The following is a 72,089-nucleotide window of genomic DNA, read 5'->3' as shown; positions in this document are numbered from 1 at the left end:
AATCTTCCTGTGCCCCTAGGGCACACATACAGCCACCATGTGTGTGCTGCATTACACAGATTGCACACCATAGCACAGAATAGGGGGCAATAGGTACAAAATCTATAGACAACATAGAAGTACTCTTCAGGCTTTCAACAAACTATGTGGACACTGAGCCTGAACTGTACATGGGGGGCAGTGTGAGCAATGGTGTGCCTCCTTGTAACGTGTGCTCTGAGCAGGTGTTAACCCAAGGACACGTGAATGATGCTTTGGCAAACCTTAGAACTGCTGGTGGGAAGTTTCCTGTCCCCCTATCAGATGACCATGATGACTGGCCAAGGCTTGATGTAGCACCAGGGGTGTAAAAGTGGTGGATTGCGTACATTGTGCATTATTGATTTTGGCACAGGGATTTGGAACTTGTTGGACCACTTGATCCTTACTAGTATGATGACATAAATGTAGCACAAGAATGCAGTAGTACACGTACCTATGGACCCTGATAGTCAACAATGGCTAGCTGTTACCTCAGTGACATATACATGAGACCGTGGATGGCTGGTAGGAATTTAGTATAGATTTGGAGCTTGTCAGTGTTGTGGAGTGTGTGGTGGACAGTATGTGTCATAGGAGCATGCTGTGTACATTGCATGTCTGTTCTACCTCCACCCAATGCTATATTTGAGGCCATGTTCTACTCATGTTTTAGCTGCCAATATGACTCCAGCACAGAAACATGAATTTGAGAAGAGGGCTGACAGATATAGATATATTATGGAGGAACAGGCCGGGTACCAAAGGATGGCACAGAAATATCAGAGAGAGAAATCCACAGGGCTTGGCTTTCCTTTTTCTCTTGGGGGACACCCTGCAGGCCACACTGGGGAAATATTCTGGGGTCAGAGGGGCTTCTGCTGGTCCTACCCTACATCTACTGCACCTATCAGGCACCCCAATAGCCACCTTCTCCAACACCAACCTCAACCTTTGAGGCAGACAAGAGACAAGTCATGGCAGCCATGATGGCAAGATTGGACAAATTAGAAAAAGACAATGCCAGGAACTACAAATTGCTTCAGTACTGCAAAAAGAAACTTAAGATTATGTAAACTATTTGTGGCACAGCCTTCCATGTTATTCCCTTTTACTAATGTTAATTTTTTAAGTGAGTTTTAGGTGGTTCGTTTTAGGTTGGTTAAATAGCTTAGGTTAGGTGTAGGTTAGTGTAAATATAGTTGGGGTGGCTTTTACTGCATTTTTTTATTTTGGGGGGTTGGGTGGGGGTTATGTTGGGATTTCTATGTTTATAAAAAAAACTTACACAAATATATATTTGTTTAGGATATAGGTTAAATTAGTACATGTGTAGCTTTAGTTTGTGTTGTCCTACCTGTATCTTATCTCCTAAGGGGATAAGGGGACAATGTTTAGAGTGTGTTGTTAGATGTTTAAGTTAAGTTTAGAATAGAATAGATAGTTGTTGGGGTAAGTTAAGATAAGCTAGTTTAGGTTAGTGTAGAGTAGGGTAATGTCTAGGTTAGGTTTTGATATAATATTCTTAATATGCTTTAATAAATCCTGTTAGAATTAGACAATTATCTCTCCATGTTGATTGAGTGTCTGGGTGTTCTCATGTGTACCCTGGCCAAGTAGGAGGAAAGCTTTAGGGTATGCTTTCTGTTTTGATTTCCATGGATGACCATGTGCATCCCCGATGATCAAGGAGCTGTCAGATTGGCTGCAAAATGACATCTGCTACTCAAAACATTTGTCATCCACAATTCCAGCCATTCATATTGTGTATGTATACAGAAACTTTTACAGGTAAGTATGGAACTTCAACTGTCATCTCTGAGGTCTGTCGGAATTATTGGTGGAAAATGTGGCACATGTAACATCATCCATTTTAGGGTAGGTATCCTGGCACCCTGACAGCTGCCGATCACTGATAAAATTTGCCTCTTCTGAACCACACATATTAGTTGTACTGGTGCTCTCATATGGGAAAATTTCCAGACACTTGGGCCCTCATTACGAACATGGCGGTTCAGACCGCCATTCCGGCGATGGCGGAAAATACTGCCACCGGCATGGCCGTCTGAACCGCCATATTATGAACACCAGGAGGACCGCCACAGGTGGCCCTCCGCCACCGCCAGGCTACCGCCGCCAGGCAGCCTGACGATGGCGGAATACTATATCCAACAGGGCAGCACTGCAGGCAGTGCTGCCCTGTGGATAAAGAACCCTTGTTCCTCCAGCCTTTCCCTGGTGGTTTCACCCGCTAGTGAAAGGCTGGAGAAAGGGGTGCTCCGGGGCCCCCATGGGGTCCCCTGCACTGCCCATGTACTTGGGATGGACAGGGCAGGGGCCCCCGTGCAGTGCCCCGATTACGCAGGTCACTGCCAGATTTACGGGCAGTGATCTGCGTGACGGTGCTGTTGCATCCGCCGCTCAGCGGCATTGACGACGGCTCCATGTGGGCCGTCTGCAATGTCCCGGCCCTGCATTCTGCTGGGCCGGCAGGCAGAAACACTGTTTCCGCCCGCCAGCCCAGCAGAATGTCTATTATACGGCTGGCAGGGTCTCAAGGGGGCTGGCGGTCTATGAAAAGACCGTCAGCATGAACACTGCGGGGTTTCTCGCCATGTTCATATTGACCCCTTGGTCCTGACCCATACATGCCATACTTCAACTTACATGGATATCTATTCAATAAATGTATTTAAGGCTCTGTAAATTGGTTGTAGCCCACAACACTAGCAATCAGTTTTTTCATGTTAGAATCCTAATGAGTGGCTTTGTGTCTGACAGTAAGGCACACATGAAATTAGGTTATGTTCTCATTGACATAGCTTCACACAATGCATAGATTCAGCTGAGTAGATGGATCACAGTCACTGTTGACATGATGCATGTGAACAGAGAGATTTGTTTGCAGGTGCAAGTATATTTTCCAATGCAATACAATGTCTAGTTCACAGACCCTATGAGAGATCCTGAGCCATTTGTTGTACATTCAGAGTCCAAGAGTGAGGGACATGTCATGAGACATGGGTAGGAGAAGTGTGCATTAGTGATGAGGTGTCCAAATTGGCAATAGGTAGGAATCGAGACAACAGCAGTACATAGCAGACAAGTCAATAATGGTTGATTCAAGAGGGCACATTGCCAGCTGTCACAAAACTGACATGATCTTAAGCACAGAACTAAGGAGATACTGTCCATGTGGCCTAGATTGGTGCTACTAGGTGGTTTTTTGTGTAAATGTTGTTTCTTCTACATCTTCATCCTCTGATGTGTGCAGTGTCTCCTGTACCATGGGTGGTGCTGTTGCTGAAGTTGAGGTGGCCACACACACATCAGGGGATAGAGATATGGAGTCAAAAATCCCGGCAGGTGCCATTTGTGGGAATACATAAGCATTATTGCAGCAAGGAGGAACTGCTAATTTCTCAACACCGCACCAACATCACAGTGGTAGGCAGCCATGTGGTCCCTGAAGGTGGCCACTTCCCGCTGTATGGACTTCAAGGTATTCTGTTGTCTATCATGCTGCTGCCACTTTGGAAGGGCAATTGTTGAAGCCTCTGCCTCATGACAGCAGATATGTCGGTCCGGGACAGCTGGAGTCCACGTAGCAGGGAGTGGGTAACTCTGATGGCAGCTGAGTTGTCCTTATTTGGACTCTGCACTGCCTCTAGACTGCCTGCCATGGTCTTCATCCACACCAGCACCTGCTTGGCCAGCTCCTACTGGCCTCCTATGTTTACCCTCTGAAAGGTGATGTCTGGCTCCTCAGAGTCCAGGGCTGTGTCAGGAATCACTGGTGCTCTATGTTGGTAGCTGGGCGCTTCATGTGGAGACCCCACACTGCTGTGTGTCATCCTGCGACTGGAGGTGGTGTCTGGCGGGAACCTAGGACATCCTGGAGAGTCTCTTCAATGATGGTCAGCAGCTGGTCATCTATGTCATCTGTAAAATGCAGGACAGGCAGGAAGGCATGAGGTAAGGCATCATCCTCTGCAATGAGATAGTCAAATAACAATCTTTGACTGTTGTGGCTTTTGACATGGCAGATCATTCACTTGCTACTGGAGGCTCAGTGACATGTTACAGACCCTAGGTTGTAGTTGTAAATTATGGGGGTCATTACGACCTTGGCGGTCGGTGGCAAAGCGGCGGTAAGACTGCAAACAGACAAGCGCTGCGGTCATCCGCCACTTCACCATTCCGACCGCCATGGCGGTGAAGGCAGCTGGGCTGGAGATTGCGGTCTCCAGCCCGGCGGTTGCCACTAGACCGCCGATAGTATCAGGACCCTGCATACCGCCATGCATCTCGGGTGGTTGGGAACCGCCATGAGATCCATGGCGGTAGGCACTATCAGTACCAGGGAATTCCTTCCCTGGCACTGATAGGGGTCTCCCCCACCCCTGCTACCCCTCACAAATCCTCCCCCCACTCCCTCCAGCCCCCTACCACCCCCAGAAGGTGGCACAACCCCCCTCCCCACCCCGACCCCGAACATGCACATATACACACCCCTACACACACGCACACCCAACACGCACACATACACCCAGACAACACATACCCGCACACAATACAAACAGACATGCACACCGTCCGACCCGCACACATTTCCCATACACACAGCACCCCACCGAACGCATATCCTCACTCACTCACCCCTCTACACTCTCACACACACCCACCCATGCACGCACACAACAACCCCTTCCCTAACGGACGATCAACTTACCTTGTCTGTTGATCCTCCAGGAGGGGACGGGATCCATGGGGGTAGCTCCGCCACCAGAACACTGTCACCAGAACATGGCCAAACTGAATCATGGGACGTGATTCAGTGGGCGGTGTTCTGTTGACGTGGCGGTGGAGGTTGAGCAACCTCCACTTTCACGCCGTCTGGCAGTATGGCTGCTGGCGGCTTTCTGTACGAAAAAGGACGGCGGGCTGCCAGCGGTCATAATATGCGGCGCGGAAGACCACCACCACTGGCGGTCTTCAGCACGGCGGTACCTCAGCGGTCTTGCGAGAAGACCGCCGAGGTCGTAATGACCCCCTATGTGTTTTATTGCCCATCTCATATGGGGCAGCCTTTCAAAGTATTGTTTGCTTTGATTGCACACCACCAACTTCCTTGCAGGCTCCTTGCCCCTGCCACTGACACCAGGGTGGCAGTTAATTTCCTTTCTATTCACCGTGGTGGACATTCCCACAGCAGTCTAATGCGTGTTGCACTCTTGGGGTGCTATAATCCATTTGCACCATGAATGATAGCACTAGCGCAGTGAAGCACAGGTAGGTCTATTACTTACAATGCATGTGTTACATTGTCATCTGCCTTTAGCAGGCCCCACTAACGTGCTAATTGGATGGGACAGTGCGACCATTAGAGATTGTCTGCCCCATTAGATTGTCCCTCCGTACATTTGGGACATTTCCTTGCATACAGCATATCTGCCACACCCATATGTTGGGGTAAGGATGTAAAATGTGGATCAACACATGTATTTTGGGACTTGGTTGATGTGGCACAAGGTGAATGTGCAGCTTGGACCCACATGGGCAACTCTTTGCATGATGGTACAGTTGCATTACGGGCTAGTGACATTGTGCTGGTAGTGCAACTTTGATGGCACGTGTGCCAGTTCTTACACATGTAGATGTCCCATTATGCAGAACACCAACCATTCACAGACAACCTTGTCACATGGTGGACTGAAGCTACTTGACCAGCAGCACAAATGATGGTCACAGACATGCCCCATGTGTTGTATGAGTTCACTTTTATGCCTAGGTGTGTGGGAGGTGTGTGAGAGTTGTTGGTCTGCCCTGTGCAGTTTGCATTCCACAGTTTGTACACTTTGCCCCTGATTTTTTATCCAGTGGAACAGCTCGTTGCAGCGACTTTGTTTTCCACTTTTGACGCAGGGATGCAACATGTTTACTGGAATACAGCACACCTCTGCATTTCCCCCAGCGCCTGCACAGATTTGTTCCCCCTGCACCAATGCAGGCATCCTTGCACCATAGTGAAGGGATGCCTGTGTTGAGGGGATAGATTGTTTATATGCCGGGTGGTGTCCCTTCCTGCTCATTAACAAGCTAATATGGCAAGGTGGAATTTCCATGTGTGCTGCAGGATGCAGCACACATGAGAACGGCAATGACACAAGGAGGAAGCAAAGCATTTTGCCTTGTTGCGCCATCCTGACACCACCCCTGGGGTGGTGTTGACTTCTGTCACTGTCTCTGATGAACATGTTGTGTTGAATCTGGGGCAGCAACAATATGCAATTGGTGTTCTTCCGGCACAGCCACAGCCTCACTAATTGTACATCACTTCCAGGCAATGTGCTGCATATTTACAAGGTGGTGTAAGGCCACAGTAAGTGGTTTATGACCACATTGTGCATATGTCGGAGTGAATTGCGCATGAGAGCATCACTATAAGTGTGGCTTCGGTGGTAATGGGGTATTTTGATTCAGGACCTATGTGTCCCGATGTGACCCATTAGCATGCATTGAGTGTGTCCTATGTCCCTCCCCCTTCTGCCATTTGTGAGATTCTAGATAGCCCGCTGTTAGACATGACAGCCTTAGAGTCGTCATCCCCCAACTTTTTGCCTGCCTCCCTCCACTTTTCTGACACTGTTTTGTTGGTTTTAGGACTCTGCACACTTTACCACTGCTAACCAGTGCCAATGTGCACATGATCTCTCCCTTAAACATGGTAACATTGGTTCATTCCCAATTGGCATATTTGATTTACTTATGATTCCCTAGTAACGTGCACTACATGTGCCCAGGGCCTGCAAATTGAATGCTACTAGTGGGCCTGCAGCACTGGTTGTGCCACCCACATAAGTAGCCCCTTCACCATGTCTCAGGCATGCCATTGCAAAGAATGTGTGTGCAGTTTCACTGCCACTTTGACTTGGCATTTAAAAGTACTTGCCAAGCCTTAAACTCCCCTTTTTCTACATATGTCACCCCAGAGGAAGGCCCTAGATGAACCATGGGGCAAGGTCCTATGTAGGCAAAGGGCAGGTCATGTACATGTGTGTTTTATATGTCCTGGTAGTGGAAAACTACAACATTCATTTTCCACTACTGTGAGGCCTGCTACTTTCATAGGATAGCATTAGGACCACCCCCATAGACTGTTAAGTGGTAGATTCTGATCAGAAGGGGGAACCCAGGTCATATTTAGGCCCATATTTATACTTTTTTAGCACCGCATTTGCATCATTTTTTGAAAAAATTATGCAAATGTGGCACTAAAAAAGTATAAATATGGGTCTTAGTATGGCCAGAATAGTAATAGAGAATCCTGCTTATATGTGAGGTTTGATTTTATATTACTAATTTAGAAATGCCACTTTTAAAAAGTTCAAAAAGAATGGATGATGGACGGAATGCTGAACAATGCAGACATGCACCCCAAGTCACAAAGATCTGGGTTTAATCCGTTTTTTTTGCTCACCACGCCACCCCAGTTTGGATCCAGCCATATGCAAATCAGTCTTGACCCTCTTCCCCATAGGAACAGTCTAGCCCAAACTGCCAAGTCAGGTCCTCCCTGAGCCGGAAACAAAAATCCTATACCTGGTTTCAGGTTATCACCCTTCATCAGCCAGGCTAGCTTGAATCCACTGGAGCAGTGAGCACGAGACCCACGGCTGGGCATCCCCTTCCCACTTGGGGCAACAAATGCAAAAAGAACAGATGATGGACGGAATGCTGAACAATACAGACATTCACCCCCAGTCACAAAGGTCTGGGTTCAATACATTGTATTTTTGCTCACTACGCCACCCCAGCTTAGATCCAGCCATATGCAAATCAGTCTTGACCCTGTTCCCCAGGGAAACAGGCCAGCCCTAACTGCCAAGTCAGGTCCTCCATGGACTGGAAACAAGAGTCCTATGACCAGTTTCAGGGTATCACCCTTCATCAGCCAAGCTAGCTTGACTCCAGTGGTGCAGTGAGCACGAGACCCATGGCTGGGCATACCCTTCCCACTTGGGGCAACAAATGCAAAAAGAACCGATGATGGACGTAATGCTGAGCAATGCAGACATTCACCCCAGTCACAAAGATCTAGGTTTAATATATATTTTTTTGCTCACAAAGCCACCCAAGTTTGGACCCAGCCATATGCAAATCAGTCTTGACCCTGTTCCCCATTGGAACAGTCCAGCCCGAGCTGCCAAGCCAGGTCTTCCCTAGACCTGAAACAAGCATCCTAGGAAGGGTGACATGGTATCTCCCTTCATCAGCCAGGTTAGTTTGAAATCAGTGGCGCAATGGGCACTGACCCCCGTCTGGGCATACCTTTCCCACTTGGGGCGACAAACGCAAAAAGAATGGATGATGGACAAAATGCTGAACAATGCAGACATTCACCCCTAGTCGCAAAGATCTGTGTTTAATCCAGCATTTTTTTGCTCACCACACCACCCCAGTTTGGACTCAGCCATATGCAAATCAGTCTTGACCCTGTTCCCCATGGGAATAGTCCAGCCCGAGCTGCCAAGCCAGGTCCTCCCTAGACCAGAAACAAGCATCCTATGACTGGTTTCAGGATATCACCCTTCATCAGCCAGGCTAGCTTGAATCAAGTAGCGCAGTGAGCACAGGCCCCACGTCTGGACATACCCTTCTCATTTGAGGCAACAAATGCAAAAAGAACAGATGATGGACGGAATGCTAAACAATGCAAACATTCACCCCCAGTCTCAAAGTTCTGGGTTTAATCCAACATTCTCTGGCTCACCACGCCACCCCAGTTTGGATCCAGGCATATGCAAATCAGGTTTGACCCTGTTCCCCATGGGAACAGTCCAGCCCAAACTACCAAACCAGGTCCTCCCTGAACCAAAAACAAGCATCCTAGGACCAGTTTCAGAGTATCAGCCTTCTTCAGGCAGGGTAGCTTGAATCTAGTGGCACAATGACCACAAGACCTAGATCTGGGCATACCTTTTCCACTTGGGGTGACTAATGCAAAAAGAAGAGATGATGAATGGAATGCTGAACAATACAAACATTCACCCTCAGTTGCAAAGATCTGGATTTAATACATTGTTTTTTTGCTCAGCAGGCCAACCCAGTTTGGAACCAGGCATATGCAAATCAGTCTTGAACCCGATCCCCATGGGAACAGTCCAGCCCAAACTGCTAAACCAGGGCCTCCCTGGACCAGAAACAAGCATCCTTAGATGGGTATCAGGGTATCACCCTTCATCAGCCAGGCTAGCTTGAATCCAGTGGTGCACTGAGCACCGGACCCATGTCTGGGCATACCCTTCCCACTTGGGGCGGATGTTTCATTTGCTCGGCATTCTCGTCCATCCTCTGTTGTTTTTTCTTTTGTTGCCCCAAGTAGGAAGGGTATGCCCAGACGTGGGTCCCGTGCTTGCTATGCCACCAGATTCAAGCTAGCCTGGCTCATGAAGGGTGATACCCTGAAACTGGTCCCTGGATGCTTTTTTCTGGTCAAGGTAGGACCTGGTCTGGCAGTTCGGGGTGGACTTTTCCCATGGGGAACAGGGTCAAGACTGATTTACATTTAGCTGGGTCCAAACTGGAATGGCATGACAACCTAAAAATGTGATGGATTAAACCCAGATCCATGACTGGGGGGTGAATGTTTGATTTGCTTTGCATTTTGTCCATCATCTGTTGTTTTTGCTTTTGTCACCCCAAATGGGAAGGGTATGCTCTGGCGTGGGTCCTGTGCTTGCTATGTCACCAATTTCAAACTAGCTTGGTTAATGAATGGTGATACCTTGTAACTGGTCCTAGGGTGCTTTTTTTTTTTTTTTTGGTCCAGGGAAGACCTTGTCTGGCAGTTTGGGCTGGACTGTTACTATGGGGAACAGGGTCAAGACTGATTTGTCTATGGTTGTGTTCAAACTGGAATGAAATTTGTTGAGCAAAAAAACTGATGGATTAAACCCAGATCTGTAATTGGAGTGAATGTTTGATTTGGTCTGTATTCTTCCATCATCTGTTGTTTTTGCTTTGTTCCCCCAAGTGGGAAGCGTATACCCAGATGTGGGTCCCATGCTTGCTATTCCCCCAGATGCAAGCTAGCCTGGCCGATGAAGGGTGATACCCTGAAACTGTTTCTAGGATGCTCTTATCTGATCCAGGGAGGACCTGGCCTGGCAGTTCAGACTAGACTTTTCCGATGGGGCACAGGGACAAGACTTATTTGCATATGGGTCCAAACTGGAATGTCATGGCAAGCAAAAAAACTGATGGATTAAACCCAGTTCCGTGAGGGGGGGTGAATGTTTGATTTGCTCTGCATTCCATCCATCATCCATCATCTGTTGTTTTTGCTTTTATCGCCCCAAGTGGGAAGGATATGCTCAGATGTGGGTCCCGTGCTTGCTATTCCACCGTATTGAAGCTAGCCTGGCTGATATTCTAAAACCAGTTCCAGGATGTTTTTTTCTGCTTCGGGGAGGACCTAGCCAGGCAGTTTGGGCTGGACAGTTTCTATGGGAACAGGATCAATACTGATTTGCATATGGCTTGGTCTGAACTGGAATGTCATGGCAAGGAAAAAAACTGATGGATTAAACCCAGATCCCTGACTGGGTGTGAATGTTTGATTTGCTCTGCTTTCCGTCCATCATCTGTTGTTTTTACTTTTAGAAAGTGAGTATGTCTCTGCACTTAAAATCTATCTGTGCCTTACAGCCTGTCTCCAATCAATGTCTGGGCTGGGCTTGTTGACAGCTCCCTTGTGCATTTCACTCAGACAACCACAAACATAGGACACACAATCACACCTGCACTCATCTGCATACTGAATGAGTCTTCCTGGGATGGAAGGGTAGAGGGCCTGGCACTTACATTTCAAAGGCTAGTGGCCTGCCCTCACACAATGGACTGCCAAACCCCCTATTGGGATCCTGGCAGACACCCCTGTACTGAAAGGGTAACTTGTACACATTGCCTTCTAAGTTAAGCCTGACTGCTCAGTGCCAAGCTACCAGATGGTGAGCCTAGGATAATTTGGAATATGTATGACTTACCCTGACTAGGATTGTGGTCCCTACTTAGACAAGGGTGTATATCTCTGCCAACTAGAGAACCCATTTCTAACTCCCCCTACAACATGTCCTGCATTTCTGGTAGTTCTTGGTTGTTTGCCCTGTCCTATTCTGCAATTCCAGTGACTAGCTCCTCGGGGATTACCACTGCCACCTTCTTCTCCAGCTCATCCAGGTCCTCCTGTGGTGCAGGACTGTTGTTACTTTTAGAAAGTGAGTATGTCTCTGCACTTAAAATCTATCTGTGGCTTACAGCCTGTCTCCAATCAATGTCTGGGCTGGGCTGGTTGACAGCTCCCTTGTGCATTTCACCCAGACAACAACAAACACAGGACACTCAGTCACACCTGCACTCATCTGCATACTGAATGGGTCTTCCTGGGCTGGAAGGGTGGAGAGCCTGATACTTACATTTCAAAGGCTAGTGGCCTGCTCTCAAACAATGGACTGTAAAACCTCCTACTGGGACACTGGCACACAGGCCTGTACTGAAAGGGGAACATGTGCACTTCAAAACCACTCTTTGAAGTCTCCTCCACTTCAAAGTCATTTTTGGGTTTACAAACCGGGTCCATGACCCATCAACTCAGACACTTCTGGACCTGAACCTGCAACCTGTCAAAAGAAACTGCCTGGCTGCCCAAAGGACTCATCTGGACTGCTTTGCTGAGAAGTACTGCTGACCTGCTGTTACCCTGCTGCCCTCTGACTTTGCTGAGAAGTGCTCTCCGAGGGCTTGGATTGAGCTTGCCTCCTGTTTTCGGAAGTTTCATGGCCAAAAAGATTTCATCTCTTCAGGAAACTCCCTGTGAGCCAAAAATCAACGCACAGCCTGCTGGAAAAGATGCACAGCCTGTCTTGCAAAGTGAAAATTGCTGCACAGCCGAACCAGAACGATGCAGCCCGACCTCCCGAGTGAAGAATCAAAGTAGCGCTTGCCTTGCAAATGAAACAGCCCTACCAGATCATTGCACAGCTGAACCGGAATGAGGAAGCCAGTTCCCTGACTGGAAAATTGACACAGCACCTGCCGTGCGACAGAAAAGTTTACGCATTGCCTCACCGGAATGATGCAACGCCTGTGACTTCTTCCTGCACGCCAAGGATTTCCCTGCATCATCCATGGGCATCAAAAAGATCCCTGCATCACATTGAAGAACCAAGATTACGTGCCAAAAAATTATACAAAGCCCCTTTCATTGTGGAAAGAAAGAACGCATCATCTGTGCTGCATCAGAAAATCTGACATACACCCTAATTTTCCACGCATCTCCTCCTCTGCGGTCTCCGTGCATGTTATTTTTTACACAAACCAGGTACTTTGTTTAAACAAGAGACAACTGTTGATTTTTGAGATTTAAGACTCTTAGTGATAGCTCAACTTGTGCTTATTGAATCTTTATCGTTTTGACCTTATTTTAACCAGCTAAATATTCTATATTTTTCTAAACCTGTGTAGTGTATTTTTGTCGTGTTTTCACTGTGTTTCTGTGTGATTTATTGCACAAATACATTACACATTGCTTCAAGTTAAGCCTGACTGCTCAGTGCCAAGCCACCAGAGAGTGTGCACATGATAATTTGGATTGTGTGTGACTTACCCTGACTAGGATTGTGGTCCCTACTTGGACAAGGGTGTATACCGCTGCCAACTAGAGACCCCATTTCTAACATTGGTGATCAGCGGTGAGGATAGGACTTCTGTTTGTGCAGTGACGTACAATAGCTATGTGTACACTACCTACCCACAGTTAATGGTCAATTTGATTTTTTCTCTTTTGGCTGAAATGTTCCTGCTTGACAACTTAATCTTATCCTATACATGTCTCTTGCATAGTCTCAGGGAGGAGCTGGAGAGTTCGACCTAGCTAAGCTGGAGTCATACACTGTGAGCCAGCTGGAAGGGTTCTGCAAGGGGATTGGGTACCTACTCAGGGATACACCAGAAAGGAGGAGTAACAAAAGGTGCTGAAGCCTGTTCACAAAGAATGTTGAGGTGGAAGAGCCAGATGATGGCTCTCCAGAGGACTTGCCAACTGCAGTAGGGGAATACACCCCTGGATCTGTGCCCCCTGCTAAACTAGGGAGAAGTGTCTCAAGTCATGGCCTGGCTGCAGAGGAAAGGAGGGAGGAGAGAGAGTTTCAACTGCAGTTGGCCAGATTACACATGGAGGCTGAGGAGAGGAGAGCAGAAAGAGAGAATGAGACAGCAGCCAAACAAGCTGAGGGAGAAGCCAAACAAGCTGAGGCTGAAGCTGAGAGGGCCTTGGTTGAAAATAAAATACTTCTGGCTCATAAACCGAGTCTAAAAGAGTTGGACCTCAAGTCTAGATAGTCTGAGTTCAGCAATGATGGTACAGCATACATACAGGACCTGCTGGTGACACAAATGTTTGTATAGCCAAGGATGTGGTGCCAAGGTAAGTGGTGGGAGATTACATTGACACAGTGGTTTACTACTTATGAAGTTGCACTAAGGGCTCATGGGGCTACTGAAGAGCAATAGGGGCGGTCTTGTGGAAACATATGCCAATACTTGGGAGGGACACACTTCATATACTAGTGGTTAGGGATCTGAACAAGTATGCCCCTATGAAAGTCATTTTGACTGCCAAATTTGGATTGACCCCTGAAAAGTATTGCCAAAGATTCAGGGATAGTACCAAGCTCACCATCTAAAACTGGATAGACTTTTTTGTCTTTTCTAGCAACGCACTAAATGGACGAGTGTGGGGCAGTAAAGTAAATGATTATGTGGCGTTATATAATTTGATTCTGAGACAGCATATGCTCAGTACAGAGTTGCGCCAGCACCTGATTGGCAGTAAGCTGACTGATCTCAGGAAGCTTGCTGAGGAGGCGGACCAAAAGGGTATCTGGGGGGGACACCCAGAAAGGTAGTCAGGGTTCCCAACGGAAGAAAGAGGAGGGAGAAAAACTTAAAAATAAGGAGTTCTCAAAAGTCCCACAAAATAATTACCAAGAGAATTGTGGTAGTCCCAGCCTAGTCTTAAAAGCAAGGGTTCTTTGACAGTAAGACAGAGAGGTTTGTACCGCACTGCATAAAGTTAACTAACTATTGTCACTCTAAGGGTGACACCAAGTGCCACAAGAGGACACAGCCCCCCACTGGAGGGCAGACACTTGGATTAGGTAGTGTAGCACTCGGGGAGGAGGTAGTCCCAGACTGCTTTGGGGAACAGATAGAGGTAACCCTAGTGTCCCTGGGAGATGCAGAGATGGTGCCAAAAGCCCACATGCCTACCAATACTTCCAAGGATAGGCAGTGGGTCACCATCAATGGGCAACAGGTGGAGACTCTGCATGACACAGGAGCCAGCATGACTACTATCAGGGGTCAGCTGTTGTCAACAGAGCAGGTCCTCCCAAACACATTCTACCAAGTCATAGTCGCTGACAATTGTGAGAGCCACCGACCAGTAGCTCTGGTTACCTGTGAGTGTGGGTGGGTCTCTTGTACTCTAAAAGTAGCTGTGAGTCCTGCCATGCCTGTAGATTGTCTGTTGGTCACTGACCTTGAGCACATTACCTGGAAGGAGGTAGAGCTAAGGTCTCACTTGAAAATGTTGGGATTGCCTGAGTGGGTCTACATGACCATAGGGTTCATGGTTGCCCAGGAGGGGAGTCAAGGGTGTCTGGAGCCTGGAAGAATGGCCCAGACAGCTGTCAAGCAAAGGGGCAAAGTGCACGGAAACCAGTCCCTAAGGTTCCCCCGGTAGTTGACGGGGTCCCTGAGGAGGAGGCTCCTGAGCCAACCGTGGAGGACATGACTGACCTAGGTGACCTACCTGAGCTTTCTGGCTGGAAAGTTGAGGGTGGGCCCACCAGGGAAGAATTCTGTAAAGCGTAGAAAGAGCACCCCCTTCTTGAGGGTTTGAGGCAATAGGCCTCAGCTCAGGCAGCAGGTGAAGCCTCTGGTGATCACCTTATATATTGGGAGAATGATCTCCTTTACAATGAGCCTAAGGTACCGGAAGCACGTGTGCTGGGGGACCCACGGAGTTACCGGACCTTCCTAGTTGGTCTGGCTCACAACATTCCCCTGGCAGGCATTTAGGGCAAGACAAGACCTTTGCCAGGCTTGTCACCCACTTTTATTGGTCCTGAATCAGGACAGCCTCAGATACATTCTGTCGATCCTGTCCTACCTGTCAGGCCAGTGGGAAGACAGGGAAAATGCTCAAGGATCCCCTGATCCTGCTCTCCGTAGTTGGCACCCACTTTGAAATGGTATTCATCAACATTATTGGTCTATTGGAACCCAAAACTTCCCTAGGCAACAGGCTTATCCTGGTTTAGTGGACCATGCCACCCGCTACCCAGAGGCAATCCCTCTGATGACGGTGACTGCACTGGTGGTGACCAGAACTCAGATGGGGATATTTACCCATGTGGGATTCCCCAAGGACACTGTGTCTGACAGAGGCACAAACTTCATGTGTGCATACATGAAGTCCATGTGGGATGCGTGTGGGGTGACCTACAAGTTCACCACACCCTATCATGCTCAATCTAATGGTCTTGTGGAGAGACTCAACAAGACCTTGAAAGGCATGATCACAGGCCTCCCTGAGGCCAGGAGGCATAAGTGGGAAGTCCTCTTGCCATGCCTTCTCTTTGCTTACAGAGAGGTACCCCAAAAGGGGTTAGGGTTCAGTCCCTTTGAGCTTCTCTATGGGTACCCTGTAAGGGGCCCCTTAAGGACTGTGAAAGATGGGTGAGACAAAGCTCCCAAGGCATCCCTCAAGATGAGGTCAGCTATATGCTGGCCCTCTGCAACCAGATGCAATGCTTCTGGACAAAGGCCAAGAGCAACCTCGAGGCCAGTCAAGAGGTGATGAAATGCTGGTATGACAAGAAGGCCACCCTCGTGGAGTTTCAGCCTGGAGACAAGGTTTGGGTGATGGACCCAGTAGAGCCTAGAGCTCTCCAGGACAGCTGGACTTGCCCATTTGAAATAAAGGAGCATAAAGGGGAGGCCACTTACTTAGTGGACCTCCAATCCCCTAGGAACCCACTAACGGCGCCGCATGTAAACCGACTGAAGACTCATTTTGAGAGGACTGAGGTCAACATGCTTCTGGTGACAGTTGAGGGTGTGGAGGAGGGAGGAGAGTGAACCTCTCCCCGACCTCCTCTCTGCCAAAGAAGGAGATGGATCAGTGGAGAGTGTCAATCAAGACTACCTGACCCTGGACCAGCGAGGGGACTGCTACCAGTTACTGGAACAGTACTCCTCCCTGTTTTCCCTCACCCCTGGACTCACACACTTGTGTTTCCATGACATAGACAAGGGAGACAGTCCCCCTGTAAAGAACAACATTTGCAGGTTGTCAGACAGGGTTAAGGCCAGCATCAAGGAGGACGTTGCCAAGATGCTGGCTCTTGGGGTGATTGAGAAGTTCAGCAGTCCCTGGACCAGCCCTGTGGTGTTGGTCCCCAAGGCTGCCGCACCCTGTGCCAAGCCAGAACTTAGGTTCTGTGTGGAGTACTAGGGTCTCAATTCTGTCACAAAGACAGATGCTCATCCCATCCCCCGAGGTGATGGGTTCACAATCAGGCTAGGTGCTGGCAAATTCCTCAGTACTTTTGATCAGGGTACTGGCAGATTGCCTTGACTGAGGGGGCAAAAGAGTGATCTGCTTTTTCTAGCAGAGTGCCCCCACTACCTTCCAACAGTTGGTTAACAGTGTCCTAGCTGATAAGGATGCATTCTGTGCTGCCTACCTAGACAACATTGCCGTCTACAGCTCCAGCTGGGAGGAACACCTGCTCCACCTCCAAGAGGTGCTCCAGGCCCTGCAACAGGCAGGCCTAACAATCAAGGCCAGTAAGTGCCAGATTGGTCAGGGTTCTGTAGTGTACTTGAGACACCTAGTAGGTGGTGGCAAGGTGCAGCCCCTCCAGGCCAAGATTGAGACAATCACGGCCTGGCAACCACCTAGAACCCAAACAGAAGTGAGAGCCTTTTTAGGCCTCACCTGATACTATTGTAGGTTTGTTAAGGGTTATTGCACCATAGTGGCACCTTTAAAAGAACTCACATCCAAAAAAGAAACCTAGTTTGGCTTGTCAGAAAGCCTTTGACTCTCTAAAGGAAGCCATGTGCATGGCACCCTTGTTCAGGGCCCCTGACTACTCCAAGGAGATCATCGTGCATAGAGACGCTTCATAGCATGGCATGGGGTGGTTCTAGCACAGCTGAATGAGGAGAGCCAGGACCAACCAGTAGCCTTTATTAGCAGAAGGCTATTACCAAGGGGACAGAGGTGGAGTGCCATTGAAAGAGAAGCATTTGATGTGGTCTGGGCACTGAAGAAGCTGAGACCAAGGCCCTCATTCTGACCTTGGCGGGCGGCGGAGGCCGACCGCCAAAGTCCCGCCGTCAGGTTACCGTTCCGCGGTCGAAAGACTGCGGCGGTAATTCTGACTTTCCCGCTGGGCTGGCGGGCGGTCGCCTTCAGACCGCCAGCCAGCCCAGCGGGAAAGAGGCTTCCACGATGAAGCCGGCTCGGAATCGAGCCGGCGGAGTGGAAGCTGTGCGACGGGTGCAGTTGCACCCGTCGCGTATTTCACTGTCTGCGCAGCAGACAGTGAAATACATTTAGGGGCCCTCTTACGGGGGCCCCTGCAATGCCCATGCCAGTGGCATGGGCACTGCAGGGGCCCCCAGGGGCCCCGCGACCCCCCCTACCGCCATCCGGATCTCGGCGGTCCGACCGCCGGGATCTGGATGGCGGTAGGGGGGGTCGGAATCCCCGCGGCGGTGCAGCAAGCTGCGCCGCCGCGGAGGATTCAATGGGGCCGCGGTACACTGGCGGGACCCCGCCAGTGGTGCTGGTCCGACCGCGGCTTTACCGCCGCGGTCGGAATCCCCATTGGAGCACCGCCGGCCTGTCGGCGGTGCTCCCGCGGTCCTCCGCCCTGGCGGTCAAAGACCGCCAGGGTCAGAATGACCACCCATATGTGTTTGGGACTCACTTCCGGGTTTAGACAGACCACAGACACCTCAGATGGCTCATACAGATGAAGGGTGAAAATCCTAAACTCTTAAGGTGGTCCATTTCCCTACAGGGGATGGACGTTACAGTGGAGCATTGCCCGGGGACTGACCACACCAATGCGGATGGTCTCTCCAGATTCTTCCTCCTTACTGATGAGAGCTCCCAAGGGGTTGGGTAGCTCTCCCCCACTTTCAGCTAGGGGGGACATAAGTTAGACCTGACAGCCTTAGGATGGTCATACCCTAACATTTTGCCTGCCTCCCTCCACTTTTCTGACACTGTTTTTGCTGGTTTTAGGACGTTACCACTTCTAACCAGCATTAAAGTTCATACGCTCTCTCCCTTAAATTTGGTAACATTGGTTCATTCTCAATTGGCATATTTGATTAAGTCCATAGTAAAGTGAAGTACATGTGCCTAGGGCATGTAAATTGAATGCTATTAGTGGGTCTGCAGCACTGGTTGTGCCACCCACATAAGCAGCCCCTTAACCTTGTCTCAGGCCTGCCATTGCAAGGTCTGTGTGTGTAGTTTCACTGTCACTTCGACTTGTCATTTAAAAGTGCTTGGCAAGCCTTAAACTCCCCTTTTTCTACATATGAGTCACCCCTAAGGTAGGCCCTACGTGGCCCATAGTGCAGGGTGCTATGTAGGTAAAGGACAGGGCATGTACATGTGTGTTTTGTATGCCCTGGTAGTGGAAATCTCCTAAATTTGTTTTCCACTACTGTGGGGCATGCTCCTTTCATAGGATAGCATTAGAAATACCCATATAGACTGTTTGATTGGTAGATTCTGATCAGAAAGGGGTAAGCAGGTCATATTTAGTATGGCCAGAATAGTAATAGAAAATGTTGCTGATTGGTGAGGTTGGATTTTATATTACTATTTTAGAAATGCCAATGTTAGAAAGTGAGCATTTCTCTGCACTTAAAATCCATCTGTGCCTTACAGCCTGTCTCCAATCAATGTCTGGGCTGGGCTGGTTGACAGCTCCCTTGTGCATTTCACCCAGACAACAACAAACACAGGACACTCAGTCACACCTGTACTCATCTGCATACTGAAGGAGTCTTCCTGGGATGGAAGGGTGGAGGGCCTGGCACTTACATTTCAAAGGCTAGTGGCCTGCCCTCACACAATGGACTGCCAAACACCCTATTGGGATCCTGGCAGACACCCCTGTACTGAAAGGGTAACTTGTACATATTGCCTTCTAAGTTAAGCCTGACTGCTCAGTGCCAAGCTACCAGATGGTGGGCCTAGGATAATTTGGATTATGTATGATTTACCCTGACAAGGATTGTGGTCCCTACTTGGATTAGGGTGTATATCTCTGCCAAATAGAGAACCCATTTCTAACTCCCCCTACAACATGTCCTGCATTTCTGGTAGTTCTTGGTTGTTTGCCCTGTCCTATTCTGCAATTCCAGTGACTAGCTCCTCGGGGATTACCACTGCCACCATCTTCTCCAGCTCATCCAGGTCCTCCTGTGGTGCGGGACTTCAACATCCAGTTTGCAGTGCTGCCTTTCGGTTCCTGGCCAGTTTCTCCTTGGTTCTGTGCTTGCAATCCTGCCAGAGCTTCTTGCAATCAGTGAGTCTTCTTCACCTCTGCCACTCTGTTAACTTTGGCTACTATTGCCTGCCATATGGCCTCTCTCCTACCTATTGGCAATTTGGAGGTGATGAAGAGCTGGTGCTTCATCACCTCTCTGACCAAGATGTCATGCTCCTCCTCACTAAAGTGACACTTCTACTTCCTTTTCTCCTACTCCAGGGACTTTTCTGGACCCTCCTGGCTAGTACTTGGCTGATTGGGATCTCCCTTGTGTCTCTCTAGGCCTGCATTCTCCATCTTGTCTTCCCAAATGTTTTTTTCTTATTCGCACATTTTTTTCTTTATGCTAATGTGATTAAATACTATGCTACCCTGTTTTGTATTAAAAAAAAGTGCTGCAAAACGGTCTAGCGCCACTTTTACAGCATTAGCAACATGTTTTGTTACGCATGTTGCAGTGGTTAGCGTAGGTTTTTTTTTTGGCACTAACCATTCCTTTGCGCCATCATGCACGACTTGTTAAATATGGCACATAGATGGCGCTATGGAATGATGTTAGCTTGCGGTAACTATTTTCACGACAACTGCACTAGCGCAGTTGTGCTTCATTTTTCTTAAATATGGGCCACAGTGCTGAAATTCTGAATCAGCCATGGTATGAAGTTCATACAGTCACAATTTTCAGAGAGCTTGTACTACTCTAATTGTTTACATAGTAGTCTGGTGATGGAATACCCACTAAAACCACAGCTGGACCATAACTGAAATGGAACAAAATATAAATCTGATTATTATAGCACTCATTTTGGCTGATCATTTAGGCAATTGTTGTTTCTGCCCAATGCAAGCTAATATTTGCAGGCCGTATTAACCTCTATCATGTCATGTATTATTTCAATCGGTATGTCAATTTAAAACCTCTCTTTATTTTAAAGACTGGGGCTTTGAGTAAGAAATAACCTATGGGATCAGGTTTTTCTGAAATGTTGCAAGCTAAACGCCAGTGTACAACAGTGATCTTTGTGCCATTCAGTGATTACATGCTTTGCCTCCCCTATGTCTCAGTGTGCATTAACACTTCAGAACAGACTTCTCTCCTCACCTGCACTTCTAATGCAGAAGATGTAAACCTATAGTAGTCATAAATGTATATCATGAACAAAATGAATGCCACGAGAAGTACCACAAAGATTTGTAGTATCATCTACTTTATTCAACGTATCTATAGAACTTCTCACTTGACTCATTGCCAATACAGGTAAATCAAATGCTACTACTGGGCCTGCAGAACTGATTGTGCCACCCACATGAGTAGTCCTGTAAAGATTGCCACTGCAGTGTCTGTGTGTTCAGTCTAGTACTGCCAATTCGACCTGGCAAGTGAACCCAGTTACCAGGCCCACACCTTCCCTTTTTGTACATGTAAGGCACCCCCAAGGCAGGCCTTAGGTAGCCCTATGGGTAGGGTACAGTGTATGTTAAATGTATGACATGTACTGATGTATTTTATATATCCTGACAGTGAAATACTGCTAAATTCGTTTTTTCACTGTTGCAAGGTCTATCTCTCTTACAGGCTAACATGGGGACTGCCTTTAAATATATTTTACGTGCAGTTTCCCATTGGGAGCAGATAGAGTTGTGGAGTTTGGGGTCTCTGAACTCACAATTGAAGAATGCATATTTTGGTAAAGTTTGGCAAAGTTGTTTTTTAGATTGTCGGTTTGAAAATGCCACTTTTAGAAGGAAATTAGGGCCAGATGTAGGTAGGTTTCCTTTTGCAAGGTGCAAATTGCGAGTCCCAGCGACTCGCAATTTGCATCTCGCAAAAGGAAATGCAGAAAGGTGTCTCAGACACCTTCTGTGACTCGCTATGGGGTTGCAAAGACCCACCTCATAAATATTTATGAGGTGGGTCGCAGTTGTCGACCCCATAGCGAGTCTGGGCACTCACGGGGATGGTGGCCTGCTGGAGACAGCAGACCACCATGTCCGTGACTGCTTTTCGATAAAGCAGTTTTTTTTTTCTCTTTGCAGCCCGGTTTCCTTAAAGGAAAACGAGCTGCAAATAGAAAAAAATACCGAAACCTTTTAGTTTCGGTTTTTTTCAGAGTAGGCAGTGGTCCATAGGACCACTGCCTGCTCTGAAAAAAAATTACTGTGAGCATTCACAAAGGGGAAGGGGTCCCATAGGGACCCCTTCCCGTTTGCGAATGAGTTACCATCCACTTCAAGTGGATGGTAACTGCTTGTTGATTTGCGACCGCTTTCGCGGTCACAAATCAACTCTACATCGCTGTGCGACTCGCAAATAGGAAGGGAACACCCCTTCCTATTTGCGAGTCTGAAACACATTTTGCGAGTCGGTACCGACTCACAATATGTGTTTCTGAATCGCGTGAGGGCATTAGTGCCTCGCAAACGGTGTTTTTTTTCCGTTATGCCTTGCTACATCTGGCCCTTAGTCTTAGGCTAGAAGAAATTCACACACATTAAACTAATTCTACATGACCCACAGACACGCCCACATGAGTCCAGAATACAATTCTGATAATTAATGCAGAAAGGTCCTGATTTACAGTTTGGTGGGAGTAGGTAAGTCTGTCGAAAAAGTTGTAAACCTTACCCCCACTTCAATGGGGATTACATTTTAGTCCTTGTTTTCTTACTGGACAAACACACAGGCCCTCATTCTGACCTTGGCGGTCGGCGGAGAGGCGGCGGTCGGACCGCGAACAGACCGGCGGTCAGAAAAATGGCATTCTGACCGCGGCGGTCACCGCCGCGATCGACCGCCACTTCCCCACTCCGACCGCCACGGCGGTCATGACCGCCGGGCTGGAGTTTGCGCACTCCGGCCCGGCGGTCGTCCCAAGACCGCCAACGGTATCATGACCCTGCCTACCGCCGCGGTTTCTGGCGGTCGGGAACCGCCATGCGAACCATGGCGGTAGGCACTATCGGGGCCAGGGAATTCCTTCCCTGGCACTGATAGGGGTCTCCCCCACCCCCCACTACCCACCCGAGTCCTCCCCCCACACCCTCCACCCCCCTGCCACCCCCCAGAGGTGGTACGAACCCCCTCCCCACCCCCACCCCGACATGCACATACATGCACCCCGACATGCACACACCCCCAACATGCACATATACACACCCCCTACACACACATACACAACGGGGACACATACCCGCACACATACATGCAGACATCCGCACCTGCCGAACAGCACACATTACCCATAGACACAGCAGCACCCCCCGCCCGCATACACGCACTCACACACCCCCTCTACACACTCACACGCACACCACCATGCACGCCCACATCACACAACACCCCCCTCCCCCTCCCCTCACGGACGGTCAACTTACCTTGTGCGTTGGTCCTCCGGGAGGCGACGGGAGCCATGGGGAGGTGACCGCCAACAGAACACCGCCAACAGAAGACCGCCACACAGATATGTGGGTCGGAATTCTGTGGGCGGTGTTCTGCTGGCGTGGCGGTGGAGGTTGACCAGTCTCCACTTTTCCGCCGACCGCCAGTGTGGCTGCTGGCGGTTTCCCAGCGGAACGCTCCCAGCGGTCGGAATGCGCACAGCGGCATACCGCCGCGGTCGGCGGTCTTCACCGCGGCGGTAACTCGGCGGTCTCGCGAAAAGACCGCCAAGGTCAGAATGAGGGCCACAGTCTAGACCCAGAGGCTGAAACTCACCCTAAGTGCATATCAGTGACAAGAGGCACCCCCCATATGTAATTCCCATTTAGTTGAGTGTAAGGAAACAGTAAGGGCTATCATAAGCATTGTTCCCGGTAAAGCAGCTGGCCAGGACGGAATTCGAGGTGATCTCTTACTGGCTGACACCGAGGACTGGGCCAAGTATATAAATAAACTTACTAATGCTATCCTGCAAAGTGCAGAAATTTCATGTAGCTTGAAAGGAGCAGAAATTATTCCACTTTACAAAAAAGCCTCCAGGGATATCCCAGTACACTAAGGGCCTATTAGCCTAATCTATCCCTTACAGAAGGTATTTTGTAGACAGACATTAAATAGATTAGATCTATGGATTGAGGAGCAAAATAGCTTGTCCTTTCAACAAGCTAGTTTAGGAAACAAATCACCACAGTTGATCAGGTGCTGAGCTTCCTAACAATCTACTGGAATTATGTAGTTTTACAGAAGCACCATCTTTACGTAGTATTAGTGGACTTAAAGTCTGCGTTCGATTTGGTCCCACGCTACGAACTTTGGGAAGTCCTAGAGCATAATGGGGTTCCCAGAAGAGGGTTCAGCAGGAGTGAGTCCTCACCCCAGCTCTATTCTCACTTCACCTTAATGAAGTTGCAGCCTACTTGGAGAATTGTACCAACGATGCTCCTTGTATAGCTGCCCAAAAGATGCCTCTGCTCCTTTTTGCAGACAATACACTGCTAGTATCCAATACCCAGCAGGCCTGCAGTTTCTTTTAGACTGTTTTTAGGCCTTTTGCCTGGATAGGGGATTAGAGATGAATCATTGCAAAACAAACTAGGTTTATGCCCATAAACCCCCACAAATAATAAAACGGCTCCATAAGAATGGGCAGTTCTACCCTGGAAAGGGTCTCCTACTTTGATTATTTAGGAGTTAGACTCACTGCTAAAATGTTCTGGTTCACCCAAATAAAGAAAAGCAGCCTTAAGTTATGCCAGCACGCTGAAGGTGTAACAAAGTTCTATAATTTTACAAAGGCAATATATGTCTCCCCAGCTTTTAATGTATACAATCTAAAGGGGGTATGAAGTGCCGTCCATTGGGCTACCTAACTGTAATCTATTATTATTATTGAAAATAGCTCCCTGAGACCTTTACTGTCTTTCCTAAAAGTACCCCCCTTCTCCCCTTAAGTTGGGACCTGGGTATCAAAGCTATTGAGCTCAAGGTCAACTTAAGATCAATTCTTTATTGGTGGCGGTTGAAGCATACCCCTGTTCTTGAAAGTTTTTAAAGTGGTCTTTCTGAAGTTATTGCTCTTGACAAGGACAGGAAAATCTAATGGATCCATTACATCAAGGATTCCCTAGTTCGATTAGACCTTGCCAATATATGGGACTGTGGGGGGAAAATATGATGATCACCAAGAAATGTGTCAAGGATACTTTTTGGGCATTTTTACTCGGGTCTGGAAGTGAGTAATAAAAGGCAAGGGTCTCTTAATTCTGAGTTTATGGCCTTTAGGACCATAGCAAATTTGAAGACTTTCTTGATTGTATTTCTGTCCCACTAGCCAGGCCCATTATGGAACTCTCCCAGTTAATTCTTTGTGTTCAAAGTGGGAGAATCAGAGAACCCAGAAAGACACCTGCACTGGCTTGGGGCAGCGGAGACAGTGCCAAACCTTTTATTTTTCTGTCCAGGCTATGCTCGACCAAGAAAGTGCTGGATAGTGCCTACCTGCAGACAGGCTGCAGACAATATCTTGTGGCACTGAGGCTCCTACGAGCAGAATCTAAAGAATCAATTATGTATAGCTTAGCCAAGTTCTTGCATTGGCCTTGCCAATATATGGGACTGTGCATGGAATATAAGAAGCAGGGGCCAGATGTACCAAAGGATTTTACCCATTCTGTGTCTATGGAAAAATGCTTTAGTACATATGGCCCCAGGGCACTAGGATAGCCGCTTTGTGCGTCACTCTGTGAAATTCTCTGATATAGAACTGTAAAATGTTATGAAAATTGTGTTGTCGCCTTAGTTATTTAATTTTTATTTTTCAGTTTAATGTTTTGTATTTATTTGTATTTTTGTATTTTGTTGATAGCATTGCCCTACGTTTGCTTTGCTATACACAAAATCCATGTGTCATTTCGAGTGGGCGACAGACAATCCTCCCGTTAAGCGTTCCATATGCACTTTATTGTTTTAAACTTCCTTACCCATTGTGGCAGCCCGGCTCTTACTTAGACTTCCCCTGTCACCACTAACCTTGGCCTGACTTAATGATCTTTGTCCAATATGTGCCTCCCCTTATCCTGTCTATATTTTGATCTATGTATTGCGTTTAATCTCAATTTGCAGTCTTTGTATTGAAATCTTTACTCAAACCATCGAAGAAGTGACTGATACCTTTGAAAACGAACTGTTGGCAAGTAGATGTATGATTCCAAATCTCTTTAATTGTTATTACTGTTATATTTTACTCTTCTATTCATTGTGTTTACTTTTATAGTTATGCAACCGAATAAAGTTATTTAACCTAACCTTACTGGATTAACCCACTTTGTAACAAAGATTTTTGAATGGCAATTGCTCGTCTGGAAACACGTTGAACTGTGTATATGTGCACAGACAACTTTTGGAAGTGGCCTGCATATCCTTTGAGAGATACAGCCATGGAATTCTAGGCAGTAAGTTAGGTTTACCAAACTGTAAAAGTAAGATGTTATAATACTGTTCCTTATTACCTTTTGACTGGCATTATTAAGAGCCCTTGGTGGTAAGCAGGTAGTGATTGATGCAAACACCTTTTATCACTGTATTATGACAGCAGGTCAGCGGAGGTGCTAATGTCTGACAAAAATATTTGTGGATAGATGCTGTGTCGCATTTTGTTTTGGTGGTGATGTGTGATTTCTTGCATTATTTTGCTTTTCCTGCATTATTGCATTATGTTTCGTACTGTGGTTTTTCTGATGCATTCTGAATAGGCTGTTAAATTATGTCCTCCCTGTTATGCTTTTATTGTGTTGTTACTTCACTGTGTGTCAAGTTGGGCTCTGCTGTGCCCATCAGTTAATTTAGAGATGCTAGCAAATACAGCTACATTTCCAGCCAAATGCAGAACATTTCCCGCTAAAGTCCCGTGGACAAGCAACCATTTACTACTGTCTAAAATGGTAAAATACCGCTGCTCCAGCTCTTCAACTATTTAAGACACCAGTAAGGCTAACTGCGGCAGATCCCGGTCTTAAATTAGCTCTTTCAGAGCCGAATTTTTCAGAAACGACCCCTGGTAATAATGCAGTTAAGCCAATTCTGCCAATCATTCACTAATAATGATCAGCACCTGGCTAAGTGTAGTTAGAATGACACAATAGTCAAAAAAAGCTACTAGGATCCTCCCCACATCACTTATAAATCTTCTCAAAATACATCTCACTACTTAACATCACAAGGTCATGATTTTTTTCTGTGAAATGTTGTGCTTCTCAGAGTCTTGAGAAGAGTAGATGTATATTTATAGGAGTTATCAATGAAGGGCCACTAAGAAAGTAGTACATTTGCAATGCAGTGGAGGAACATGGTGGCAGGTTAATGCCTGTCCCAGGGTAGCGCCAGGTCGAACTTACATGTCTGCACACTGATGAAATAATGCTGTTTTAGGATATCACCTCATGCGGCAGGCTCTGCTCCTCCCCTACCCCGAACTTTTTTTTCTGTTGCCGTGCTCCGCTCTGGATGCAAAGGAGATGCGCTATTACAGGTTGGATCTCCTTCCGGGAGACGGTTGGTAGCAGCAGTACTGACTTCTAATAACACGAAGCATGCAACGCAGGTGAAACAGAGCTCGATGAACTTTGATGGAGGGGAGAACTGAGTTACTGCTCCTGAAGATCCAATAGTCCCAAATGTATTTGTATTGGAGAGTAGCACATTGCTGATAAGGAGAGACGTTAAGTATTTCAGCACTCAGATTCACGTGCAAGCTCGAGAAACAGAAAAAGAAGAGACTGAGTTGACAGGGCCTGGCAAGTGTGGAAGGGGATGACATGGGAAGAGACTCCTTTGAATGTAGCTCCCATGTTTACACCCCTGAATCTAGTCACGACAGTGATTGGAAAGCCAGGAGCAGATATTCACTTATGTCCTCAACAGTGAAAGACCTAGTAGCTTCTATTGAAACTGGTAGAGGCATTGGTAGTGTGATGACCATACCCCCAGAAAAGGGCCCCCTTAACAAAAGCACAGGCTAAGCTGGGGAATACAAGCAACACAGAAGCCAGGTTAAAACTTTTTAACGAGCAAACCTTCTCCTTCCCTAAACTCTTTCTTCAGGACTATGCAGAGAAAGAGTAAAGAGGGCATGTATAATGTGAAGGACATGGTTGCAGAAACACGATCACAAAATCGAGAGGACAGATGGGTGGGGGTGAGTAGCAGTATACCTGACACTGTAGCACTAGTTATGGAAGCTATAGAAGCCCAACATCTTGTAGGCCCCCATCACAATTCGTGATATCCTCTCATATTTCCCTAGTGAATAGATGCCACTTCTTGTCCAACTTTAATATCACTGAGCAGCTCATTCACCCCTTCGCTGCCAGGCCTTTTCCCCCTCCTGTGCCAGGCCTTTTTTTGGCTATTTGGGGCAGTTCGTGCTTAGGCCCTCATAACGTTTTGTCCACATAAGCTAGCCAAGCCAAATTTGTGTCCTTTTTTTCCAACATCCTAGGGATTCTAGAGGTACCCAGACTTTGTGGGTTCCCCTGAAGGAGGCCATGAAATTAGCCAAAATACAGTGAAAAATTATTTGTTTTAAAAAAAATGGGAAAAAGTGGCTGCAGAAGAAGGCTTGTGTTTTTTTCCCTGAAAATGGCATCAACAAAGGGTTTGCGGTGCTAAAATCACCAGCTTCCCAGCTTTCAGGAACAGGCAGACTTGAATCAGAAAACCCAATTTTTCAACACAAATTTGGCATTTTACTGGGACATACCCCATTTTTACAATTTTTTGTGCTTTCAGCCTCCTTCCAGTCAGTGACAGAAATGGGCATGAAACCAATGCTGGATCCCAGAAACCTAAACATTTCTGAAAAGTAGACAAACTTCTGAATTCAGCAAGAGGTCAATTCTGTAGATCCTACAAGGGTTTCCTACAGAAAATAACAACTGAAAAAGAAAAATGTTGAAATTGAGGTGAAAAAAACTAGCAAATTTTCTCTATGTTATACTCTGTAACTTTTTTCTGCAATGTCAGATTCTCGAAAGCAATATACCGTTACGTCTGCGGGGATATATAGGGCTTGTAGGTTCATCAAGAATCCTCGGTACCCAGAGCCAATAAATGAGCTGCACCCTGCAGTGCGTTTTCATTCTATACCGGGTATACAGCAATTCATTTGCTGAAATATAAAGAGTGAAAAAGAGCTATCAAGAAAACCTTTGTATTTCCAAAATGGGCACAAGATAAGGTGTTGAGGAGCAGTGGTTATTTGCACATCTCTGAATTACGGGGTGACCATACTAGCATGTGAATTACAGGGCATTTCTCAAATAGACGTCTTTTTTACACACTCTCTTATATTTGGAAAGAAAAAAAGTAGGGAAAGACAAGGGGCAATAACACTTGTTTTACTATTCTATGTTCCCCCAAGTCTACCGATAAAAATGATACCTCACTTGCGCCCGCGACAGGAAATGCCCCAAAACACAACGTGGACACATCACATTTATTTAAAGAAAACAGAGGTGTTTTTTGCAAAGTGCCTAGCTGTAGATTTTGGCCTCTAGCTCAGCCGGCACCTAGGGAAACCTACCAAACCTGTGCATTTTTTAAAACTAGGGACCTAGGGGAATCCAAGATGGGGTGACTTGTGGGGCTCTGACCAGGTTCTGTTACCCAGAATCCTTTGCAAACCTCAATATTTGGCTAAAAAAACACATTTTCCTCACATTTTGGTGACAGAAAGTTCTGGAATCTGAGAGGAGCCACAAATTTCTTTCCACCCAGCGTTCCCCCAAGTCTCCCGATAAAAATGATACCTCACTTGTGTTGGTAGGCCTAGCGCCCGTGACAGGAAATGCCCCAAAACACAACGTGGACACATCACATTTCTTGAAAGAAAACAGAGGTGTTTTTTGCAAAGTGCCTACCTGTAGCTTTTGGCCTCTAGCTCAGCTGGCACCTAGGGAAACCTACCAAACCTGTGCATTTTTTAAAACTAGAGACCTAGGGGAATCCAAGATGGGGTGACTTGGGGGGCTCTGACCAGGTTCTGTTACCCAGAATCCTTTGCAAACATCAAAATGGGGCCAAAAAAACACTTTTTCCTCTCATTTCGGTGACAGAAAGTTCTGGAATCTGAGAGGAGCCACAAATTTCGTTCCACCTAGTGTTCCACCAAGTCACCCGATAAAAATGGTACCTCACTTGTGTGGGTAGGCCTAGAGCCCACGAAAGGAAATGGCCCAAAACACAACGTGGACACATCACAGTTTTTAACAGAAAACAGAGGTGTTTTTTGCAAAGTGCCTACCTGTGGATTTTGGCCACTAGCTCAGCCGGCCCCAGGGGGGGGTAGAAATGGCCTAAAATAAATTTGCCCCTCCACCCCCCCAACCCCTTCCCGGGAGCGACCCTTGCCTACGGGGTCGCTCCCCTTGCGTGACATTGGCGCAAAAACAAATGCCCAGTGCCTAGTGGTTGCTGCCCCCTTGGGGGCAGATTGACCGAAAATCGGCTAATCTGCCCCCAAGGAGGGCAGAAATGGTCTAAATACAATTTGCCCCCCAGGGGAGCGACCCTTGCCTAATGGGTCACTCCCCATCTCTAAAAAGACAAACAAACAAAAAAAAAACACACAAAAAAATTGGCCTGGCGCCTAGAGGTTTCTGCCCCCCCGGGGGCAGATCGGCCTAATAACAATAGGCCGATCTGCCCCCAGGGGGGTCAGAAATGGCCTAAAATAAATTTGCCCCCCCCCCCCCTTGCCTACGGGGTCGCTGCCCCTGTGTGACATTGGCGCCAAAAATAAAATCCCCGGTGCCTAGTGGTTTCTGCCCCCTTGGGGGCAGATTGACCTAAAATCGGCCAATCTGCCCCCAAGGGGGGCAGAAATGGTCTAAATACAATTTGTCCCCCAGGGGAGCGACCCTTGCCTAATGGGTCGCTCCCCATCTCTAAAAAAAAAAAAAAAAAAACACAAAACACAAAATAAAATGTGCCCTGGCGCCTAGAGGTTTCTGCCCCCCCTGGGGGCAGATCGGCCTAATAACAATAGGCAGATCTGCCACCGGGAGGGCAGAAATGGCCTAAAATAAATTCCTCCCCAGCCCCCTAACCACCCCCCGGGGGGCGACCATTGCCTACGGGGTCGCTCCCCCTGCGTGACATTGGCGCCAAAAAAAAAATCCCCGGTGCCTAGTGGTTTCTGCCCCCTTGAGGGCAGATTGACCTAAAATCAGCTGATCTGCCCCCAAGGGAGGCAGAAATGGTCAATATACAATTTGCCCCCCAGGGGAGCGACCCTTGCCTAATGGGTCGCTCCCCATCTCTAAAAAAACAAACAAACAAACAAAAAAAAACACACAAATAAAATTTGCCCTGGCGCCTAGAGGTTTCTGCCCCCCCTGGGGGCAGAAATGGCCTAAAATAAATTTGCTCCCCCGCCCCCCTAATCCACCCCGGGAGCGACCCTTGCCTACAGGGTCGCTCCCCCTGCGTGACATTGGCGCAAAAAAAAAAGCCCCGGTGCCTAGTGGTTTCTGCCCCCTTGGGGGCAGATCGGCCTAATCGAAATAGGCTGATCTGCCCCCCAGGGGGGCAGAAATGGCCAAAAATAAATGTTCCGCCAGGGGAGCGACCCTTGCCTAAGGGGTCGCTCCCCTTGCGTGAAATTCACGTAAAAAAAAAAAAATCCCTGGTGTCTAGTGGTTTTTGTCCCCCTTGGGGGCAGATTGGCCTCATCAAAATAGGGCGCAGAAAAGGCCTAAATATTATTTGCCCCCTAGGGGAGTAACCCTTGCCCAAGGGGTCGCTCCCCACCTCAAAAAAAAAAAAAAAAAAAAAAGATCCCTGGTGCCTAGAGGTTTCTGCCCCCCCCCCCTGGGGCAGATTGGCCTAATAATAGGCCGATTTGCCCCCGGGGGGGCAGAAAAGGCCTTCCGAAAAAATGCCCCCCCTGGGAGCGACCCTTGCCCAAGGGATCGCTCCCTTATGCCACTTTCAACAACAACAACAAAAAAATCCCTGGTGTCTAGTGGGCGTTTCAAAAGCCGGATTGCAAGCAATCCGGCTTTTGAAACGCTCAGAGAGACTTCAAAGGGAAGGAAATACATTTCCTTCCCTATGAAGCCTCTCCGGGCCTCCCCCACGTGATCGAAAGAGAAATGCAAAGCATTTCTCTTTCGATTGCGCTGGAAGCTGATCTTAAAGCGCGATGGGGGAGGCCCTGTGACAAACCAGCGCGCGCTCGCGTGCTGACTTCACAGGAGGGGTGGGGGTGGTCGAGGGTGGAAGGGGAAGGGCTTCCCCTTCCATCCCTGCCTTGGGGGGGTGGGTGGGCTCTCCCCCCAGTTCCCGGGTGCCTAGGACGAGGTCACCTCGTCCAAGGCACGCAAGAGGTTAAGCCTAACAAGCTAAAGTTGCCCTCCCACCCCCAGTCTCACTTCTGAATCGGCTGAGGATAGCAGACCCATTAAGATGAGAATTTGTCCATTGCAGAACTTCTCTTTATTCTCAAAACTGAGATCATGTAGAAATTTGAGATCTCAAAGAAAAATCAAAAAGATATTTGTGGTGCATGTCAGGCCTTAGGTGATATGTTTGTTTATTTAGCAGAGCGTGCAAACCTTTTGGAAGAGAGTATGGGCTAAAGTGATTGTGGGACTAAGCAAAAACGCACAGGAAAATGTGAAAGCAAGAGCAGAATAGGCCACGTAGGGGAGATGTTGAATAGCTGGAAATACATTTTATGAAGAACAGCCAGAAGCTCATGAACATCCCAAAGGGGCCAAAAGAACTAACATAAAGACATTTGTTATAATGCTTTTGAAGGAAGTTTTTTTTTTTAGAGTTAGATCAGATGTAAATCTAGAGGCATATATTCAGAGAGTTCACAGTGACCCTTTCAGGAGGAAGCAGAACTGTAAGGCACTGAGGAAGATTCTTGTGAATTTCAGACCTACATTCTAAACGACTGATCCTATCAGCAGCATTGAAGTGCAAATCATTCTCATATGAAAGTTTCACAGATCAGTTCAGTGGTTGGTAAAACTACATCACAGTGACAGTGGGAGCTAGAGAAAAAAGTTATGTGGAGAAACAAAATCCACAGCATTAGCGTGAAAGAGAAAGCAAATGACCCAGTTGGGAAAATCTAAGCATCAGAATGCTCCAACACCTAAATATGTTAATTTTCAAGAAACAATGGGCAATGTTGGGTAAAAGAACAGACTAACACCCATGGCTCAGTTTTGATGGTGGTCAGGAGCAGGGCAATTGAACTGTAGATGAGTGGATGTAGATGATTAGCTTATGGTGAGACATATGGCTTGCCAGGGTGTGCAGATGCTTAGGTTTATACCCAGGGGTCCCTTAAGGCATGATGTTGGGGCCACGTATATATTTGGAAGAGATCCTCAGACTGGGGGTACTTTGGTGGGGAGCATATGGGAGAAAATGAAAAAAAAGTCATATATATATTATTTTCATTTTTATTTTTCAGGTAGTAAGTAAAAATACTTAGAAAATAGATAGTGCATAAAAATGTGAAGCATTCATTCAATAACAACATTATTTATTATCTGAATCAAGAAACAGATAATTCATGACATTTCTGAGTCAAGAATAAAGTGCATTTGTGATTTCATTCTACCATACATTAATCTCAAATAATCTAAATAACCCTACATTTTTTAAGTGCACCTACCCTTTGGGTATACAGTTTCTCTTGAGATTTAATGCAGAGAATTGTATTCACCCACGATTCAAAATTAGGAGACTCAGAAAATTGCCATTTGTGCAGAATTAATGACCGAGCAACGACGGAGGCAATATAAAAGAAATGTTTCTGTTTTACAGTGGTCTGGCTAGATGGAGGAAACATACTCAGTGGTGTCTCGAGTGGTCCTGGGGTTACTGCAATCTTCATCTGTTGACTAATATCAGTAAATATCTGGTACCAGAAGTCTTTTAGCATGGGGCAGGTGGAGCCTATGTGTAACCAATCTCCCGAAGTGTGGCCACATTCAAAACATTGTGCTGACATAGCTGGATACATTTTCTGAAGATGAGTCAGGGTATTAGACAACTGCCAATTGCACTTAAAGCAGGGGCTTATTGTCCAACCTGTCAGAGTTAAAATTTTGGCCAACATGGCTGGTTCCCTTTCCTTAAGTGTTTGCAGGTGAAGCAAATGCTAACAGATAAGCTCTGGACATAGTGCTCATAAAATGAGCATTGCTCACCTGTTCCAGAAATGACTTAATCTCTCCCAAATTATGCTGCAAATCTCTCTAATTGTGCCATGAAGATTTTATATAATTCGACAGGTGAACCATACTTCCCCACGGCTTTGGCATTAGGTGTTTGAATGGTGGCAACAACTTCCCTTAACGAGATAAGGGGTTAAATACATGCTTGGCATTCACAACTTAATTTTGAGAGAGCATCTTAAAAATGCTTTTATTTCCCCCCTCATGTGCTGTGCCCATCAGAATATATAATCTGATATAATGCTCACAAAATGCTTTCCCGATCAGATCGGGCGGTGTAACTACTCAGTTTCGGGTTTCGTCATAGATTGATTTAATTATTCTGTGATTTATTTTACATTTAGTTGCTTGGGCAAAAAATATCCCGACATGTTTACTCTCCTCAATTTGTGTCTGAAAGCTTGACCACTGATTTACAATTTCACTGGTGATAAAGTGGTCTTTCAGACGTTGGGCGGCTTGAAAAAGCATAGTTTAGACTCATTTGTGTTGTGTGCAAACTGAACTTTTACATCCTGCTGTAATCATGAAATGGTTGTGGGCAGTGCGGGGGGACCCTGTGGCCCCAACTACGAATTTCCACTAGACTTTTCATGGCGGGGATCCCACCATGAAAAGGTGGGCAGAAAGGAAATTCGTGATCAGCACCTCAGTGCCAAACTCAGCACAGCCGTTGCAGACCACAACTTTCACCACCACCAATCCCTCAGGATCTCTGATCCTGGCAGTGGCGGGTTTGTGCTGGCAGTCTGACGACCAGCATTGTAATGTGTCATTCAGGCCGACAAGGTTGCTACGGTACGACCGCTACTGCAGGTACGGTGGTCCATGAACTGATTAACTCATAATCAGCCTCTAAGAACTTTACAGCAGAATCTAGCACCAGGATACCCTCATGGGTGATAAGTGTGCTCTACAAATCCTATTGATTGATTCATTCATTGAAGGATATGTGGGAATATGCCATTGGGTATCTATGGGAGGGTAAACATCATAAAGATGATGGTCCTTCCTAAGGTGTTCTTTTTGTTTGATTCCATACCATTGTCATGCCCGGACAAGTAGATCAGGAAACTGCAAGGATGAATATCTAGTTTCATTTGGGCTTCAAAAAGGGCAAGTATCTCCTGGAAAAAACTTAGGAGAAAGCTAAATCAGGAAGAGATAGCCTTTTAGGACATTCAAACATACTGTTACACCTTCCATTTTAGAAATTGTTGCTCAAATGAGAATTTACCTTAAAAAAAAAACAGAAGACAAGAGGGATTTGGAAAACCAGGAATGGTTTATTTCATTAAAAATTATGGCTGGGAGATCAGTTACAAAAACGAGGTTTGTGGACTGTCTCTTGATGTACATCAGTGGTGTATACATTTCTCTGAGTGCCATGAAATAATTAAAACATTCCTTTTTTGGTTAAGAATGCAAACAGTTGTCATGCAGTCATCAATAAGTTCTTGATAACAAATGCAGGTGGGCATCGACCTTGCGTGGACAAAATGTGGGCCAGCAAGTGCGTATCCAGATGTCCTGCCTGATGGGGTGCATGGTTGCTGCTTCTTGATGTGTGCTGTGCTCTGATTGGCTAAGTGTTCCTAACTACACATGACATCTAATTTTATGGTGCTTTGGGGAATACAGGCACCCCAAGGGCCATTTGTGTTTTTTTGGGGCCAATCTCCTGGGACCATTGTGGTGTTGCTGCACCTACCTGTGAGTTCAGATCTAAATTTCCTGTTTGCATATTTGTCTACCAGCTACATGCCACCCCACCTGTGACCTGTCAGTCAGTAACCTCGGGCCTAGGGCTTAGAGCCTGCCTAACCATGTATCTTTGTGCCGGGGTTGATAGAGAGTTCACAACAGGGGAATCTAATAGTGTTGATGCAACTTCATTCTTATATGTGAAGGTATCATTCTGTGCATTGACATTGACTATTCCAATATTAGCAAAATGTTTGACTTCTAGCTGGGACTCCAGATTACTCCCATTTGGGGTGTATGCATAGAGCCAAGCTAACTCCTTTGGATGCAGAGAAATACTTGTACAAGTTTGGGGACCTGAAATTCTTAAAGCAAGTTGTAATGCTATCTGTATTTAACCACCAGCTCCATCTTGACCACTGACTCGATTTTGTGCTTAGCTTAGTGGCAAATGCAGTCACACTAGTGGCCCAGGTATTTTTCCCTGCACAGCTTGTGTAACATGTTTTAACTCTTTCTCACCAAGGATGGGCACCTAACATGGGGGAGTAGTAATGAGATGTACCAGTCTGGGAATGTTTATGGTAAAGCAAGGAACAGCTCAGTCTTGGAAGTGCACCTTGGGATTTGGCCAGTCTCTAAACGTGCTCTTTCAAACCTGACCTGGTACGGACAGCGTTTGAACAACAACTTAACTGATGGAAGGGGATTTCTAGAATCTTCCTCTTAAGGTTGTTTAAAGTATATAAGTCAGTGGGGACCTGACAACTAGGAAGAAGGAGCTCATCTGAGATGGGACACCTTGCTTAAAAAACTAATCCCATTGTGGGCAATCTCCCTCTTTTTGGTTCTCCGGGTTCCATAACCTGAAGCTGACAGACAAAGGGATGATGTCGGTGTCAAGCCTCATGGTGATGCTTTTTTAATTCTTATTTTTTGCTTTGTGTTGTGTCTGCATGAATATATAGTATATATATATATATTATATATATATATATATATATATATATATATATATATATTTTAAATGCCGCAACACATGCAATTCTAAAAATGAGCAAAGCAGTAGAATAATAATGATCACAGATCCAAAGAGGATGTAATATTTCAACAATGGCTATTTTATATATATATATATATATATATATATATATATATATATATATATATATATATATATATATGTATATCTATATATACTTAATTTTAGCTTTGTGTTGTGCATGCATGAATCTATAGTTTATATATGTAGATATATATATATACTATATATTCATGCTTGCACAACACAAAGCTAAAAATAAGAATATATACACAGATACCACAGATAAAAGAGTCACCAGTGAGATGAGGTGAGCCATTTGAATCCTTGTCCCCTGAGGACAAGAAGCATGTATGGTTTACCAATGGTTCAGCCAGGTATGGGGGGGCTAAAAGACTTTGGAAAGCAGTGTCATATAACACAATCTCCAAGAAGCTGTTAACTACTATAGGAGAAAGGGAAGAGTAGTCGATATGCAGAATGGTACGCTGTGTATCAAGTGCTAAATCAAATATTAGCTGGGACTTGTCACATTTAAACTGATTCCTGGTCTACCGACAATGGGTTAGCCATCTGGCTTCCCACATGGCATGCAGATAACTGGCAAATACATTCTGAGGAGGTGTGCGGCAAAGAGTTGCAGCACAAAATTTGGGAAATGCTAGAGCAAAGTACTGTAACTGTGTATCATGTAGATGCCTACTGTCCCACTGATTCACTAGAGCAATGGTTCAATTCCCTTGCAGACGACAAAGCCAAAATCTCAGAGGCAGAAGTGGCGACACCAGATTCTGACTTGGGTAAGGATAATTGGGTGCACCAAAAATATGGACACCTGGGAGAGAAAACCACTTACATGTGGGCAGAGATTAGAGAGATGCACATTCCCCTAGACTTAAAAAAAAAATAACTGTGTTCATGCAATGTCCTGTTTGTCAACACACACAACAGAGATCTGCCCCGCAAACAGTTAAAGGTCCATTGGGGAGGGGGAAATTACTGGGACAGATATGGTAAATTGATTACATTGGGCCACTACCGATTAGTCGCGGTTGTCAATACGCTTGCACAGTAGTAGACACTTATTTTGCTTACCTGATTGCCGCCCCTTGCAAATGTGGAACTCAGTAGAACACTATCAAGATTCTGGACTTGTTAATGTTATATTATGGAGTCTCACTGTCCAGAGTTACAGTGGGTCACATTTCAAAAGAAAATTGGTACAAGACTATTGTTTACAACACAATATTGAGTGGATTTATCACATTCCTTATTATCCCCAAGCTACAGGACTGATTGAGATAATTAACGGCTTCCTGGAAGTCCAATTACGAAAACTATCAGATGGAACTTTGAAAAACTGGAGAGAGCATTTAAATGAAGGCCTCCAAATTTTGAACAACAGGCCACTGACAAATGCAGTGACTCCATTGATGATAATGTAATGAAATGAATGTGCTGTATTTAAGGCATAAAGTGCATTCCTCACTTTTCCCTCTGCGTTGGCGCACAATGGGCTGCCTAGAGCCAACACAGGCACCCTTGCACAATAGTGCAAGGGTGGCTATGTTGCATGCAGCCCCTTCTTGCACAAAAAAAATTTCCCAGGGGCATATTCCTCTTTCAGTGTGCACTGCAGAATGCAGCACACATAGAAAGATGAAAACACAAGGAGAAATGATGATATTTCTCCTTGTTATGTCCCTCCTGGGGCAGCATAAGATTTTGGTGTAGTCCCAGGTTTACAAGTCCTTATAAATCTGGGAATGTGTTGAATTTCATGGAAGTTGCATGGGAACACCCACTCATGAACTCATGACTCATGAACTCATAGACTCATGGAACGACTACCCAGAGTAGAGCAAGGCAACGCAGTGATTTGCGCTGCATTGCCTTACTCCAGATTTTTATAAGCCACTCAAAGCCACACAAAGTGGCTTTGCATGGCTTCAAAAATCTGATTTAGAGGTTTGAGCTGAGCATTTACCACGTTGCATGGTGCAAAGGTGACGCAACAATCTCATAAATATACCCCAGAATGCTTTATACTTTCCAGCTCATGTATGATGATGCCCTTAGCATCGTCTGATAGTATTATTATTCAGAATTGGCAGGTGAAAACACTACATATCTTCGGTGACATAAAGCACAATGACTGGATAAGTGATTTTTCGTGAATGCTTTTACTTGCAATGTGATTATCGGAGTGCAAGCCGCGTTTATTCTTAACTGCTCAGTATAACTTTGAGAGGAGGCCGGTGTCTGCTGATTGAACACAGGCGTATCAATTGATACACAGCCACAAAGTCTTATGTTAACCTAAGATCTTTGCTGAAGTAGTTATTACTGATGGCACCAAATGTAATTGCTAATTTTCTGCCTGAGTGGTTACATATTTTCTTCAAATCTGAGGAGTTATTCATCGGTTTTCTACTGCCCATCTCGCAGAGTTTAAGGCAGACGTGTCATTGGTCCACAGCCTGGTAATTGAACCTGTCACTTGCAATCTACTGACTTCATTTTTCAGACATGTGACTGATGCTTCATTCACCTTCCCGCTTATTTACCTCAGTATCAAACGTCTTACTTGCACTAGAGCTAAAAGATAGTAAAGTGCGCATTTCCAACTCTCTCTTGGTTGAACAGATATTTCAAAATATCAAACTGGCTTCCTGTGAAAAATAGTGAAGATATGAGTTCCACAGCCGTGCTTACGTGTGTGAGTGTCTGAACAAACAAATGAACAAATGAATGCATGTATGAGAAAATATCTGAACGAATGAAGAACGCAATGTCTGCTAAAATATGCAAAGTGATAGGAATATTTGAAAATCCTTTGAAATTACAACAATTATAAACTTGAACGCGTTCTAAAATTAAGGAATGTACGTGGACATTATTTCAATGTCCCCACATATATCTGTTTTGAAATTGAAACAGTTAGTTATCAATTTATAAGGGATATTTTGGGGATGTTGAATCCGAATTTACGTTTTGGGGCTCATTTAATGCACCTTGTAAGAAAACTCACTCTCCATCTATACTTTGGCAGATACAGATGGGCCATCAAAATTGCCCACTTACCTGTCTGTCGCCATGTAGGTCTAATAAATTTACAGTATGAGGGTAGATGGACAAACGTTACCTCCACATCATTTTCTATACTCCATTAACAGTAGGGTACCCTAAACATGATGGAGTGAGTGACAGAAGGTCACTGTGCTGGCTGCTGTATTTAGGCAATATTTTCTGGCGACTGAAACATAACGGTTCATCCTCCACATCTCCTTTGCAGGAAAAACAGCATAAATAGCCATTCATGCCCACATCAACCACAATCACCGCTCTATCAACTTGCTGCTGCGACTTAAAGCCCTAGGAATCTATCTGGCAATGGTGGATGGATGAACAACAACAAAAATTAAGTACGACTCTTTCATCTATTTTAAATGCACTACTTTAAATACCAATGACACTAAAATAAAGGGCCAGATTTATCAAGAGTTTGTGTTGCTTTTGCACCACGCAAGGGTGATGCAAAGACTAAGTGAGATTTATCAAGCAACGCAAGGCAACCTTGAGATTTGGACTGACAAAAGGCAACGCAAATTGCTGCCTTGCAGTACTTTGTCTCATGAAGGCATTCCATGGGTGGAGCATCGGTGTTCTCACACATCCCCACATGGCTTTTGGCACATTCCTAGATTTACCATTAGTGGTAGATCTGCGAATGCATCAAAAAGCTATTCCTTCCTAGGTAATGGGTAATGAGAGGGAATATCTTTATTTCTTCCTGTGCTACTTTCTGCAGCAGACAGACAGAGGAACATTTTTCTGAGGGTTGATTTTGGACAGGCAGGTGTCCCTTCCTGCACAAAGACAATCCTGCCTATAACAGAGGCAACGTTACAACACGATGCAAGTGTGTCTGCATTGGTGCTAGGCAGCCAAAAGTGTTCCAGCACTAGGAAAGAACAGGAATGTGCTGTATACTGTTAAATACAGCACATTCCTGCCATTTCCATTTCACACAGTGCAGCAAGGTGGCTTGCTGCGTTGAGTTATGTTCACCATCCCATATCTAATGTCTATTTATCCTGTTCCCCTGTCTGGCCACGTCTCGCCCTCCATATCCACATTAAAAAAATCATCCTTTGCAAGTGTATAAACCCTCAAAACCCTTCAAGTCAGTAAGTGAAGGCACATATTTTTTTTATAAATCTTCATGGTCAGACAAACATAATGCTCTCACAGTCCCTGCTAACTTGTTTATTTTTTATGAAGTTAATATTTACAAACTGGAGTCTCTCAAATAAATCACATAATTATTCTGAACCCTATTCTTGATTCCACTTTACCCACTAACCACACACTTCGCAATCATATGATGCAATCATATACCCCAAGTAGATATTTCCAGAAGCCAACCACTGCCACATTAAATTTTCAAATGTGGCACAAAATATCAAGAGCAGGGCACAGACTCACAAGTCAGATGTTATGCTCATATACTTAATCTAAGTTTATTCATAAATTCTGTATGACATGGAGTTAAATGTGGTCACACACACTTCCAGTATGAATGCAAGGCAGACTCATTCCTCTCAACAATACTTCCAGGTAATTTAACACGTGGTGAAGCAAATGAACTACATTTCCAACATTAGGAAATTATAATACCTGGAAATGGAAGTTAATAGTTAACATAAGCAGCATACCGAAATATGCAGTTACATATGGCAAACATTGCATTTTAAAAACACCAGCTGTTTTCACTATAGACTAGCGGGCTAGAGAAACACTATGAAGCAATATTCAATATCAATACTGCAATCTCAGGTTACGGACCAGCTAGAAAAATACTGTAAGGACTGTTTGTAATATTTATTAAAAGCCCAATTCAATGGTGAAATCTGCTTTCTAGTCAGCATTAAAGAAAACCGACTTATATACATTTTCCTTTCCCTTGTCTGTAGCTTCCAGAAACTAATTTGCATTAGACTCCATTTGTCACTCTGCTGGTAAACGGTCCTGGTGTTGTATGATAATTGCTCTAAGAGCAGAGTCACCCCCACCAACAAGCCAGTGCCAGTCACAAACCTAGACCCCAATATACCATCTTTGAAGCACTGCTGGGCCTACAGAAGAACTGAACAAGGACTGCCCCTGCTATTTGAGACCTGTGAGGAGAACTGAATAGTAGAATCTGCTCCTACCTAGGAAGCAAAGAAGTGGACTCTAAGAGTCAATTGGTTGATCTCCTATGTAAGGCATAGGGCCACAACAAGCTGCCAGTAACCTTTTCCTAAAGAGTCTAGCTGACCAGTACCAGCTGAACCTGACCTTGACCCTACTAGTGACCTCTGCTGGGATGTGTCTTGACCCCAAAGTTCTGTTCTTGAGGTCCTGGGTCTCTTGACTGTGTCTAACTGGACATCTCCTAACATCCGTGGAATCCTGGAACTTTGAATCTTTTAGGACTTGGAGACTTTCGGAGGACCGGGGCAAACCTGCCAAGCCAATTGACCCAAGGCATGTTGAGCTGTGCTTAAAAAACAGCTTTCCCCTGCTCAGAGCTTCTCTGCAGCAAGCAACTCCAAATCAGAGGGAATTCATGGAGCTGGACCCTGGCCTTGTGGAGCCCACTTCAGATACAGCTCAGAGCCTTTCCCTGCTGGAGGATTCCAAGCTCTGAAAAAGAGACTAAGACCCAGATTTACTAACCTTTCACTTGACACAACATTGCGCTGAAAGTTAGAAAGCAGAAATATGCCATATCTAATAAGATATGACACACTTCAGTTCTCTCATAAGGCTGGCACACTTCAGGGAGCCTTGTGCCAATACAGGCACCCTTGCGCCATGGTTCAAAGATGTCTGCGATATGGGCAGAATCACTAGAGGCATATACTGAACACATGGAAAAAAGAAGTAACAAGGAGAAATCAAGATATATCTCCTTGTTAGGCCTCTCTCAGGTAGACAAACCATTTTCACACAAACTTAGGTTTACTTCCTTTAGTTAATTGTTTTTCCATCCAGATACATAGGTGGCTGCATGTGAATGCCTATACTCCATTCATCATATGCCTACCAGACACAGTGTAATGTGACGCAGCTCAAGTTAGTGAGTAACTTTTTTTCACAAAGCCACATAAAGTGATGCAAATCGGCAATTCCGTGGCACTGTAAATCTGCAATTTTGCGTTGAGGCTGCACCAATAAAAAGGCACAACCACAATGAAAAATGTTACTAAACCTGGGTCCAAGTCTGAATGTAGAAATCTTGACCAGGTGAAGGCAACCAAAGCATCTGAGTGGTGAGAGGACTTCCCTGGAGGTGAAATTTGAATATTCCCAATTGGAGCTGTTGCTCAAATGTGGATTTACCTTAAAGAAATGAAAGACAAGAGGTGTTTGGCAAAACAGGAACAGGTGGTTTAATTAAATGCAGCTACCAGGAGAGGAGTATAGAGTTGGGGGTCTGATGACTGTCTCAAGGAAAATGAGTTTTGAGTGCCATTATATACAATTCTTGAAGCATCATAAAACAATTTAATGGATTCTTTGGTGAGAGGAGTCCAGGCGTAGTCACGGAGTCATAAATCTGATAATTTGATAGAGTGCACAGGTGGGTCTCGACCTTGCGTGGTTAAAATGTTGGCCAGTAGGTAACATGTACAGATGTCTGGCTTGGGGAGCACATGATCACTTTGTGTTGTGTGTGGGTTGTGTACTGATTGGCTGAGTGTTCCTAACTTCATGTGGCATCTAACTTTTATTGTGTTTTGGGAATGTACATCCCTCCCGCCAAATGAGTTTAATTTGGGGCTGATCTCCTAAGATCATTGTGTTGTTACTGACCATCTGAGGGATCAATCAGGGTTTCTTCTGTTCGCGCATTTGTCTACGTGATACGTGTCACCACACCTGTGATCTGTCAATCTGTTGCTTCAGGCCTAGGTCACAGCCTTGGCCTGTCCACGTATTTCTGAATCCGGGTGGATGAGGAGGTCACATCGGGTGGATTAGACAATAGCGATGCAATTTCATTGTTATGCGTATACATATCATGGCATACATTGACATTGTTCTTATCAATATTAACAGAGCTTTTCCATCAAATCCAATGGCTTCGCCAGGACCTTGCTCAGCACATATCTTACAAAATAGAGTTCTCCTTGGATGCAGCCTGCTGCTTTACCCCACTAAAGAATTTTGAATTCCAGAATCAAGTTTGAATCCCAAGATAAAACCTCTGAACAGGTTCAGACCTGTGAGGAAATGGCTTGTTACAGGTTCACTCTCACTTTTTGCCCCCACGTTTTGACTATTAGTGACTGTTGTAATGACTGGAATGCACTGGCCCCTACTAACTGGGTCTCAGAGCACATGCTCTACCCCTTGAATCTATATGTTTAATTGCCTTACCAATAGTTGGCATGTTAATTTATGTATAAGTACCTAGTACATAGAACCAGGGGTAACCAGGGCCTGAAAATTAAGTGCCTCTTATGGACTGCAGCACTACATGGACTGGGAGACATGCAGCACTGCAACATGTCTCCCAGTTTGCTACTGTACAATGATAAGACAGTTTTCAAACTGCTAACTCAACTTTGCCATTTAAACTTATGGCAAAGGTGAAGCCTTCTTTATTAATTTCTATATGTAACCCCTAATGAAAGCCTAATGAGCCCTAATGCATGGTGCTTTATATTAAAAAGGATATGTGTTTTACATGTCCTGACAGTAAAAATAATTTTTTTTTTCTTTCAAAATTTTGTAGCCCCATTATACGGAGTATGGAGATACATGCTGGCAACTCAGCGGTGCTAACTTCCAAATGGGACTACTAAATTTGGTGCTTCAAAGTGTCAAAAGAATTGCATTAAACCCTACTAATATTTTATTTTAATGGCACTAGTTTACAAAGTGCAACTTTAAAAAGTTGCCGCCTTGTTCCCAAATTTCTCCAGTAGCTGTTTAGGATTGTACACAAGTTGTTGTACTCGTGACAGCCTTCTGTCTTTTTTGGAGGGGTGAGATTGACTCTCAGGATGAGGAACAAAAAAATGATCTGCCGAAAGTTGAGGTGTGACCTTACTCTGGCAGGATGGCCTGATTGGGTGTGAGCCCCAAAGGTGAGTTTCAAAAGGGAAGCCACCTTTAAGGGCAAATGCTGGTCATCACAAGAGGGGTTTCTCTTTTGTTTTAGATGACAGGCTGGCATCTCAGGCATGGAGGGGGAGGCTAGAATCAAAAAGATTTGTTTTGTTTCCAAGAGTGTGTACCTACAATTCTGGGTTGGGCTAAAGAGCTCCACACACCAAGAGATTGGTTCTGACATGTTAAAAATAGGCAGAATGATGTATGCCACACTTTGCAGTCATCATTGGGCAGGAGGTGATGTGGTAGCCCATTGGTTAGTTACTTACCACATTTCCCAGGGCTATTAGTAGGGGCATAAAAGTGGCACCCCTGGAACCCAGAACTCAGATTACATGTAAATTGGAGAGTGGACTGAAGAAGGACTTTCCTTTGATCTAGCAGGAAGAGGTTGCACTAAAGGCTGGACTGCATCTGCTTCAAAATCGGTCTGTTGTGTACTGCTACAGGAAAAGTTGTCTTGGAATTCCAGACAGTAAAAGTGACTCCAGGAGTCATTTGACTCCTGTTACAGCCACAATACACTAAAAGCTGAGAAGCCTGCTCCTTTGAGAGCCCAGTGCCAATACTTTTGATCACCGCTGGAAACTGGGTTGCTACCTGGGAGACCAAGTCCCAAACATCAAAAGTTGCATCCAAGTCTGCTGGACTCAGTAGAGATCTCAGAGTACAATCTGGTCATCCAGAACAGATGTTACTTCAAGTTGGAGGGAACTGTTTTACTGTAACTGGAGACGAGTAGGCCAGTGGCAACTGATTTTGTGCTGGACTTCAACCAGACTTCATGGGACATCGACAGTTGAAAAGTCACCCCTCCCTATTTTTGGACCAAGGGGCGACCACAGGAAGACCCCCAACACCAAGTCAGCCTCCATTAACATTTTCAGTATCCTGTATCCCTTGCATCAGGACCACTCCATTCATTCTTTTGGCAGTTTGCACATAGACCCTGGAATTGGACTGGAGACTGTTTTATCTGTGAAATAACTGTTCAGCTGGACCATATTGATCCTTGTGACTAGCTGCCTTTCAGAATTGGTCCCCACAAGAGTGACCTTATAGCTGTTTTCAAGTTACTTGTTGTGTCTAACATTAAACTGTGAGTTGTGCTAGATTACAATGGTTTATTGTAAAGCTGTGATTTATTGTTTTATTTTAAATTAATATCTCCGGAAACCTCTGATGGATTTTTGTTGCTGAGGAGTCTATGTAAAGGAAAAAATACAACCTATCTTTATAAATTGGTGTCACATTTTTATTATGTTGCATTTCCTTCTTACAAAAAATCAATGGGGGGAGACAGAAGCTGTACAAGGCTTTCACTCAGTTTCGAATCAAAATAGCATAAACATCAACAAGAGTGAAACCTCTCCATATATTCAACCAAGGTCTCTTATATAGGATTCTGACAAAAAGTTTTCTTATACCTCTACCAGCTAGTTTTTACTAATAGTATGTTGTGGCCTCTGGCATATTAATAGCTGATAGCATCATCATCATGTCTTTTTACTTCCACTAGGATGGAAAGTCACCTCTGGCTATGGAGACATAGTGGGATCTGTGAAAAGTGCAATGAACGTGAAAATGAGGTAAATTTACATTCATACCAAGTTAAATTCCTAATTTATTATGCCTGGGATAGGGTATCAATAAAAACAGTGTGATGGGAACAAATTACATTTCCTTCACACCAAATGATCAACATGTTTCAGTCTACTTGCACCTGAATAGGTCAGCGGTTTTCTTGAGGATCCCTCTATGTCAGATCCCATTTAAGCCAGAAAGGATATTACCCACTGGAGCCATATATATATATATATATATATATATATATATATATATATGCACGGAATTCATGGACCTGGGAACTGGACTTTCAGTCTTCCAGGAGTGGAAATATTGGTCCCATAATACTGTTGGAAGAAGTGGGTATTTCTCTGGAGGTCAGTCACCTGCACTCCACTAGCAGCATTCTTCCCGTCCTGATTGTTCAACATGTCACTGGTAGAAACTAGCTGGTAAGGGTCTGGGAAAACTTTTTGGGAGAATCCTATATAAGAGAACCTGGTTGAATATATGGAGAAGATTAACTCGTCCTGATGTTTATGGAATTTTCTTAGCCAACTCTTTGGGTACTTCCTAATGCTTTACATCTGTTCCATTGGTAAAGCCTGACTGCTCTGAGCTACAGGTACTGGGGCCCGAGCTAAGGATTCACAAACAACCCTGATGGATCCTGCAACACAATTGTGACCTTATTACATAGTGCATGTGCACAACCACACTATATAATAAACCACTTTCCTCACAGACCTGTTTGGTGCATATGATCAATGCTCCATCACTGTCAGCATGAAATTGCACATAGGTCCTGTTGTACCACAGCCAATTGAGCCCCTTGGGACCTTAGCAGTTTAATGCTTGATATTTCCTGTCCCTTTATGGGATTTGTGTTGCTTTGGTGCCATTTTATTCATTATATTTTACTTATTTTTTCTAAACTGTAGTGGGATTTTTATTGTGTTGTATTCTGACTTTCTAGCAACTTTAGTACTTCTAAATGCATTGTGCATATTCTTAAGAGAAGATTGTCTTCTTTGTGCCTCAGCAACCAGGGGTTGAACACAGGTTTAAATTACTGAATCATTTGACTAGACCTTACACAAAAGTGACCTCATTCCTTTAGGTTGATGTTAGACTTGACATCCTTGATGTGGTATTCCCCCAAACGTTTTGTTTTCACCTCTCCTGTTTTGCTGAATTTATTTTTGTTTGTTTTACGACTCTGTGCACTTTATTACTTCTAACCAGTGCTAAAGTGCTTGTGCTCTCCTCTTCAAACATGGTAATAGTGCCCTACACCTAATTGGCATACTGAATTTACTTGTACTTGTAAGCTTCTAGTAAATATTACTACATGTACTCAGGAGCTGTACATTAAATGCTAAAACTATAGCACTCATTGTGCCTACCATTAGGCAGCCTTTTAAAGCATGTCCCAGGCTGCCACTTCAGCTTGTGGTGCTGCTTTAAGCTGTCATTTCGACCCACAAAATAAACCTTTTTCTAGGCCTAAACTTTCATTTGTAATACTTATAATTCACCCTAAAGATAGGCCCTAAAGACTCATAGGTCTGGGTGCATTGTATTTAAGATGTAGGCCATGCATACTTAAGATTTACATGTTTTGGCAGTGAAAAACACCTAATAATAATCAGGTAACCCAGCGTTAGTCAGTCTCTCCATAAAACTAGGTAGCCTTGTTACATTTAATGAATGCTAACTTTGGATTGGGAGCAGATAGACTAACACTGTTTGCACTCAAATAAGTTATAATGTTAAAACCTCTTTAATGGTAAAGTCAGATTTTAAATCACAATTTAGAGGATGCCCCTGTTAGAAAGTTGAAATGTTCTTGTCCCAACCATTTGTGTCTTCTGCAGTGTCCTGGTTCACATGACTGTGAATTACTCTGCTGTTGGATACTGTGTATTGCTTCCAGATAGTAACACCAAAAAAGCTTGTGTGTGGACAGGATGGGCCACTCTGGCAGGATGACTGGGGAGGATCTGAACCCAGCCCCCATTTACACTTCAAAGGATTTGGCCTCCTGCATTCACAAAGGAAGCCCAAACAGTTTGGAACCTTGATAGGGAAAAGAGAAGAACTTTCCAGATCAGGTGTAAGGTTTCGACAGGGAGTTCCCCATACACAAAGGATGTGCAGGCCTAAATATTGGACCTCTAGGGCCATTCATCAGAACATTTTTGGACCTATTGCAGTTACAGAAAATGAACTGCCCTGTGGCTTGAAGATGACTGTACCTGCTTGCCTTCATCTTAGGCTCACCAGAGTGACCAGAGTCAGTTGACTAACCTCATGTGTGAGCAACAGAGATCACAACAAGTTTTAGAGAGTCCCTGCAACTACCCAGCTGATCTGCTGCTGATGGACCTGGCTGGATCGGCAATTGGATCTGTCTGAGCCCTGCTGATCTCTGCTGGAGGTGCCACCAAGACCTGGACCCTTTGTTGGCATAAGTGAGGGCTCATCCTGAAAAAAGGTGAAATCCAGAGGTTTGTGCTCCTCGAACCATTAATGGACCCTTTTCCGCCACAACACTGCCTCCCACACTGAACACCAATGCGAAGTTCCAGAGACATCTGCTGTTCGCATTGGCCATCTGCGACGACTGGCAATGTGAAACCCACACTTGGCGCTGAAAGTAGGTTTCTGCAATGATCTACCACCGCAACGCTCCAGTGATGACTGGCCTCCTTCAACTTGAACTGAACTCTTTGCACCAGCCTTGAGAAGGTAACTCTTCAGTGCCTATATCTGACCTGCTCTACATCACAGTTGTCGTGAACTTGTGCAATTCCCCTGGTATAGCGTGACCATCGCCATGAGTGGTGCTTTCATCTGTGTGGCACTACTTCCACTAAAAACTTTGAAATACAATCTCTCCAATTCTACTGATTGGATTGTGCTTGTTTTGGGGTATCATTTTGGTTCTCAACATTTAAATTTAATATTTAAATTTTATATTTTTCTACATTGGTTTGAGACTTTTCTTGTGTTGTGTTTCCAGTGTATTACTGTTTCTGTGTTGCATAGATACTGTCCTCGTTGCCTCTCAGTTAAACCTTAGAGCTTTTATGCCAGGCTAACAGAGCATTAGGCACAGGTTAATTTATTGACTTTTGTGGCTCACCCTTTTCAACCAATAGCCTAATTTCTTATACTATTGTTATTTTCTTAATTTTTGATATTGTTGACAGCAATGATCCACACATGGTCTGAAATTGTAGTCTATGACCAGTATTCCCATTAGCACATGTTTGCTATCACACTTGCAGGACTATATGGATCTAACTTCAAATCTGAGTGTATTTGAAGATCTATGCAACTTTGTGGCAATTACATGTTCACACACTTGTGCAAAACCTGTAACTCACATCGAGAGATGGGAGGACCAATTGCTTTTTATCAGTGAAGCCCTGGTTGGCTCCTTTGATAGAAAACTACCCCAGACAGCCCAATTGAGTTAAGGACATGAGAGGTAAACCATCACACCACCCAATCTATTAGAATTGACAGTATAATGTTTTTTACGGACTCTCACTGCCAGAAAAAATCTGCCAGTGAGGACTATAAAAAGAAATGACCCCCCACCCCACACCCTCAGAGAAGGCTCCCAGAAGGTAGGAGTCAATAGTTTTTTTGTTTTTTTTAATAACAAATGTCTAACAAACTCCCTCTTTGAGAGTTTTAAGTTAAACATTTAGGCCCTCATTACAACCCTGGCAGTCGGTGTTAAAGCGGCAGTAAAACCGGCAACAGGCCGGTGGTAAAAAAAATGGAATCAAGACCACAGCGGAAACTGCCAACACATACAGCCACTTTAACACTCCGACCGCCACGGCGGTAGAAACAAACACTGCGGCTGTAACCGCCAACAGACAGGCGAAAGTCAATGTACCGCCCACCCCATGACAACCCGCCCATCCGCCAGCTTTTCTTGGGCGGTACCAACGCCATCAAAAGCACGGCGGAAACAGTACCCAGAAGGGGAACCACTTACCTCTCTACACTCAACGAAGAACCAGGACGCCATGGAGCCCGAGCTGCATGTCCTGCCCAGGCTGGTGTATCTTCTCATCTACCAGGAGTATGAATGGCGGTGGCGGCGACCACGGTGAGTACAGCACCTAGTAGACAGGGGAGGGGGGAGGAAAAAGAGAGTGAAACACACATGCAACACGCAACACCCCCACCCCCACCCTCACCCATACACACAAACACATAAATCAACAATAGATATAGGGGGTCATTACAACGTTGGCGGTAAAAGCCGCTTACCGCCATGCAGAAGACCACCAATACACCGCCGCTTCCGCGGAAATCCCCCACAGCTATTATAACCCACATCTCGGAATCCGCCGAAATTCAGACACCCACACAAGTCCGCCACACCAAAGGTCAGTGATAAACTGGCGAAAACAAATCCTCCATCGTCACGCCAACAGAAACACGCCCATGCTATCACGACACACGAATCCACGTGGCGGTCTTTCAACCGCGGTATTCCATTGGTGGTACACACCGCCGCGCTCAAAATACACACATCTCCAAAACACCACCACATTGGACAATTCCAAATACACACACCTGATACACATACAAACACCACTCCCACACACCCAACACAATATAAAACACATACCCACAACACCCACAAACCCCTACGACCAAAAATTTGAGACGAAGGCGACAGAGAGAGAGCACAGCAATAGACAACCCCAGCACACAGAGGCACACAACACCATCACCCACACAACATCCACGCACAAAACACCACACACCACTACACATGACCACACTCATCACCACATACACCACCCCACACATCACCTACACCACCCCATGGCACACCAAAGACACCCCAGGTTTTCGGAGGAGGAGCTCAGGGTTATGGTAGAGGAAATCGTACGGGTAGAGCCACAGCTATTTGGATCACAGGTGCAGCACACCTCCATAGCTAGGAAGATGGAGCTATGGCGAAGAATCGTGGACAGGATCAACGCAGTGGGACAGCACCCAAGGAATCGGGAGGACATCAGGAAGAGGTGGAACGACCTAAGGGGGAAGGTGCGTTCTGTGGTTTCCAGGCACAATATCGCGATTCAGAGGACTGGCGGCGGACCCCCACCCCCTCCCCCACAACTAACAACATGGGAGGAGCAGGTCTTGACCATCATGCATCCAGAGGGCCTCGGAGGAGTCGGTGGAGGAATGGACACTGGTAAGTCAAATCTTAACTATCATATCCCCCACCTTACCTGCATGCTATCACACACCCCCACCCTCACCCCCTCCCCTATCACTCCAACTCCTCACTAATGTACTAATAACACAAACCACACATCCCAACACCAAGCCCTGCATGACACAACAAAGCATGGACACCCAGCACAAAAGCATGCCCTTTGCACATACACATAACAACCCCTAACCATCATCACACAAGCCCCCACACAGGAAAGCTAGCACTGGGGTACAGGCTCACCCACCCATTGCACACCATGACACACACACATGCAATAATCATGCTTTTATACCTCTGCAGGACCACTACCTAACGTCACCAGACAGGAGGGTCCAGATATCTCTACCCCACCCCCAGAAGAGGCCCACAGTGATGACGGCAGCTCTGGCCAACTGGATTAAGATGACCAGCCCGGACCATCGTGGGCATCGGGACAGTCGGTTCCCCTCGCACAGGCACAGCCCAACACTGACCTTCCACCCTCTGGTAACACCAGCACAGCACCCACCCAGCGGGCCCATACCTCCGTCCCTAGGACACGTCAATCAGCTGTGTGTCCACCACGACAGGGAACCCAGGATATCCCACCACCCCAACAACAACAGGGACCTGGGGGCAGTGGTAGTGGGCACACGGTCCAGGGGACGGAGGCACAGGAACAAAGGGGAACTGGGAGGGCTGCTGTGCGACAGGGGGCGGACAGGCCAAGGGAACCCACTCTCCACGAGGCCCTCTCCAACATCATGGGAGCATACCACCACTCCCAGGAGACGATGGCGACGGTCCTGGCAAAGTTTCAGGAGACCCAGCGCATGCAGGACGAACTGTATTTGGGGTTCAGGGAGGAGCTCAGAACCATCAGCTCCGCCCTGGGCACCATAGTAGGGGTGCTGAAGGATATACAGAAGACCGTGAGGGACACCGTGGCACTCCAAGTTGCCCCTGACACTAGCCTAGACAATGAACTGCCCACCACCTCCGCCGGCGCTAGTGGACAGGACACCCGCCACAGGACCACCACACCAGCACACCACCCCCTGCAGGCGGAGAACCACCCCACAAGCGGTCCCTGAGATCCAGGAACAGGACAGAGCAAGATGGCAAGACCACCGCCAGGAAATGAGACCACCCTGATTGTCATCCCACTGTCCCACTTTGTCACCCTGTCCAGATTGGAACTGTTCCAGCTCCACTTCCTATGCCCATATGGGCAGTGCACCTGTGAGACTAATAGACTGGACTCTGCCATGGACATTCCTCCACCATCACCCATCACCATTTTGCCACCCCCTCCAATAATTAGCACTTCAATAAACACCCTTGAACCACAAAACAATCTGGAGTCAGTCTGTGATTTTGAATATGTTTATTAGCTATGACAATGACAAAATCAGTTCGAAAATGTAATGTCAGTATACCTATCTCACACATCACAAGCCCATGAAGGATGCAAGCAGATGACACACGTTGGTGACCACACCTGTGAAACCGTAATGGAAATGTACCACTCAGTTAGCATATACTGCTTCAAATTGACAGACAGGATAGAGGTAGAAGTGTGAAAGTAAATGTAATAGTAAAAAAATGTGTTCTCACCTGTGTGTCACTGGAAATAATGCTGTATGGCAGAGTCCCTATTATTAATGTCTTCTTCCTCTGCTTCCTCCTCATCACTGTCCACAGGCTCCACAGCTGCCACAACACCGTCATCTGGACCATCCTCGTGCAGAAAAGGCACCTGGCGTCGCAAAGCAAGATTGTGAAGCATACAGCAGGCGATGATGATCTGGCACACCTTCCTTGGTGAGTAGAATAGGGAACCACCTGTCATATGCAGGCACCTGAACCTGGCCTTCAGGAGGCCGAAGGTGCGTTCGATCACCCTCCTAGTCCGCCCATGGGCCTCATTGTACCGTTCCACTGCCCTGGTCCTGGGATTCCTCACTGGGATCAATAGCCATGACAGGTTGGGGTAACCAGAGTCCCCTAATAGCCACACACGGTGCCTCTGGAGTTGACCCATCACATACGGGCTGCTGCTATTCCGCAGGACGTAGGCGCCATGCACTGATCCAGGGAACATAGCATTTACCTGTGAGATGTACTGGTCTGCCAAACATACCATCTGTACATTCATGGAGTGATAACTCTTCCAGTTCCTGTAAACCTGTTCACTCCTGTGGGAGGGGACCAAAGCCACATGGGTCCCATCAGTGGCACCAATGATGTTGGGGATATGTCCCAGGGCATAGAAGTCACCTTTAACTGTAGCCAAATCCACCACCTGAGGGAAAACGATGTAGCTCCTCACATGTTTCAGCAGGGCAGACAAACACTCTGGACAACACGTTGGAAAACATAGGCTGGGACATCCCTGATGCCATGGCCCGTGTTGTTTGAAATGACCCACTTGCAAGGAAATGGAGTACTGACAGCACCTGCACTTGAGGGGGGATTCCTGTGGGATGGCGGATTGGTGATATCAGATCTGGCTCCAACTGGGTACACAGTTCCTGGATTGTGGCACGGTCAAACCTATAGGTGATGATTAAATGTCGCTCCTCCATTGTCAACAGGTCCACCAGCGGTCGGTACACCGGAGGATTCCGCCATCTCCTCACATGTCCCAGCTGACGGTGCCTATGAAGGACAACTGCGACGGAGCACCCACTGCCGTAAAAGATGGGAGGACCTTCGCCGCTGGAGCAAGAAGACGGCGGAGGCTCAGCTGGGGTGGCCTCCCAACGTGGGAGGGGTGCCCGTTGCACCATGACCCCACTGATGTTCCGGATCCTGGCAGTGGCCTACCCTGAGTTGGATGGGCGCTTGAGGGCATCACAGCAGACACAAGGGGGTGAGTACACTATCATTCTCATGACTTTGCATGCAGTGGAGGGGTCTGGGTGGGGGAGGAGGGCTGTGGGTTTCCCTAGGCCAGGGCGAGTTCCGTAGGCTAGGCCCCTCCGGAATGCAGGCCATGTGCCACTCCACCCCACCTCTGTCGAGTGTCAAGTACAGGTATACATGCCCCTGTGTCATCTATGTGGATAGATGACACTCATAGCCATGTAGGCCATATCCCAGGAACTGCATCTGTAGTGGCCAAGAGCACGGCATAGTGCAGGGGGCTGCTGTGTCTGTATTGTCCGCCAACGGTAGCGGTAAGCCATGCACTCAACCTGTCTTTCTTCTGTTCCCCCTCCCTTTTTGTGCTCTCCCTGTTCTTTTGTGCATCAGCATCATCATGCGGAGGTACAGTGGCACCAGAGCACGAGGGAGCTGCATCCCACATGGCCATGGAGGGCCACCCCACAGACTCCGAATACACCAGTGGGACGGAGGGCGAGGGGAGCTTCACGTCGGTCACCGGATCAGCAGACAGCGACACAGACTCGTCCTCCGATGGGAGCTCCCTTGTGGTGGCGGCACCATCTGTGCCCACCACTTCAACAGGTACAGCCGCCACCCCCCCTACCAGCACCCCCCTCCCAGCAGCCCCTCAGCCTTCGCTCTGTGCCCTCTCACCCAGGAGGCACCTCAGCCCCTGCCCCAGTCACCCCTGCTGCCCTCAGTGAGGAGGCCATTGACCTCCTCAGGTCACTCACTGTTGGGCAGTCTACCATTGTGAATGCCATCCAGGGTGTAGAAAGGGAGTTGCAACACGGTAATGCATTCCTGGAGGGCATTCATTCTGGTCAGGCTGCCCTTCATCGAACCCTGCAATCTGTGGCCTCAGCACTGATAGCAGCCATTGTCCCTGTGTCTAGCCTCCCCCTCCAACTTCCTCCACCCAGACTCAGTCTCCTGTACCCCAGCCTATCCCAAGCACACCATCAGACCAGCATGCACACACCTCATCACACAAGGGCAGCTCAGGCAAACATAGGCACCACACATCCCACAGGCACTCACACAAGCATCACCAACATACAGACACAGCAACATCCACTGCCTCCACTGGGTCCCCCTCCTCGGCGTCTCCCTCCTCCCTCGTCTACACTCTCACCTGCATGCACTACATCTACAGCCACTAGGACTCGCACCAGAACACCCAGCACCACACCCCGCTCACCTGCACTCACCACCACCACTAACATTTACACGTCCCCTGTGTCCTCTCCAAGTGTGTCTGTGACGCCCCCTCCCAAATTACACAAAAGCGGGCACCCACACACCCAACATCCATCCACCTCACGACAGCCTCCAGAACATGCACCTGCACCCAAATCATCTAAAGTTACACCTCCTACCACCACCTCCTCTTCCTCCACTCCCAGACCCCCTACAGCTACCCATCCCAGTGTTCGTCAGAAACTTTTCCTGAGCAACGTTGACCTCTTTCCCACCACCCCCACCCCTCCAATTCATAGGTCCCGTACTAGCACCTCAGCCAAAAAAAGTCTGGTTCCAGTGGTGCGTGTTAGAGGTATATGGAGTGCACCGGGCACCAGGGCAGCCAGTGTGACACGGAGCCAAAGCACTGCCAGTCCACCCCCTGTAAAGCACCAGAAGTTGGACAGTGCCCGACGGGGGAGGGTGAAGACTCCTGCCGGCAAAGCCGCTCACAAGGGTCCCGGGGGGAGTGCCGAGTCAGCTGTGACTCCTCACAAGGTGGTGAAGGGGCAGAAGAAGTCTCCAAAGTCTGGGAAGAGCAGCACAGCGGAGAAGGCCGCAATCCTCCCCGCTGGCCAGGATGCCACCGCCAGCCCCATCATCACTGGTCAGGAGACCACAGCCAGAGTCAGTGCCCAGGAGGGCAGCACTATCGTCACTGGTCCGGAGACCACCGCCAGTGTCAGTGCCCAGGAGGGCAGCACTATCGTCACTGGTCCGGAGACCACCGCCAGAGTCAGTGCCCAGGAGGGCACCGGCAGCCACAGCCCCGCTGGGCACCGAGGGACCGTCATGCCACACACCGCCGCACAGGTCAGAGACCGCCATGGCAAAGCACCGCTGAACAGGGCACAGACCGCCATGGCAAGCACCGCTGAACAGGGCAAAGACCGCCAACTCAAGCATCGTTAGCCCATGTGCAGCTGGGACAGTGACGGAACTGGGACCGTCACGGGGAGCGTGATGCACTCTGGGCACCAGTCCCCCTCCAGAACCAGTGGAGAACTGCATCCACTACCTGAATGCTTCACAGGATGAAGGACTCTGGGCACCAGTCCCCCTCCAGAACCTGTGGAGAACTGCATCCACTACCTTAATCCTTCACAGGATGAAGGACTCTGGGCACAAGTCCCCCTCCAGAACCTGTGGAGACATGCATCGACTTGAGAGACAGTGGCTTTGCACTCCCCAGGATGGTACAGTGGGCGAACAACCACTGTAGAGACTTGAGAGACTGTGGCTTTGCACTCCCCAGGATGGTACAGTGGGAAAACCAACCACTGTAGAGACTTGAGAGACTGTGGCTTTGCACTCCCCAGGATGGTACAGTGGGCAAACCAACCACTGTAGAGACTTGAGAGACTGTGGCTTTGCACTCCCCAGGATACATCAATGGGCATGGAGCCCCGTCGTGGATCTGGCGTGGTGCAGTCATCCGGCTGAGGTGCCCTCCTTCCCTTACCCCTGAGGTGCCTGTTGTATTTCTATCTGATGCCCCTGCAGTGTTCTCTCGGTTTGTGAACAGATATCTAGTGTGGGCCTCGCCCATACATTGTGGGCCCAGTGGTCCACGGACATTGAAATGTGCATACCTGCACTACTAATCGTGATGTATATATTTTTAATGTGTATGTATTTCTGTATATATGAGCTTACTGTATTTTGATATATTACAATGGTTGCACTCATTTCCTTTTGTCTTTGCATTCTTCCGGGGGGGTTGGGGGTTGTTACTGTGATGTTTGGATATGCATTGGTGTGTGTGTTGTAGTGGGTGAGGTTCGGGGTGGGGGTGTTGCGTGTGTGTGTCCCTGACTTTTGCCTCCCCCCTCCCCTATGTCGTAGGAGCAGTACTCACCATTGTCTTCGGCGCCGCCGTTGCTGGTGTTCAGAGAGGAGCAGGAACACAATTGCAGGGAGTATTTGGAGTTCGGGCTCCATGGTGGCCTCCTTCCTCGTGGAGTGTGTTCAGGTGAGCGTTTTCCCATTGCAAAAGCTGTTTCCGCCATGTTTTTGTCCACGGTGAATCCGCCCCTGAAAAGGTGGTGGATTGGTGTGTTGTAATACTGTGGGCGGTACTTTGTCTTCCGCCTGTCTGTTGGCGGTGACCGCCGCGGTGCTTGTCTGTACCGCTGTGGCGGTCGGAGTGTTAAAGTGGCTGTCTATGTTGGCGGTTTCCGCCACGGTCATAATTCCCTTTTTTTTCCGCCGCCCTGTTTGCGGTATTACCGCAGCTTTAACACCGTCCGCCAGGGTTGTAATGACCCCCATACACCCCATAAACCCCTGGAAGAACACAAGGACAAATGGAATAGAGTCAAATCAGTGATATTTTAGTAATAGTCAGATATACGTAATATTTTGAAAAACAGTATTTACAAAAATATACAATATGTACATAAGGCGGTACATTGTCCATTCAAAATGTCCGTGGGCCACTGGGCCAAAACTCATAGGCCAAGCCCACACTTGACTCCTGCCTCAATACAGAGAGAACAATGCAGGGGCATCAGGTCGAAAACACGGGCACCTCAAGGGGACGGAGAAGGGGGGGCACCTCAGACAGAAGATGGAATTACACCACTGCTCCTGGAGGGGGCTCCATGCCCACAGCGATGTCCTGGGGAGTGCAAGGCCACAGTCTCTCAAGTGGGTGCTTTGCCCACTGATTGGTCCTGGGGAGTGCAAAGCCACAGTCTCTCAAGTGGGTGCTTTGCCCACTGCTTGGTCCTGGGGAGTGCAAAGCCACAGTCTCTCAAGTGGGCGCTTTGCCCACTGCTTGGTCCTGGGGAGTGCAAAGCCACAGTCTCTCTAGTGGGTGGCTCCTACACTGATTCTGGAGGGGGCTTTGTGCCCAGTGTGCTTCATCCTGCCAAGGATAGGGTGAGTGGATGCATATCTCCACTGGTTCTGGAGGGGGCTTTGTGCCCAGTGTGCTTCATCCTGCCAAGGATAGGTTGAGTGGATGGCTTCTTTCACTGGTTCTGGAGGGGGCTTTGTGCCCAGTGTGCTTCATCCTGCCAAGGATAGGGTGAGTGGATGCATATCTCCACTGGTTCTGTAGGGGGCTTTGTGCTCAGTGTGCTTCATCCTGCCAAGGATAGGATGAGTGGATGCATACTCCACTGGTTCTGGAGGGGGCTTTGTGCCCAGTGATGCAACACTTGGGGTGTGGTAGTTCACAGTCCCTCACCTGGGTGTCTGAGGCACATGATTTGCAGGGACCAGGTTGCATGAAAGTCCATGGAGGCAGGGCTAGACTCCATCCGGTGGCAGCTATGGCTGCAAATTGGTGGTAGTGCCGGTGCTAATGGGGGTGCTACCAGTGGTGGAGGGAGGCTCCAACCCTTCTCCTGCAGCCTCGGATGGCTGCCCACTGGGGCTGCTGCTGCTGGTAGTGGTGCTACTGTCAGCAGTGCAGGTGGCGGTATTTAAGGTGGTGCCTGCGTCAGTGCAGGTGGCGTTGCCGGCCATGGTGCAGGTGCCGGTGCTGCCAGTGGTGGAGGAAGGCCCCAGCCCTTCTCCTGCAGCCTCGGACAGCTGCCCACTGGGGACAGTAGTGGTGCTTGCGGCTGTGCAGGTGGCGGTGCAGGTGGCTGTGCTTGAGGCGGGGCTGCTGGCGGTGCTGGCTGCGGTGCAGGTGGCGGTGTTGGCAGTTGTGCTGGTAGCCACCAGGCCTTCACCTGCAGCCTTGGACGGCTGAAGTGCCTTGCCTGGTGGTTGTGCCCCTTCCTCACCTTGGCAGATGGTGGTGTGACCTTGGGTCTGGCAGCTGGGGTCTTGGAGGTGGCCTTGCTGGGTGGTTGTGGCTCCTTACCCTTGCTGGATGCTGACCCCCTCTCCACCTTGCCAGGTGGTGGAATGGTTTTGGCCTTGGCAGGGGTTGGTGGCACACTGGCTGGGCTGTTGGGTGCCCCCTTTGAGCCTCTCATATCTGCAGGAACCACAGCGGATGTCGACTTGGTGGCTGAGGTGCTGGGCTGGGTTCTGGGCACCCTGGCCCAAGGGGAAGGACAGGGGGGAAAGGGTAGGGAAGAGGTAAATGTTTGCCAGGAAAAGCTTCTTAGGGACACTGGGGCAGGAAGAGGGGGAGGTTTGGGAGTGGACGAAGAGGGAGTGGTCGTAGGGGGTGTCTGTCTGCTGAGTTTGGGTGCAGGTGCATGGGCTGGATGCTGTTGTGAGGTGAATGGCTGTTGGGTGGGTGGGTGCTTACATTTGTGTACTTTGGGAGGAAGGGTCACAGACACAGTGTAAAGGACACAGGGAACGTGTGCATGGATGTGGGGGTGGTGACTGCCAGTGAGGGGTGTGTAGTGATGGGCGTGCTGGTGATGGAGGTAGTGGATGAGGATGTAGTGCATGCAGATGTGAGTGGAGATGCTACTGGGAGGGAGGTGGGCGACGAGGAGGAGGGGGACACAGTAGAGGCAGTGGATGTTGGTGTGTCTGCATTGGGATGGTGCTTGTGTGAGTGCCTGTGGGATGAAGTGTGGTGCTTGTGTTTGCCTGAGCAACTTTTGTGTGTTGAATTGGGTGAATGGTGGTCTGAAGGTGTGCTTGGGATAGGCTGGGATTGAGGGGATTGGGACTGGGTAGAGGAAGTTGGAGGGGGGAGGCTAGAGACAGGGATAATGGCTGCCATCAGGGTGGAAGCCAGAGCCTGAAATGCTCTCTATTGGGCTGCCACACCAGAGTGAAGGGGGAAATGCCCTCCAGGTATGCATTTGTTTGTTGCAAATGCCTCTCGACACCCTGGATGGCATTCAGTATTGTTGACTGCCCAACAGTGAGGGATCTCAGGAGGTCAATAGCCTCCTCACTGAGGGCAGCAGGGCTGACTGGGGCAGGGCCTGAGGTGCCTGGGGCGATGGAGATTGTAGGAGGCTGGACTGGCTTGTAGTGAGTACCAAGGGGTACTTGCACCTTGCACCAGGCCCAGTTATCCCTTATTACTGTATAGGGTGTCTAGCAGCTTAGGCTGATAGATAATGGTAGCTTAGCAAAGCAGCTCAGGCTGAACTAGGAGACGTGTGAAGCTACTACAGTACCACTTAGTGTCATATGCACAATATCATAAGAAAACACAATACACAGTTATACTAAAAATAAAGGTACTTTATTTTTATGACAATATGCCAAAGTATCTTAGAGTGTACCCTCAGTGAGAGGATAGGAAATATACACAAGATATATACACAATAGCAAAAATATGCAGTATAGTCTTAGAAAACAGTGCAAACAATGTATAGTTACAATAGGATGCAATGGGGAAACATAGGGATAGGGGCAACACAAACCATATACTCCAAAAGTGGAATGCGAACCACGAATGGACCCCAAACCTATGTGACCTTGTAGAGGGTCGCTGGGACTATTAGAAAATAGTGAGAGTTAGAAAAATAACCCTCCCCAAGACCCTGAAAAGTGAGTGCAAAGTGCACCAAAGTTCCCCTAAGGACAAAATAGTCGTGTTAGAGGGAGAATGCAAGGAAAACACAAATCAGCAATGCAACAACGATGGATTCCTGTCTGAGGGTACCTGTGGAACAAGGGGACCAAGTCCAAAAGTCACAAGCAGCTCGTAGCTGGGCAGATGCCCAAGAAATGCCAGCGGTTGGTGCAAAGAAGCTCTTACTAGGCTGAAGAGCTGTGAATACTGCAGGAACGACAAGGGCTAGAGACTTCCCCTTTGGAGGATGGATCCCCCACGCCTTGGAGAGTCGTGCAGAAGTGTTTTCCCGCCGGATGGACGCCAACAAGCCTTGCTACACGCAAATCGTGCGTTTGGCATTTTTGGACGCTGCTGGGGCCCAGGAGGGACCAGAAGGTCGCAAATTGGACCTGCAGAGAGAGGGGACGTCGAGCAAGACAAAGAGCCCTCACTGAAGCAGGTAGCACCCGGAGAAGTGCCAGAAACAGGCACTACAAGGATGCGTGAAACGGTGCTTGCTGAAGTTGCACAAAGGAGTCCCACGTCGCCGGAGACCAACTTAGAAAGTCGTGCAATGCAGGTTAGAGTGCCGTGGACCCAGGCTTGGCTGTGCACGAAGGATTTCCGCCGGAAGTGCACAGGGGCCGGAGTAGCTTGCAAAGTCGCGGTTCCCAGCAATGCAGCCCAGCGAGGTGAGGCAAGGACTTACCTCCACCAAACTTGGGCTGAAGAGTCACTGGACTGTGGGAGTCACTTGGACGGTGTCACTGGATTCGAGGGACCTCGCTCGTCGTGCTGAGAGGAGACCCAAGGGACCGGAGATGCAGCTTTTTGGTGCCTGCGGTTGCAGGGGGAAGATTCCGTCGACCCACGGGAGATTTCTTCGGAGCTTCTGGTGCAGAGAGGAGGCAGACTACCCCCACAGCATGCACAAGCAGGAAAACAGTCGAGAAGGCGGCAGGATCAGCGTTACAGAGTTGCAGTAGTCGTCTTTGCTACTATGTTGCAGGTTTGCAGGCTTCCAGCGCGGTCAGCGGTCGATTCCTTATCAGAAGGTGAAGAGGGAGATGCAGAGGAACTCGGCTGAGCTCATGCATTCGTTATCTAAAGTTTCCCCAGAGACAGAGACCCTAAATAGCCAGAAAAGAGGGTTTGGCTACCTAGGAGAGAGGAAAGGCTACTAACACCTGAAGGAGCCTATCACAAGGAGTCTCTGACGTCACCTGGTGGCACTGGCCACTCAGAGCAGTCCAGTGTGCCAGCAGCACCTCTGTTTCCAAGATGGCAGAGGTCTGGAGCACACTGGAGGAGCTCTGGACACCTCCCAGGGGAGGTGCAGGTCAGGGGAGTGGTCACTCCCCTTTCCTTTGTCCAGTTTCGCGCCAGAGCAGGGGCTAAGGGGTCCCTGAACCGGTGTAGACTGGCTTATGCAGAATTGGGCACATCTGTGCCCAACAAAGCATTTCCAGAGGCTGGGGGAGGCTACTCCTCCCCTGCCTTCACACCATTTTCCAAAGGGAGAGGGTGTCACACCCTCTCTCAGAGGAAGTTCTTTGTTCTGCCATCCTGGGCCAGGCCTGGCTGGACCCCAGGAGGGCAGCTGCCTGTCTGAGGGGTTGGCAGCAGCAGCAGCTGCAGAGAAACCCCAGGAAGGGCAGTTTGGCAGTACCAGGGTCTGTGCTACAGACCACTGGGATCATGGAATTGTACCAACAATGCCAGGATGGCATAGAGGGGGCAATTCCATGATCATAGACATGTTACATGGCCATATTCGGAGTTACCATGGTGAAGCTACATATAGGTAGTGACCTATATGTAGTGCACGCGTGTAATGGTGTCCCCGCACTCACAAAGTTCAGTGAATTGGCTCTGAACAATGTGGGGGCACCTTGGCTAGTGCCAGGGTGCCCTCACACTAAGTAACTTTGCACCTAACCTTTACCAGGTAAAGGTTAGACATATAGGTGACTTATAAGTTACTTAAGTGCAGTGTAAAATGGCTGTGAAATAACGTGGACGTTATTTCACTCAGGCTGCAGTGGCAGGCCTGTGTAAGAATTGTCAGAGCTCCCTATGGGTGGCAAAAGAAATGCTGCAGCCCATAGGGATCTCCTGGAACCCCAATACCCTGGGTACCTCAGTACCATATACTAGGGAATTATAAGGGTGTTCCAGTAAGCCAATGTAAATTGGTAAAAATGGTCACTAGCCTGTCAGTGACAATTTGGAAAGAAATGAGAGAGCATAACCACTGAGGTTCTGATTAGCAGAGCCTCAGTGAGACAGTTAGTCACTACACAGGTAACACATTCAGGCACACTTATGAGCACTGGGGCCCTGGGTTACCAGGGTCCCAGTGACACATACAACTAAAACAACATATATACAGTGAAAAATGGGGGTAACATGCCAGGCAAGATGGTACTTTCCTACACAACCCCCCCCAAACGAAGGACAATAAGACTAGCCATTACCTGATGAGTCTTCATTGTCTAAGTGGAAATATCTGGAGAGTCCATCTGCATTGGAGTGGCTACTCCCAGGTCTATGTTCCACTGTATAGTCCATTCCCTGTAGGGATATGGACCACCTCAACAATTTAGGATTTTCACCTTTCATTTGTTTTAGCCAAAGTAGAGGTTTGTGGTCTGTCTGAACAATGAAGTGAGTGCCAAACAGGTATGGCCTCAACTTCTTCAGAGCCCAGACCACAGCAAAGGCCTCCCTCTCAATGGCAGACCAACGCTTTTCTCTAGGGGTCAACCTTCTACTAATAAAAGCAACAGGTTGATCCTGGCCCTCAGAATTAAGTTGTGATAGGACTGCCCCTACTCCTAATTCAGATGCATCAGTTTGGACATAGAATTTTTTAGAGTAACAAGGGCTTTTCAGGACAGGTGCAGAGCACATGGCCTGCTTCAGCTCCTCAAAAGCTTTCTGACAGTTTGCTGTCCATAATACCTTTTTAGGCATTTTCTTGGATGTGAGGTCATTAAGAGGGGCTGCAATGGAGCCATAGTTCTTAATGAACCTCCTGTAATACCCAGTGAGGCCTAGGAAGGCTCTCACCTGAGTCTGAGTGGTAGGGGGAACCCAATCAATAATAGTTTGGATTTTCCCCTGAAGTGGTGCAATCTGTTCCCCACCAACAAGGTGTCCCAGATAAACCACCTTACCCTGCCCTATCTGGCACTTTGAAGCCTTGATAGTGAGGCCTGCCTTTTGCAGGGCCTCCAAAACTTTCCAAAGGTGGACCAGGTGATCATCCCAGCTGGAGCTAAAGACAGCTATATCATCCAAATATGCTGCACTGAAAGCTTCCAGCCCTTGCAGGACTGTGTTCACCAACCTCTGAAAAGTGGCAGGTGCATTTTTCAAACCAAAAGGCATTACAGTAAACTGGTAATGTCCTCCAATGGTAGAAAATGCAGTCTTAGGTTTAGCATCTTCTGACATTTTGATCTGCCAATACCCTGCAGTCAAATCAAAAGTGCTTAGATACTTGGCAGATGCCAGTGTATCTATTAGCTCATCTGCCCTGGGTATAGGGTGAGCATCAGTTTTGGTTACCAAGTTGAGACCTCTATAGTCTACACAAAACCTCATTTCCTTCTTTCCATCTTTAGAATTGGGTTTTGGTACCAGTACCACAGGAGAAGCCCATGGACTGTCAGAGTGCTCAACCACTCCTAGTTCCAACATCTTCTGAACTTCTTGCTTTATGCAGTCCCTGACATGGTCAGGCTGCCTATAGATCTTACTTTTGACAGGTAAACTGTCTCCAGTATCTATAGTGTGCTCACACCAAGAAGTGGTGCCTGGCACAATGGAGAAGAGTTCTGAAAATTGTCCTAGGAGATTTATGCAATTATCTTTCTGCTCAGCAGTAAGACAATCAGCCAAAACTACACCTTCCACAAGAGCATCTTGTTCTGTGGAAGAGAAGAGATCAGGTAGAGGATCACTGTCTTCTTCCTGTCCCTCATCTGTTGCCATGAGCAGGGTGAGATCAGCCCTGTCATAGTAGGGTTTCAGGCGGTTGACATGGAGCACCCTAAGGGGACTCCTGGCAGTGCCTAAGTCAACCAAGTAGGTGACTTCACCCTTCTTTTCAACAATTGTGTGGGGTCCACTCCATTTATCTTGGAGTGCTCTTGGGGCCACAGGCTCCAAGACCCACACTTTCTGCCCTGGTTGGTACTGAACCAAAACAGCCTTCTGATCATGCCATTGCTTCTGGAGCTCTTGGCTGGCCTGAAGGTTTTTACTGGCCTTTTTCATGTACTCAGCCATCCTTGATCTGAGGCCAAGTACATAATCCACAATATCCTGCTTAGGAGCTTTTAAAGGTTGTTCCCAACCCTCCTTTACAAGTGTGAGTGGACCCCTAACAGGGTGTCCAAAAAGAAGTTCAAAGGGGCTGAAGCCCACTCCTTTCTGGGGTACCTCCCTGTAGGCAAAAAGGAGGCATGGTAGAAGGATATCCCATCTCCTGCGGAGTTTTTCAGGGAGTCCCATAATCATGCCTTTGAGAGTTTTATTAAATCTCTCCACCAGTCCATTTGTTTGTGGATGATAGGGTGTTGTGAACTTGTAAGTTACACCACACTCCTTCCACATGGCCTTTAAGTATGCAGACATGAAATTGCTTCCCCTGTCTGATACTACTTCCTTTGGGAAGCCCACCCTGGAAAATATTCCCAGGAGGGCCTTTGCCACTGCAGGAGCTGTAGTGGTCCTTAAAGGAATAGCTTCAGGATATCTTGTGGCATGGTCCACTACCACTAAGATAAACCTATTGCCTGAAGCAGTAGGAGGGTCAAGGGGGCCAACTATGTCAACCCTTACCCTTTCAAAGGGAACCCCAACCACAGGCAGTGGGATAAGGGGTGCCTTTGGAGTGCCACCTGTCTTGCCACTGGCTTGACAGGTTTCACAGGACTTACAAAATTCTTTTGTGTCCTCAGACATCCTAGGCCAATGAAACAGTGGTACCAATCTGTCCCAAGTTTTCATTTGACCCAGGTGCCCAGCTAAGGGAATGTCATGTGCCAGTGTTAGGAGGAACTTTCTGTACTCCTGAGGAATCACTAATCTCCTGGCAGCTCCAGGTTTAGGATCCCTATGCTCAGTGTACAAGAGGTTGTCCTCCCAGTAAACTCTGTGTGAGTCACTGACATCCCCATTAGCCTGTTTGACAGCTTGCTGTCTGAGACCCTCTAATGTGGGACAGGTTTGCTGTGCCACACTCAGCTCCTCTCTGGCAGGCCCCCCTTCACCCAAAAGCTCAGCAGTGTCTGCTTCCAGCTCCTCTGGTGTAGGTTCTGCACAGGGAGGGAATTCTTCTTCCTCAGAAGTAGAATCCACTGTAGAGGGAGGGATAGTAGGAAGTGGTTTGCTTCTACTAGCCCTAGCTTTAGGGAGCACTTGGTCCATTGTTCCAGGATCCAAGCTTCCCTGTCCTTTTTGCTTTTTGGCCTGAGCCCTTGTCAAAGCAAAAATATGCCCTGGGATGCCCAGCATTGCTGCATGGGCCTCCAACTCCACATCTGACCAAGCTGATGTCTCCAAATCATTCCCTAATAGACAGTCTACAGGTAAATCTGAAGCTACCACAACTTTCTTTGGACCAGATACCCCCCCCCCCCAGTTGAGATTTACAACAGCCATGGGGTGGCTTTGTGTTATGTTGTGAGCATCGGTTACTTGGTACTGGTGTCCAAGTATGTGTTGTTCAGGGTGCACCAGTTTCTCAATCACCATTGTGACACTGGCACCTGTGTCCCTGTAGGCCTGGACCTCAACACCATTTATTAGGGTTAGTTGCTTGTACTTCTCCAAGTTATGGGGGCAAGCAACCAAAGTGGCTAAGTCAATAGCCCCTTCAGAGACTAAAGTAGCCTCTGTGGTCTCCCTAATCAGACCAACCCCAACTAAATTACCAAAAGTGAGCCCAGCTACTCCCTTGGATTGGCTATTAGTAGGTTTGCTCCCACCACCACTGCTATTAGTAGGGACACTAGGTGTAGCAGTAGGGGTTGTAGTGGTAGGAGCTGTGGTGCCTTTCTTTGGACAACTGGGATCTGTTGTCCAATGGCCTTTTATCTTACATAAATAGCACCATGGTTTCTTTTCCTTGTTCTGATTAAAGGAGGATTTGGGCCCACCACCCCCACCAGAGTGTTTTTGTGGGCCTGATGAAGACTCATTTTTAGATTTGTCCCCACCCTTGTCAGAAGACTTACCATCCTTCTTTTTGTTGCCATCTTTGTCACCCCCTGTATGAACTTTTCTGTTCACTCTTGTTCTGACCCATTTGTCTGCCTTCTTTCCCAATTCTTGGGGAGAGGTCAGATTAGAGTCCACCAAGTACTGGTGCAACAAATCAGACACACAATTATTAAGAATATGCTCTCTCAGGATCAAGTTATACAGGCTGTCATAATCAGTAACTTTACTGCCATGTAACCACCCCTCCAAGGCCTTCACTGCCTGGTCAATGAAATCAACCCAGTCTTGTGAAGACTCCTTTTTGGTATCTCTGAACTTTATCCTGTACTGTTCAGTGGTTAAGCCATAACCATCCAGGAGTGCATTCTTAAGAACTTGGAAATTGTTAGCATCATTTTCTTTTACAGTAAGGAGCCTATCCCTACCTTTTCCAGTAAATGATAGCCATAGGATAGCAGCCCACTGCTTTTGAGGGACATCCTGTACAACACAGGCCCTCTCAAGTGCAGCAAACCACTTGTTAATGTCATCCCCCTCCTTGTAAGGGGGAACTATCTTATGCAGATTCCTGGAATCATGCTCTTTTGCAGGATGACTATGGGGAATACTGCTGCTGCCACCATGGGTATCTAAACCCAACTTCTGTCTTTCCCTCTCTACTTCTAAAGACTGTCTATCCAAATCCAGCTGTTGCTTCTTGAGCTTCAGTCTGGTTTGTTCCACTCTCAATCTATTGAGCTCCCTTTCTAACAATCTGTCATCAGGGTGGGTGGGAGGGACATTTCTAGATACAGAGGTATGATGGGAATGAACAGAAGGAGACCTGTCCCTTACAGAGGGCACCCTAACAGCTTGGCTACCAGTATAATGTGAGAGCACATCATCAGTATGATGTGATTCAACCTCTGTACCAACTATGCTAGACTGTCTAGTAATGGGCAGGCTGAGAAGTTTCTTTCCTGAACCTTTTCCTGGGGGAGTCCCTGGATCAGATTGAGAACCATTAGCTACTTTTTCTACAGATTGGGCACTTATGGCCTTATCCTGTACTCTAAGCATATTAATTAACAGTTCTAAGGAAGGATTCTTCCCTACACTCAAACCTCTCTGTATGCAGAGACTCCTTGCTCCTTTCCAGCTAAGGTGATCATATGCAAGTTTGGACAGTTCAACTTTTTGGCCTGTGCCAGACATTTTTAGAGAGAGTTAAAGTGATAGACAAAGAGAAAAAAGTTTTCAGAACTTTTTGGAAAGACAGAAAAAAACTTTTTAAACTTTTAAGAACTTTTTGAAAGTTTAGAAGTACTTTTCAGCACTTAGAAAAGAGTGAAAAGAGGAAATGCAAAACTTTTTGGCTATGTGTATATACACTGACCTTGTTTTGTATATTTTTCTCTTATGAAAAGTACAATGACAAGAGTGGTAAGTAGTCTCAAAGCACTTATCCCACCGCTGCACAACCAATGTAGGAGGCTGGACTGGCTTGTAGTGAGTACCAAGGGGTACTTGCACCTTGCACCAGGCCCAGTTATCCCTTATTAGTGTATAGGGTGTCTAGCAGCTTAGGCTGATAGATAATGGTAGCTTAGCAAAGCAGCTCAGGCTGAACTAGGAGACGTGTGAAGCTACTACAGTACCACTTAGTGTCATATGCACAATATCATAAGAAAACACAATACACAGTTATACTAAAAATAAAGGTACTTTATTTTTATGACAATATGCCAAAGTATCTTAGAGTGTACCCTCAGTGAGAGGATAGGAAATATACACAAGATATATATACACAATAGCAAAAATATGCAGTATAGTCTTAGAAAACAGTGCAAACAATGTATAGTTACAATAGGATGCAATGGGGAAACATAGGGATAGGGGCAACACAAACCATATACTCCAAAAGTGGAATGCGAACCACAAATGGACCCCAAACCTATGTGACCTTGTAGAGGGTCGCTGGGACTATTAGAAAATAGTGAGAGTTAGAAAAATAACCCTCCCCAAGACCCTGAAAAGTGAGTGCAAAGTGCACCAAAGTTCCCCTAAGGACAAAATAGTCGTGTTAGAGGGAGAATGCAAGGAAAACACAAATCAGCAATGCAACAACGATGGATTCCTGTCTGAGGGTACCTGTGGAACAAGGGGACCAAGTCCAAAAGTCAAAAGCAGCTCGTAGCTGGGCAGATGCCCAAGAAATGCCAGCGGTTGGTGCAAAGAAGCTCTTACTAGGCTGAAGAGCTGTGAATACTGCAGGAACGACAAGGGCTAGAGACTTCCCCTTTGGAGGATGGATCCCCCACGCCTTGGAGAGTCGTGCAGAAGTGTTTTCCCGCCGGATGGACGCCAACAAGCCTTGCTACACGCAAATCGTGCGTTTGGCGTTTTTGGACGCAGCTGGGGCCCAGGAGGGACCAGAAGGTCGCAAATTGGACCTGCAGAGAGAGGGGACGTCGAGCAAGACAAAGAGCCCTCACTGAAGCAGGTAGCACCCGGAGAAGTGCCAGAAACAGGCACTACGAGGATGCGTGAAACGGTGCTCGCCGAAGTTGCACAAAGGAGTCCCACGTCGCCGGAGACCAACTTAGAAAGTCGTGCAATGCAGGTTAGAGTGCCGTGGACCCAGGCTTGGCTGTGCACGAAGGATTTCCGCCGGAAGTGCACAGGGGCCGGAGTAGCTTTCAAAGTCGCGGTTCCCAGCAATGCAGCCCAGCGAGGTGAGGCAAGGACTTACCTCCACCAAACTTGGGCTGAAGAGTCACTGGACTGTGGGAGTCACTTGGACGGTGTCGCTGGATTCGAGGGACCTCGCTCGTCGTGCTGAGAGGAGACCCAAGGGACCGGAGATGCAGCTTTTTGGTGCCTGCGGTTGCAGGGGGAAGATTCCGTCGACCCACGGGAGATTTCTTCGGAGCTTCTGGTGCAGAGAGGAGGCAGACTACCCCCACAGCATGCACAAGCAGGAAAACAGTCGAGAAGGCGGCAGGATCAGCGTTACAGAGTTGCAGTAGTCGTCTTTGCTACTATGTTGCAGGTTTGCATGCTTCCAGCGCGGTCAGCGGTCGATTCCTTATCAGAAGGTGAAGAGGGAGATGCAGAGGAACTCGGCTGAGCTCATGCATTCGTTATCTAAAGTTTCCCCAGAGACAGAGACCCTAAATAGCCAGAAAAGAGGGTTTGGCTACCTAGGAGAGAGGAAAGGCTACTAACACCTGAAGGAGCCTATCACAAGGAGTCTCTGACGTCACCTGGTGGCACTGGCCACTCAGAGCAGTCCAGTGTGCCAGCAGCACCTCTGTTTCCAAGATGGCAGAGGTCTGGAGCACACTGGAGGAGCTCTGGACACCTCCCAGGGGAGGTGCAGGTCAGGGGAGTGGTCACTCCCCTTTCCTTTGTCCAGTTTCGCGCCAGAGCAGGGGCTAAGGGGTCCCTGAACCGGTGTAGACTGGCTTATGCAGAATTGGGCACATCTGTGCCCAACAAAGCATTTCCAGAGGCTGGGGGAGGCTACTCCTCCCCTGCCTTCACACCATTTTCCAAAGGGAGAGGGTGTCACACCCTCTCTCAGAGGAAGTTCTTTGTTCTGCCATCCTGGGCCAGGCCTGGCTGGACCCCAGGAGGGCAGCTGCCTGTCTGAGGGGTTGGCAGCAGCAGCAGCTGCAGAGAAACCCCAGGAAGGGCAGTTTGGCAGTACCAGGGTCTGTGCTACAGACCACTGGGATCATGGAATTGTACCAACAATGCCAGGATGGCATAGAGGGGGCAATTCCATGATCATAGACATGTTACATGGCCATATTCGGAGTTACCATGGTGAAGCTACATATAGGTAGTGACCTATATGTAGTGCACGCGTGTAATGGTGTCCCCGCACTCACAAAGTTCAGTGAATTGGCTCTGAACAATGTGGGGGCACCTTGGCTAGTGCCAGGGTGCCCTCACACTAAGTAACTTTGCACCTAACCTTTACCAGGTAAAGGTTAGACATATAGGTGACTTATAAGTTACTTAAGTGCAGGGTAAAATGGCTGTGAAATAACGTGGACGTTATTTCACTCAGGCTGCAGTGGCAGGCCTGTGTAAGAATTGTCAGAGCTCCCTATGGGTGGCAAAAGAAATGCTGCAGCCCATAGGGATCTCCTGGAACCCCAATACCCTGGGTACCTCAGTACCATATACTAGGGAATTATAAGGGTGTTCCAGTAAGCCAATGTAAATTGGTAAAAATGGTCACTAGCCTGTCAGTGACAATTTGGAAAGAAATGAGAGAGCATAACCACTGAGGTTCTGATTAGCAGAGCCTCAGTGAGACAGTTAGTCACTACACAGGTAACACATTCAGGCACACTTATGAGCACTGGGGCCCTGGGTTACCAGGGTCCCAGTGACACATACAACTAAAACAACATATATACAGTGAAAAATGGGGGTAACATGCCAGGCAAGATGGTACTTTCCTACAGAGATGCCCACCCTCCTGGGTGAGTGGGCATGGGAAACACGCTGAGGGGCTGCTGGGAGGGTGGTGCTGGTAGGGGGGGTGGTGGCTGTAACTGTTGTTGGGGTGGGCACAGAGGTGTCCACCACCGCCGGGGAGGTTACATCGGAGGAGGAGTCGCTGCCTGTGGTGTCCCCTCCTGTCCCCGTCGTGGTGCTCCCCACACCCTCCTTCTCACTGGTCCCCTCACCTGTTGGTGGATTAGG

Source organism: Pleurodeles waltl, chromosome 1_1 (assembly GCF_031143425.1).
Source record: "Pleurodeles waltl isolate 20211129_DDA chromosome 1_1, aPleWal1.hap1.20221129, whole genome shotgun sequence".
Lineage (NCBI taxonomy): Eukaryota > Metazoa > Chordata > Amphibia > Caudata > Salamandridae > Pleurodeles > Pleurodeles waltl.
This window is presented reverse-complemented; position numbering follows the sequence as displayed.